At 47.9% G+C, this 72,089-nt stretch overlaps 1 protein-coding gene across 1 annotated transcript; it reads right to left on the bottom strand.

Moving 5' to 3' along the window:
- Positions 1-473: 473 nt before the first annotated feature.
- LOC125946263 (uncharacterized) lies at positions 474-27,345 on the bottom strand. Its single transcript, XM_049668931.1, has 3 exons — positions 27,224-27,345; positions 5,397-6,729; positions 474-534 (listed from the first exon to the last, which is right to left on the bottom strand). The coding sequence occupies exons 2-3, from the start codon at positions 6,704-6,706 to the stop codon at positions 474-476; spliced, it is 1,371 nt and encodes a 456-aa protein (XP_049524888.1). The 5' UTR covers positions 6,707-6,729; positions 27,224-27,345.
- Positions 27,346-72,089: the final 44,744 nt, after the last annotated feature.

Genomic DNA, 72,089 nt, shown 5'->3' on the forward strand with positions numbered 1-72,089 from the left:
TCCGACGGGCGCCCCGTACCCAAGGTAGATAGCATGCGTGCTCTGGGCTTACACATTGCGGCCAACGGCCACAATGGCGAGACCATAAGGAGACTGGAGGGCGCGTTCGCACCGACCGCCAGGTTACTCAGACGCATAGCCAACAGACACCGCGGGATGAAAGAAGGTAGCATGACCAGGCTAGTTCAGGCCTTCGTAATTAGCCGAATAACGTACGTGGCACCCCACCTCAAGTGGCAGGTAGCGGAGAAGACAAAGATGGAACGCTTAATCAGAAAGGCGTACAAATAGGCAATAGGGCTACCGATCAACAAAAGCACGAGCAGGTTACTCGATCTGGGTCTACACAACACGCTGGGGTAATTGATAGAGGCACAGAGCATAGCGCAGTATGGGTGTTCTGTGGCGCAGTACTAACGCCCTTCCAAGAGAAGGACGGGCAGATACATACTAGAGAAGTTAGGCATCGGGTATCATGTACCGAGCAGCCTCAGGGGCAAGTTGGTCGTCCCACCGCTGCCGAAGAACATGCATCTGGAATACCACAGGGGTAGAAGGGAAAAGAGAGCGCAGGACGTACAGAGGAAGTACGGCAACTGCGAAGACGCGGTGTTCGTGGACGCGCGCAGGCGTGGCTTCGCGGCCGCGGTGGTAGATCACGAGAACGCTTGCAAAACTACAAATGACAAAAAAATACAAATTATTGGAAGCTGCTGGGTCCTTGGACAAAGCTGGTCTTCAATGACGTGCGTTTGTGGCGGTTGAAAGAGTTTCCGGAGGCCACTGATATTGTGGATATATATATATATATATATATATATATATATATATATATATATATATATATATATATACTAGCATAAGATGCGCATGCGCATTTTCGCCTATTGGGGAAAAATTCATTGCATGTATGGGCATATGCAATGCATACACGCATGCATGACATTGTATGCACCTTTCACTGTTGTGAGATTCTGTGTGTGTGTGTGTGTGTGTGTGTGTGTGTGTGTGTGTGTGTGTGCGTGCGTGCGTGCGTGCGTGCGTGCGTGTGTACTGCACCAGTAGCGTTTGTAACATTTGAGGCTGTATTTCTCTATGGGGAACGTTCGTGCTCTGAGGACCAATCGAAATGCCATTTTATATTATGCCTTTACCAATGTGATGTTGTGTGACCGCGATCCATTTTCATTTTACTCACGTGAAAAGTAGTACCCGCCCTCATTTCTTGGTACCAACACCTCCTTCTTTATCCATGTCAATAAGAAAGAAAATCTACCGAGTTCGTTTCCTCTCTCTCGCTGCCTCCTTTCCTCCCGGCACACAAGTGCCCAAAATTCAGCGACACCTAAAAAATTTAATCGCCGATTACTGCTTCTTCATTTCCCTTAGCCGTTTGTGATAATGAAATTTCTTCTTTGGAATCTGGCGTTTTAAATATTGGCCACCCCTATCCATTCGAATTGCTTTATTTGTTATGCTGCCATTCGGCATAGAACGGAAGAGACCCCCCACCCCTGCCATGCTCCTACCCTTTGCATTAGTGAAGGCAGGTGAGGGGCGGGCGCGCGGAAGCGGAACCGATTTGAGCGATTGAATCAGAAGGCAGCGACCGCACTTGAACGGCTCTACTAAGCAAGACGATCGGAGCAGCGTAGATTGAGATGCTTCACTTTATTATTAACCAAATATGTACCATCGTCATCGCCGTCGCCACAATTATAGTTTTCCCCCTCCATTCTCATCTGCCAAGCGCACCAAGACTGCAGAATGCGACTTAGTGACGCATCGCATCGAATTGCTAGCGTATCGCATTCATGCAAACGGCGCTGGTAATGCGCTGGGAAGGCGAATCGCCTTGATGCGACAGGAGAGGGTAGTTCGGGTCGCGGTGCATGCAAACGATGGTGTATCGCATTGAAGGAGAAAGACGGCTGCCGCGTTTATAGCAGGGTGTCGGGACGAAATGTTTTTCGTTCTTGTTTTAGTTTCGTTCCACTGAAAAAAGTTCTGTTCCGGTTCTGCTCCGGAACGAAAAAAAAAAAAAAAAAAAAAGATCTGCAACGGTTCATAACGGTTTTGGTTCGCATGCCACTCGCCTGTGATGCGCTAAGCAGAGTAACGATAAAAACAGTATTTCTTTTTCGCAATAATTTGAGAATAGCTTTCTCAATATATCTCTCCAATATTTTTCTCTCAATTTGTTTGTATATGCGCGCTGTAAACGTTGTGCGCGTGGTTTGATTCGGTAGCGTAACAAAATAATAAATAACGTTTCGGTTACGTTTTCGTGTCGGTCAAAAATATCGTTCTTTTTCGTTTTTGTTCCGTTCCGACACACTGGTTTATAGAACCAAGCATCTACAAACGGTTCTATAAACGTTGGCTGCCACATGTGCTCACTCACTGGTGGAATGCAAATCGCCTGAAACAAGTACCGTTTTTTTTTTTTTTTTCGGACGTGGGCTTATGCGCCACATGCATGTAAACCTTGTCGCAGAGTATTTACAAGGTAGCCTCGTATTTACCCACCGTGATGCGCTAAAGAATGCGACATGGCCGGTCCTCTGGACTTCTGGTAACGATAACCTGCAAATATATTGATTTTAACTTAAACCTATTAAAAAAAACTATGGGGGCACCTAAGCAAATTCTTATGTGTAAATGCGAGAACATGTCGCTGAGTTTAGTGTTTCACGCACATTGCATTGAGTGTTCTTTCTCGATGACACCACTTCTCAGCACGATGACACCACTTTGCCGAGCGATGACTACTTGTTTACGAGCGGCACCATGGCGTCGACACTACATTTCTTCAACGGGTTCGTAGGCAAACTCAAACTCATACTCTGGGGGGATGTCGTAGTCGTCGTCCGACGGTTACCTGAAGCGCGTTGCATCTTATTCGTCGTCATCGACCATGGGCTCCGGCGACGGCGTCTGCGGACCCCCGACACCGCGAACGGCAGAGCGAGCGGCTGCACGGCAACCTGCAGTAAACCTGCCGCCGCTCGTTCTGCCGTCTAGTGAATCGTCCGCCAGGCAAAGCCCAACCACGTGCACCGCTCGAGGATACAGTCGAACCCGGATATATCGAACCCACATATACCGAATTATTGTGTATATCGAACAGCTGTAAAATCCCCTTGAAAAACCCATGCAAATGTGCACGCGTATACTAGAACGCCCCTTCATCAGCATATCGAACGCGGCGCCACGCCGACGACCTCAAAGTGCACTTCTTTGTGCACTTTGAGGTGTTCTGGCAGCTGGAGGCGGAGAAAAGGATGTGCAGACAGTCGAGCCGTGTGGGTCATGTATTGCAGTCCCTCGAGCTCTTGGGCTAACCCGCGTGCTACCTCGAACGTCAACGTTCCTTCTTTCCGATTTTCGTGGCGTCGTCATGTGGGTTAATTGAGTTACTACTCGTGAGTTCATTTTCTCAAGCAATGACAGCTGTGTGCTTGCTTTTTTCCCCCCGAGTTGCGTGCAGTAACTTAGCAGCCCTCGGACGCACCAATCGGTAAGCCGCCGTTTGTCTGAGGGCCTATTATATTAAATATCCAATTACCTATATATCGATTTTTTGTGGTCCCCTTAAGGTTCGATATGTTCGGGTTCGACTGTATTCAACACTGTCGCCTGTTGGGAAGGCTGTGTAATGCAACAGTGGCGCAGTGGTTAGCGCGCTCGGCTACGGGGCGGTGGCAATGGCGATAGTGCAGAGGATGGAATCTTCACCGTGGCCGCTTTTTTATTTAGACGATAACGTAATTTGTGCGCAATTTTTGTGCCACGGCTTTATTATGACGGCGGAATCACACAATGAGCCATTAGTAACGATCATTAATGAAAATTAAGAGGACCGATTCCTGCAATCACTATTTCCACAAGTAGTAGTAACGTGCTGGTAATATACAGGGCGTTTCATTTTAGCTGCACCAAATTTTTAAAATTGCCTGTGGCAGATAACACAATCATAATCCTTGATCTAAACTACTCGATGAGGCGGCCATTACTTCCGCGAGAAATCAAAACGCCTAATTGAATAATTAACACAATTTCACTAATTAACTCTTTAAGTAATTATTTTACGGCACATCTTTCAATCTACGAATTATAGCCGCCGAGTTCCGCCTTGCGAACTCAGCGGCTATAATTCATGCATGGGCGTTCCAGTTACTTTTGTGCTTCAATGCATAAAACAGCGTTTTCCTCAAAAAGTTAACTGGAACATCCATGCATTTCGTCGGACAGTGAAAATTAATATCTCGAAACTGGTTCAGTCCTGAGCATTCGTTCCAAGTGGTGGTGCTGAATTCTTTATACGTATAGTTTTGAACATAGCACGCAACGAAATGCATTTTTCGATCTCCAAGCACATCATGTCAATCTGGGCATTTTTATTCGGAATCGCTAATATTTCGTGAGCAGTCTCAACAAGTACGTTCTGGTCGATAAGCCCTTTTTGAAACGATGTTGCCAGCAATTACTAAAGCGCTACATGAAGCCAATAAGGTTTTAGAATATGATCTTTCTTTTTTTTTTTTTTTTTCAAAGATGTTCGGGCCTGAACACAGTAACAAAATGTGCCGGACACGGAAGCGCGTGATGAGGCGCTGGAGTTTCTTTTTTGTGTGAGTGTGCGTGTGTCTGTGTGTTGTTATTTTTTTATTCGAAGCATTTGACAACGAGTCCGTTTGGAAGGCGCGCGTATTTTATTGCACAAAATGAACGGATGCGCAAAATATATATTTTTTTTCAAGTTAGCTAACAAGTAAATAAAACTCCTTGCATATATAGTTATGACATTCTCCTACACGCGTCCTGCGATAAGGCACGATAAAAACCTCGGCTTGACGTAATTTAGGGACGGTCCACTTTACAGATGAACATTCGGGCCACTTCGACCGTGATTTTGGTCGTCCCTTTCACGCTCGGTCGGTGCTCTTCGGCTTTGAAGAGGATTTCCTGGCCTCACGCTTCAGGTCGAGCGGCGACAACGCGGCAACGAGCTCGAGGCCTCCCCCTCTTGATCATGTGTTGCGCTGTCCGATTTGTTCATTGCTTCGCTTGTTGAACCAGCCTCTACCGACGGCGAAATGACTTCTGTTGTGGTCTTCTGATTGATGCGGTGAATCGGTTTGTTATTCTTGGCAGCTTCTTTCGCGGGCTGACACATCAATGGCAGCGACGTCGGCGCAGTGGCGGTTTGTGTTGAAGCCTCGGATGTCGCAGGGATAACTGTTCGCGGGACGTTCGTGGCCAACACTGCTCTGCCGCTTTCTATGATGGACTGCAGACGGCCCTTAACTGGCGCCTCACAATACTGACGAACGTCGCGAGGCAGACCTTCAGTGCAAGAGCGAAAAAGCTCGGGTGTCAGGCGGCAAACGTACTTGATTAACTTGGCTGCAAACTCGACCGCTTGCTTTTCGATCTGCTGTTCACTACGCAGCTTGGTGGGCAATGTCTCTGGTGCGTCCTTCGTGTGTAGAGAAACGCGGTTAACAGAGGACAGGTCGAAAATGCCAGGGTGCAGGTGAAACAGTCCGATCACTTCTAGTCCTGGGTAAACGGTGCCCAGGTAACCGTTGCACTTCGGTGGCGCAGCACTAGCAGCACATATGATGTAATTAAAGCATATTGCCCTCGAAGGTGACGTCGCACCTATGTCATTGAGGATGTCAAAAAAATAGGTCACCGCCAACACTTCGGCGTCTGTGTTCCAAGGTGCACCTGACGGGTACTTATAGCGAAGCCGAAGCTTGTCACCCGTCTCATTAATGTGAAATAAGGCGGGGTGGCCCAAGACTATTTTCCTCACTGTTCTTTCCGCAGTTCTGGCGCGAAAGAGGTATTGTGTCACCGGTGACGACGCGTACTTGACTCGCAATACGAGCTCTTTCAGAGAGACGACGGACGTGCCCTGGATCTGGAGATGCTGTCTTAGAAACAAAGCTGCAGCGTAGTGCGGGTCACGGTTCCTAAGGTAAACCGACCCGTTTTCGGCTCTCGTCATCCCGAAGTTTGCAGGGTTAAGCAGAAAGAACACGTCCAGATTGTCGCGATAGTTTTCAAACAGCAGCCTTCTGTCGTTGCTCCTCATGAAATCGAGGTACCAACTGAGCGCGTGTCCGGGGCACGGCTTCTCCCCCGTCGCTCCAATCTTGTTCAGGAGATCAGCGAAAAAATATACGAGGTCCCCTTCCCTTCTGTACGACGCCATGATCCTCTCAAGGCAGCCTACAGTCAGCCCTGCCAGATGCGCGCCGCTGCTGTCGAGTGTGAAGTCTGACGGGTGCGCCTTGCAAAAGAGCCGCAAACTGCCTCCGTATATGGCTTTCAGATGGGCAGCCATGTATTTTGGGAGAGCCGACTGGCATCTATCAGAGGCCTCGGCGCCAACATCGCAGTGTCCTCCCAATATCTGTAGCGTTAAGTACTTGACCAGCCACCTTTCGATGGCAGCGTGCGGCGAATTCTTGGCCACACGTACTCTATCCAGTTTGCTGTCATATTCAAAGAAGCTAGGCCTTTCGCGCACAAAGCGGCGGAACCTGCCTTCGGCGCCGGGCTCCAGGTACTCGGCCTTTACCAGTGGGCAACACCAAGTCATCAGGTGGCGCACCGGCCAACCGTACTCGCAGTCGTGTATCATAAGCTTCTGCCACAGCCCCGACAGCAGGTTGAGCTCCTCCGCCGACATGCTCTGGATGACTAGCTGCGATTCTGCGAAAGAAAAATAAGAAAATAAAACTGCAATTATACGATGCTGAGCGACACACAACTGACAATATACGTCTCGCCAGGCCGACGCAATCAACGAAGGACATTCGCAGGTTAGTGAGCAGCTACGCTCTTATCACCACGTTAGCGCCGCGGCTTCAAGCATGTGGAGCTGGACGTCATTGCTACACGGGTCGCGTCCTGCAATCAGTGTCTCGGACTTACGAATTGTGCGCTATTCCCGGCGTATGAATCCAAGCTCTGAGGTTCCAACTCGACAGCCATCAACTAAACACACCCGTCATGGTTAATAGCTAATGGTTGGCTGTCCCCAGCGAGTAAAGTCGCGGGAGCCAGGTTTCGCCATCAGTAACCGCCGAAACGAGGACGCTATTGGAATGCGTGAATTTGCCGCCCCTTTCTGCGTACAGCGTCCGTTCTTTCGGGCTCATAGCGTCCGTAGGGAGGCTGTTATGATCGGCCTGAAAGTCAGCGTCGGAAGTCCGCGTAACGTTCCAGCTCACCTGCCGTTGTCGAACTAATTGCCCTCCTCTCCGAGTAAACGTCACGGCTTTGGCATTTGAACCTCCCTGAGGTGACCTGGGCAACAAAGTAAGCCACGAGGGGAGGAGGCCATTGACGTCACAATTCGACAAGAGGACAAAAGACGGCGCCGAAGACGCCGGCATTGGCTCCTCCAAGGGCGCACCAACAACCTTTTCCTGAGGGCCTGCCTTTGTCGAGCCAATTGCCCTCCTCTCCGAGAAAACGTCACCCTATGGCCCTTGCCACGTGCTGAGCTAACCCACGCAACAAAGCAAGCCATGAAGGAACGAGGCCGTGGACGTCACAAGTCGACAAGAGGACTGCGTCGAGCCCGCATGCATTCGCACCTCCATTGGCGCACCAACAGCCCCTTCCTGAGATGATTCCGACAACGGAAGGAGTAAATGACTTTCGCTCTCCTTTCCATTTATTGTATCGGCCGGCTTACACAGGAGTGGATTTAAGGCCGTCCTGACCCCTTGATAAGCAGAACCGCTCGAGACTCTGAGTCACAACCATCTACAAATGAAGTGAATACATTCCTTCCCGTTTTCATCATCGCGATGCCCGCTTTCGTCGTCGGCTCCTGATTCCTGCGGTGATCATCTCACCCGGTCCAGATCGTATAAAGACACAGTTGAGTAATCAACGGGGTTGGTTCGTGCACAGTTGGCAATGTGAATTATTCAAAAACTATTCGAAAAATATGCGGATTTGCGAAGAGCGACGTATTAGATTCGAGGACCGAATGAAATAGGACAATATTCGATTTGTTATGCGAAAGTGACGAATATTCCCACACCCCAAAGGGCTTCATGTGTAGCTTCGTGCTACTGTCGGGTGGATGGCAACTTATCCCTTTCAGGAAGCTAAACGTGACGATATATATATATATATATATATATATATATATATATATATATATATATTAAGCGGAAGAAATGGAGCTGGGCAGGCCATGTAATGCGTAGGATGGATAACCGGTGGACCATTAGGGTTACAGAATGGATACCAAGAGAAGGGAAGCGCAGTCGAGGACGGCAGAAAGTCAGGTGGGATGATGAGGTTAGGAAATGCGCAGGCGCAAGTTGGAATACGCTAGCGCAAGACAGGGGCAATTGGAGATCGCAGGGAGAGGCCTTCGTCCTGCAGTGGACATAAATATAGGCTGATGATATATATATATATATATATATATATATAAATGGAGGTCTGGGTTGGGTTGGTCTTCAAGCAGGCCTGGACGTGGCGTTGTAGAAAGTTATTCGAAAGGCAGGCCTGGTTACTGGCGAGCTAGAGCGTCAACAACCACCACTCATCATCGTCGTCTTTTCCCAGACATCAAAGCGCGGTCATTCGCCTTCAGTACAATTACCTCCCGCGGAATAAGGAGCCAACTTGGCGACCTAGGGGCAAGAAAACACAGGTTGATCGTAGCACTGCTTGAGTCGGGACACGTGGACAATTTCTTGGCCGCGACGACGATGGTCAGAAGACGATTCTAACGGCTCGATGAGGTAGTTCACCGGAGATGTTTGGTTAAGTACACGATATGGACCCTGGTACTTGGAGACCAGCTTCGTTGAAAGGCCAAATGTAGTGGACGGGACACGCAGCCAGACTAGCGAGCCAGGAGCATAGCACGTAGTCGTAGCGGATGCATCGTGGTGTTGCTTCTGGCGCCACTGGTCTTGTGATGTGAATGAACGTGCAAGTTAGCGGCATTCTTCAGCGCATGTAGCTGCTTGAGATAGAGTTGTGGATTCTGAGGCGTCGGGCCGGTATAAACGAATAGTGTCCATGGTGCAAGAAGGTTCGCGTCCGTGCAGGAGAAAGAAAGGGGAGAATCCAGTTGTGCTTTGAACGGCGGTGTTGTAAGAGACGTAACAAAAGGTAGCACTCGGTCCCAATTGGAGTGGTCTGACGAGACGTACATAGCGAGCATGTCGCCCAGGGTTCGGTTAAAACGTTCTGTCATCCCGTTTGTCTGTGGATGATAGGCACTGGTGGTGCGGTGAACGACGCGGCATTCACGAAGCAATGCTGCGATGACGTCTGAGAGGAACACACGACCACGGTCACTCAGCAACTCTCGAGGAGCTCCATGACGAAGGACGAGACTGTGAAGAATGAAAGTGGCAACGTCTTTTGCCGTGGACGACGGGAGAGGTGAAGTTTCGGCATACCGTGTGAGGTGATCGACGGCAACGATTATCCAACGGTTACCGTCTGGTGTACTGGGAAGGGGACCGTAGATGTCGATGCCGACGCGGTCAAATGGTCGGGCGGGGCATGGCAGAGGTAATAAGGTGCCGGCGGCGTGTTGAGGAGGAGTCTGCGTCGCTGGCACGTGGAACATGATCGAACATACTGTCGAACATAACGGTACATGCCACGCCAGCAGTACCGAAGCCTAATACGTGAATACGTCTTCAGGAAACCTGCGTGACCACATTGTGGGTCGTCGTGGAAAGTGGAGCAGATTTCGGAGCGCAGATGGCGGGGAATGACGAGGAGCCACTTACGGCCGCCGGGGGTGTAATTCCGGCGGTACAGCACGTCTTCCCGAGTGGTGAAGTGCTCAGCCTGCCGACGCAACGTCCGAGAAGTGGGAGCAGAAGTCCGGCCAGACTGAAAGTCTAGAATGGAAGCCACCCACGGGTCCTTGCGCTGCTCATATGGCATGTCAGAAATGACAAGAGCGGTGGTATCACAGGTGGTGTTTGTGAAGCAGACAGGGTCGGGAGGCAGGGGCGAACGGGAGAGGGCGTCTGCATCCGAATGTTTCCGACCAGAGCGATACACGACGCGGATGTCGTATTCCTGGAGGCGCAATGCCCATCGAGCGAGGCGACCACTTGGATCTTTCAGTGACGACAACCAGCACAGGGCGTGGTGGTCGGTCACTACGTCGAATGGGCTCCCGTACACGTAAGGACGAAATTTCTCTATGGCCCAAATTATGGCAAGACATTCTTTTTCAGTGACAGAATAATTGCCTTCGGCTTTGTTCGGCTTGCATAGGCAACGACGTACTCTTCAAACCCATCTTTCCGTTGAGCAAGAATAGCGCCTAAACCGACACCGCTGGCGTCCGTGTGGATCTCAGTGGGTGCAGAGGGGTCGAAGTGTCGCAGTATAGGAGGCGACGTAAGGAGACGGCGCAATTCATTGAAAGCGTCGTCGCAAGCAGGAGACCATGCCGAAAGGTTATTACTGCCAGCGAGGAGTTTGGTCAAAGGTTTGATGATCATACCGAAATTGCGAATAAAGCGGCGGAAATAAGAACATAGGCCGATAAAGCTGCGGAGATGTTTCATGGTACGTGGTTTGGGAAACGCTGAAACGGCTGTAAGTTTGGCAGGGTCGAGAAGAATACCGTCCTTCGAAACAACATGCCCTAGAATCGTAAGCTTTCGAGCGGCGAAGTGGCATTTCTTCAAGTTCAGTTGTAGTCCTGAAGCTGAGAGGCAAGCGAGCACTTGTTCTAGGCGAGTTAGATGGGACGCAAAATCGGAGGAAAAGACCACAATGTCGTCTAAATAGCAAAGGCAAATATGCCACTTGAGGCCTCGAAGGATCGTGTCCATCATGCGCTCGAAAGTAGCAGGCGCGTTGCAGAGGCCGAAGGGCATGACTGTGAACTCATACAGGCCATCCGGCGTCACAAAAGCCGTTTTTTCGCGATGGGCCTCCGCCATCGGTACCTGCCAGTATCCCGAGCGCAGATCTAAGAACGAGAAGAATTCTGCTCCCTGTAGGCAGTCCAGCGCATCGTCGATGTGTGGTAGAGGGTACACATCCTTGCGCGTTAATCGATTAAGACGTCGGTAATCCACGCAGAACCTGATGGATCCGTCCTTTTTCTTCACCAGCACAACTGGAGAGGCCCAGGGACTGCTGGAGGGCTGGATTATTCCACGTTTCAGCATATCGTCTACCTGTTCATCGATGACACGGCGTTCTGCAGTCGGCACACGGTATGGGCGCTGGCGCAATGGTGCTTGTTGACCGGTATCGATGCGATGAACAACTGCTGAGGTTCGACCTAAGGAAGACTGGTTGTGGTCGAAGGAGGCTCGAAAACGCTGCAGGAGTTGCACGATCTCATTGTGCTGCGAAGGTGTGAGGGCGGAATCGACGGCATTTAAGAATATGTCGACAGGATCATCGGTGCCAGCGGCAGGAGCGACGGCACAAATCGGTAGTGATGCCTGATCTCCAAGCATTGCATCCTCGAAAAGGCAGTCAAAAGTCTCGAAGCTCCCCAGACACTCGCCGCGTAGTAGAAGTGACGGACATGCAGATACATTGCACACGTTGATCGCCGCAGAACTATTGCAGAAGTTGATGACAGCCCACGGGAGGAGGAAGTTTAGGCGACGAGCAGGAGCAGCAGATGGCGAAAACAAAACAGGTGAGTTGGTGGCGGCAGGCGAAAACTCAGGCACCAGAACCACCCGGTGGCCCGGTAGGCTCCAGAAAGAGATGGTGCCTGTGGTCTGGCAAGAACGGCAGCGTAAGTTAGTGGAGTAGTGACAGGTAACGCCGGAGGGGCAGCTGGTAGTGCCTGGGCAACTTGCGTCTCAATGACGTGACGAAGAGGTGGGTCTAAAGATGACGGCGCAGGCTCAGGTGTGTGGGCGACAAGGGAAAGTTGACGTGCAACTTCCTCGCGGATGAACTGCTTTATGTGTGGTAGCAAAACGGTGTGATCAGAAGTGGCGTCATTGGCAAGGCTGGAAATGTCTGCTGTATCTTGAGCAGCACGGCGCGTCGACGCACGCTGCTTTCGCAGCTCGTCGTAAGTCTGGCAGAGTTGAATCACGTCGGCTACCGTCTGGGGGTTCCTAGCGACAAGCATCTGAAATGCATCGTCGTCGACTCCTTTCATGATGTGCTTTATTTTTTCCCCTTCGGCGAGAGATGGGTCGACGCGCTTGCACAGGGAGAGAACATCTTCGATGTAGCTTGTAAACGTCTCCTCCCTGCGTTGGACTCGACTGCGCAAGCGCTGTTCCGCGCGAAGCCGGCGCACGGCGGGACGACCTAAGACCTCCGCGACGGCTGCCGTGAAGGTCGACCAGTTCGTGATTTCGGTTTCATGGTTTTTGAACCAGAGGCCGGCTACATTAGTGACGTAAAAGTGAACGTTCGTGAGCTTGGCGCGGTCATCCCATTCGTTACAAGAGCTCACTCATTCGTACTCGACGATCCAATCCTCGACGTCCTGGTCGTCGCTGCCGCTAAATATAGGTGGGCCGCGTTGTCGGGGCACGCCAGCACAGTGGATTGTCGTTGGCACGGGAGCAGCTTGCGATGGGCCAGGATCAGTCATGGTGAAAGCTGATGGTAGCGTCCGGCTGCGAAGTTCCAGGATGAACAGTACCCCGCACCTCCACCACTTAAAATGGGGGTGTTGGTCTTCAAGCAGGCCTGGACGTGGCGTTGTAGAAGGCTATTCAATTCGAAAGGCAGGTCTGGGGCGCGATCTTGTACGCGTTCCAAAATGGAACGCAGGCGGTCCGTTCCATTTTGGAACGCGTACAAGATCGCGCCCCGAGTTGGTTACTGGCGAGCGCCAGCTAGAGCGTCAACAACAACCACCACTCATCGTCGTCGTCTGTTCCCAAACATCGAAGCGCGGTCATTCGCCTTCAGTACAATATATATATATATATATATATATATATATATATATATATATATATATATACCGAAAGACGAGATACTGCAGTGAAATTTTTCCAGCTTAATATCCAGAAAGTTAGTCACCGCTGAGTATTCAATAGGGTGGAGGCTTAAGAGCACAGTGTTCAGGTCGCTTGTAAATTAATCATCTGACTTCGGTCAGTGGTAAGAGGCAATAAGAATACTAGTGCAGGAGAGAAGGATAGAGAAGGATACGTTAATACAGATAATTTTCTGCTGTCGATTCATAGCAACCAGAGAAAAATACGTTTGATCTGATAAAAAGCAATACACCACCGCCTCAGCGATTGATCCTGTCCAGTCATGAACAGCGTGAGCCTCTTGATCTCTCAGTAATTTACGAGTTTGTACATCTGAGGTTAACCAGGACGCAGTAAATATAGTGCTACCTGCGCCGTTATCTTGCAGCCTTCTATAGCAACCTTCTTTAGCAAGTAACTTTGCACATTTGTTAGTATTGACTGTCCTGGTGTCGTAGACGGGAGTAATTATTACATCGGGACAGACTTGAGCGCGGCAAAGTGTAAGATGCCTCTTGGGTGATTGGTTTAAAGAGGCAATTACACGGTCGTCCAACTACTCAGTTTATCGTTGTAACTGACAGCAGAGAGATGAATTTGGTTATATATCGGCAAGCAAACTAGGCTCTCAGCGCACATTTTAACTCGAAATGTCAATTCGAAATTTCTACCGCCCAGCTTCTCTCACCGACAGCAATTTTGGCATGAACTGTATGGCGCCAGGAAATGTAGGGCCACCACAGGGGCCGTATTCTGTAACGTTCCCCTAGGCGAAATTTCTTTTTTCGCTTTCAGGCGTGCGCTGATTGGCTGTTTTAGCAAAATTGGATGAGCTGATTGGGTGGTTGAGCCCGACGTCATTCAATTTTGCTCAACCAGCCAATCAGCGCGCCCCCTGAAAGCGAAAAAAGAAATTTCGCCTAGGGGAACGTTTCAGAATACGGCCCCAGCTGAGTCATCTGCTTCGAAACAGTCTGCAACCTCATCGGACGGCTTGCTCCACTCGCTCTGGCAACATACGGCGCAGCAGCGGCAGCAACGGCGTCGCCATTGATATGGGCGCGCAATTCCTTCCCTCGCGCGATAAGATCAGCACAAACCCAAGAATGCCTGCCGAACTCAAGCTTTATCGCATGGCGACCATGATGTATTTCCAGCTCCTGCAAACGCTTCCGGCACTCGCAATAAGCAAAGGCATGGCCTTCGAGATTGGCTTCCCTTACTTCGGGGGAGTCGTCGCTGGAGGCATGCTGGGGGATGCGTTTGATTTCGTCAACAGTTAGCGTTGCTAGATTGCTGTACAGTTCAACTGCGACATTAAAAAAAATTCAAATACAAATTTTTTGCCGCCCAGAATGCGCCCAAATTTCGCCAGCTTGCTGTTGGATGCGTACGGTTAATATGCAATGCTTAGTTAAAGCTTGAAAATTTGGTGTCATGGCTCCTCTAAGTTGAGTAACTGCAGAAGTATCATGATTGTAGGTGAAGTGCTTGTTATTCGTGATCCGTTTAATGAAGCGGATGTTTAAAGCCGAGTTATATTGCTGAGCACGCGCACAAGGTGTACCCGCAACCTTTACAGCCCGTTTGCATGACGACAACCATGTGCGAACATTTACTATGGAGTTTCATACGATCATTACCCTGGTGGGAGCTGCAAGCGGGGCGCATTCAGTCCGCATGGGAATGATGGTATAGGTGCATGGATTTGCCTAGACTTCGTCCTTCTGGCTTCAAGCGGCTTCGTCACGTTCTAAACTCATCCTTTTCAATAACCTAATCAGTCATAAATAATTAAATAATCATTATTGAAATTGTCCGATGGGAGGATTCGAACAGAGGAATACGTTGTTGCACAGAAGCCCGATATTGAAACCACGGACGCAGGCATCGATAAGCGGCGTAGAATACCCTTATGAATTTCTCGCGGGCAAGAAAGTGCGTTGAAAAACGCTTGGCACGTTTCGATTTGGCCACCTCGGTAGGCTGAACCACTTAATTAGTAGCGATCACGCGTGTTCGCAAAGTGTTCTGCATGCACTTAGAAAAGTATGGATTGCGTTGAACCTTTATGACAAAGAAGGCAGATAAAGCGCAATAAACAAAGCCACGTCTGAAACCATGAAGCACGAATCACAGACAAATCATTCGCATGGTGGCTGAACGATCGCAGCGTCAGAGTTCGTTGCGCCAACAAAAAAGCACCCATTATTAAATCTATGGCCCCCGCCACCATCGTGAAGGATGGTGCTGACGACCGCAGGGCGCGCCTGCAAAGTTCGTGGGCTGCCTGCGCTCTGCTACAAGTCTCATTGAGTTTGCTGGGGTGTTCTGACACACATATATAGCGTGTTCACCGCATAACGTAGCCCTGCGAACGCAATCCCCGCAACGGGATAGGTGGGATATATCATGCACCTGGCGCCAATTGCCCCACGAACGCGTCGTTGACTAAATACAAAGCGAAATAGGTGGGAGGCTTCGACTGCAGGAGCGCCAACCTTTGTCGAGTTTTACGTCATTCTGGATTCTATCAGAGCGAAGTAGTGCACGAAAAAAAGAAGGCAGTAAGCCAATTAGCGCGGAATGCTGCGATTATCTTGAGTACTCGTGTAGCAATTCCGCGCATTCATCTGGCACGGCTGAAGTGTGGCCTCGCTCACGCTTTAGAGTATACGGCCATATATATACACTCGGATCAGATTGTCGCGGACACCGTTGCCCGGTATCTGATCCGTGGCTCACGAAATCAGACGGCCGTCGCCTACGTAACACAGCATTAGGCAAGTGACGCCGCTCATTACGACGGTGCTGTATATGTAGCTCATAAGTCTTGAAAACGGATAACTAAGCGTGTGTGCGCTATGAAAATTCTTCTAAATATCCTGTGCGACTGTTGAATCGAAGCTGCTGCACTTCACTGTTACAATTAGTGCGAAATATGGGCGAACGGTCGGCACGGCCACGCAGTGGCCGAGCTCACAGGTGAAGACGGTACACGCCTTATTTTGCGCACTTATGTAACTTGCGAACGGAAATGTACACAGACACATTCCTTGAAGGCTGAAGCTTTTGGTTAGTATATATCCGGAAAACGAACCGCTTCCACGAATCGCCCATGCATCGTATTTGGCGTGGGCGTAAGGTTTCCGGATGAAGTTTCGAAGTGCATTCTTGCGCTAAGTTCGAGGAAGAATACCGGAAATTAGAGCAAAATGAATATCAAGATTACGTAGCAGGAAACCAGGCAGATATAGGAGTGCGCGGCACGAAACAAGAAGAAGCATTGGGACAATAACACTAAATTACTTAACGCCGCACTGAGGCGTCGGTGGGCAGGCGGTGGGCGCACAGGATGCAAGCGCTCCCGACCAGACAACTCAGAAGCGAGCGCAAGCTAGCGCCTGAACAGCCCTCTACCTTCCCTATATATGTACATATATACATCAGGCACTTCCGACGTCACTGCCACCACATAAGGTTTAGCCCTGAGTCGGTCGCAGTTCGTGGCGTTTTATATGAGGGGAGTTTTATATACAGGCGTTTAATAGAACCGCAATTAACGCGAAAGTATATGGAACACGCGTGGCGAATTTTCTACTGTATACGGCGCACCGTTTCAGTAACGTATCCCCCGCGCAACTGTTCTTGAACGCATTAACGCACTGGAACTTCTTTGAGCCAGGTCAACAAAGCCAGTTTGTCTCCAACTATTCAACTTATCGAAAAATACAATATTCATCATCAGAACTGAGAGCTGGTCGAGTTGGTGTGGTTCCATCTGAACGACAAACACGAGCGCCCGTGTTTGTCGTTTCTTTGCTCGTCGACGTCCATTCCGCGCTGTGTTTTGTTAAGACACAATATTCATCATAAATGAAAACATGGGCCCTGCGCTATAGTATGTACGGTATGTACAAAATTACCTCAGATCGACTCACGCAACATGACAAGTTACGCGTATACTCGTGTCTGCCTGTTTTTTACAGCGTAAGCTGTTATGGGCTAATTCTAACAGGCGTTTTGGTTGGTGATGGTCTCCGCCGCCGCCGGTGGTGTCCGTTGCAGCTATCACCGGGAATGAGAAAAAAATACCCAGTTCCCGCCGGGATCGAACCCGGGCCCACGGCCTGGAAGTCAGCGACTCTTCCACTGAGCCACACCGGCGATTGCTAGCATAGTGTTTCTCACTACAACACCTTGAGGGTAATCTGGCGCCACCGTCTATGCGAGTTTCTTAAAGGGCGATGTGCCGTCATGGGAATGACGGGATATGTGTCTGCGATGCTTGTGTTGGCTGGTGTTGTACGAGGCTTCGTCTAAAACACGGATATGGCTACACAAATACTGCGTTCTTAAAATAAAATCTGCATAAAAGGCTTTCATTCACCCATAATACATCTCAGAATAAAGTTTACTCACCTACAATGCAGTATCAAGAGAAGAAAAGCAAGAACAGACGACAAGTTGTTCCAAAGCGAGCGAGAATCTTGTCGTCTGCCCTCCAACTTTAGCGGCCAGCTGATACTTTTTACGCTTCATATAACTGTACATCCAATAATAAGTCCTCAAAATTAAACAAAACATGTTTTTGTGCAATAATAAAGCTAAAACAACTTTTTACGTGCTGTTTCAGCAGGAAATTAATCATTGTGACAGACGGAACGGTGCTAGCCAGGCGTAGAGTGTGCACTAGATTGGGCGAGTGTGTCCAACGAGGGCTCTGCGCTGAGGCAATTTTTATTGAAAATCCAGGTTGCGCCATCGTCGCGCTTTCTCCCGAATGAGCGGCCCCGCTCGCTGGCCGGACGCTTGTCGCGTTGGAGACCCTACCGCAGCTGCATGGAGCTTTGACTGGCGGATACTCGGTGGCGGCAACACTTAGATTATTCCCCACCGACCTTTTGTAAATAAAATGGAAAAACAACGGCGGAAAGAATGCAAACGACGCAACAACGACGGTGCGTCGAGCAGACGACAGCTACTCAGCCCGCGAGCTCGCCTCAGCCAATGAGCGCTGCCGAAACAGCCGGAGCCAACGTTTATTGGCCGGAGATTCAGATGATGATGATGATGATTTCTTGGCATCCCCTTTGAAACGGGGCGGCGACAAATAGTCACCTAGCCTGCTTGATTTAATCAGGTATACTATACATGTTCTTTATCTATCATTTTTGTATACCTCTCATTATTATTTTTCTTTTTCAAAAATTTACCTTGTGCCGCTGCGTATGATTTTAAGAGATCAGGTCGTATCCATCTTTTCCCTGCTTTTTTTCCACCAGTACTCTAATCGTCTCTTGCTGATCGCTACGGCTGATCTGTTTATGTTTCCTTCCACTTTAAACCCAAGCTCTTCTGTGATGCTCTTCTGTGATTTGCACGTTACCTACGGTTCTCGCTGGGTGGATCCCGTCGCATTCCATCAGGATGTGCTGAGTGGTTTCTGGATCTTTACTGCAGCATACACATGTCTCATCTAGTTCCGAATATTTGTTCCGATATGTTTTCGTCCTTAGGCAACCGGCTCGAGCCTCAAATAGCAAGGCACTGCCCTTTGTGTTATCGTACAGATTTTCCCTTCTAATTTCTTTCTTCTCATTCTTGTAAATCTCCATGGTCCTTTTTGTTTCCATTCTTTGCATCCAATTCACGGTTTCTATTTCTCTCACTTTCTTTCTGATGACTCCTGGTTCTCTATTTACAGTTTCGATTATCCTGTACTAGGTTGTAAACTTCCTTGACCTCTTCCTCCATTGTGTCCACGCTTTTCATGTAGCGATACTTGTGCACTTTAGCCGCCCATTTATTTTCAACCATGTTCCTGAGCATTTCTTCAAAACTAATTTTGCTCTGTGCTTCTCTGACTTCAAAAGAGGCCCAACCCATGTCACCCTGCACTGCCTCATTTGTGGTATTACCGTGGGCTCCCAAAGCCAACCGGCCTACTGATCTTTGGTTAACTTCCAAACCCGCCAATATATCCGATTTTAAGCATATAATGGCATTTGCGAATGTGAGCGCTGGCACCATTACTCCTTTCCAGATTACACGCGCCACCTCATACTTATTGTGGCCCCACAGTGCTCTGTGTTTCATTATTGCTGCATTCCGCTTCCCCTTTATTTTCAGATTATCTTGGTGGTTGCTTGAGTAATTCTTTCCTTCGTTTATGTGTACGCCGAGGTACTTATATTGCTTCACTATGGGTATTACTTGCTGTTGAATTGACACCACGAAGTTACTCGTGTGTTCATTAAAGATCATAATTCCTGATTTCTCTGTGCTAAACTTAAGGCCTAGATTTGTCACTGCATTCCCACACATATTCGCAAGTATCTGTAAATCTTTTTTATTGTGCGCTAGTAGCACAATGTCGTCTGCGTACATCAGTCCAGGGACCTTCTGTTGCACCATTTGTCATTACGCATGTAGGATAAATCAAAACCTAATTCGCTGTTTTCCAGTCGTCTTTCTATACCCTTGACGTAAAGCGTGAACAACAATGGTGACAGAGGGCATCCTTGCTTCAATCCTTGGTGAATTCCCACCATTTCATTTCCTTTTCTACCTTCCCATACCACTTGTACTTGGTTGTCTCTATATATCTCCCTCAGCAGCTCCACGAAATCGTCATCTATGCCTTCGTATTGAAGAATATCCCACAACAATTCCCTGTCTACGTTGTCATAAGCTCCTTTAATATCTAGAAATGCTATCCATAAAGGTCTTTTCTGAGCTACTGAAATCTCTATGCACTGAGTTAGTACAAACACATTGTCTTCTAAGCGTCTGCCTGGCCTGAACCCATTCTGTAGTTCCCCCAATACATCGTTTTTCTCCACCCACTTCGACAGTTCTAATTTTATGGCTTGCATTGTCATTCTATATATCACCGACGTTACTGTAACTGGCCTGTACGAGCTCGTCTTATCCTTATCTCCTTTGCCTTTGTAGATGAGATTCATCTTTATTTCACGCCATCCAACGGGAGGTTTTTTTTTTTTTTTTTTGTTCTAATCACTTGCTCTATGTCATTAGTCAGCAGTGCCTTGCTTTTTGGACCGAGAATAAGGCGACGGCAGCGCCGCCACATTTTCCGCGTACACTCTAGCCAGGCGCGTCTTCAAGGCTTCTGCTGGCTCTCCGAGAACGATGCCAATCCGAAGTCACAATATACCGACATTCCCTTGCATACCACAGCGCAGCAGCGCCACATTTCCCTCTAGGTAATATAGTGAAACGTAGCAGATGCGCAGGTAGCGGTACAAGGTAGAAGGTTTGAGGAAGGAAAAGAAGTTTAACGATATGTATCCAAAAATGATAGTATAGCAAAAATATATATTCTGTACCTGACTAAATCAATCTGGCTAGGTGACTATGCCCCCCCCCCCTTTTTTTTTTCAAAGGGTATGCCAGTAAATAATCATAATCATCATTAGCTGGCTAGGTAACTGTCACCGCTTTGTTTTAAAGGGGATGCCAATAATTCCATGATCATTATCATCTTCATTAGCATCGTACGTAGCTAACCTCAAGCAACAAGGCATCAGAGCAAGCTTCGTCGACGCCGCGGAGCGATGGGATGACCTTTGCCGTCGTCGTGGTCGACTCCAGCGGCAAGATTTCCAATAACGCTCCGATTCGCACTTCAGACCCCGAAGTCGCCGAGCAATCCACCATTGCCCTCGCCCTGCTAGAGGGTCGTGGGTCCGAGATCTATAGCGATTACAAAACGGCAGTTAGGGCTTTTCAGAAGGGTCGCATCGCCGAGCAAGTTGCTCGTCTTCTTAGCGTCTCAAGTCCGGATGCTCTCACACATCATTCGATTCACTGGTTTCCCGCTCACGGAGGGTCGGTCGAGGGTGCTCCCCCGAACCTCAATAAGTCTGCTCATGAGGCTAGGGATGGTCGATTAATAACTTTATTCGATTAACGATTAATAGTTCATCGTTTTAGTCTTTAATCGATTAATCGCTTTCGATGCAGGGTTTTTCATCAATTAATCGATTAATCGAAATTTTTACCGGGCACTTTCAAGAAGGCGGAAACGCAGTTATCTACTTTTGTAGGGCCCTATTTTAATATTTGAGAGGTGGAACCAAGTTTGAAACACAAGTGTATAAACGTTTGATAAAGGTAATCTTTACCTTGTTAAAGACTAACTATAGTTGGCACTATTGGCTTTTGACAGGATGAACAATATATGTTATAAAACGGCACAAAAATCGTCGGCCCTACCACTCCGTGAAGATGGTTAACCAGCGAAGCTGAAACGTGCGGCCCCAGTATTTATCACTGGGTTAATCCCTAGGGTTCATTGAAGTGTTTCTCAAATATGAGGTTACGCACACGTTCGGCTGCGACGGAGCGAACATCACTGACCGTATGCCCGCAGTTCGCCGTTTGCGTTCGATGTCTCGAGTTTGCCCGGCGACGTGGTTAGCAACATTCACCGGTCACTGCCACTTGCGATTCTTCGAAATCAAATTGCGTCAAAAATTAAATCTGTCCGTCACGTAAGACAATGAATGGCGCATACCCCCTCAAGCAATGGCTCATAGCGCCGTAAACGCGGCCTCCCCATTACGACGACAGAAGAGAAGTGGAATTCTGCGCTGGAATGATTAGCGGCTACGCAGCCAGCTATGAAAGCAGACGACGACGACGAACGCGGGAGCAGTGGCACGAGTGCATGCCGAGCACGAGCACGAGCGCAATCCGAGGGGCGCCAACGAGCCAGCTGCAGAAGACGATGACGCTCGAGCGAATGCTGATGATTATAGTTTTGTGTACACAGGCGATTTCGCCTAGCCATATACGATTTCGCCTATAGTAGGATACAACTTTAAAAACAGCAGTTGGCAAAAAAGGCAGATGGACCGCGCGGGGTTGTGTTATTCCGTCAGCCAATCACAGAAGCAAACAAAATCGTCGTCATGCGACGTTTTCAAAATGGCGTCATACTTGATACGACTGTAATTGTTGTACTTGTACTTTCTACTATAATAGTTGAGTGAAAACATATAAAATTACGCGTTTACAATTTTATTTTTGTGGTTACCGCCTTATTTAGGTAACATGGAAACTTTTGAAGTACGAACTATTTGCAGCCTCGTGAAGGAACAGTGGCTGGCGGGGCTTCACTGCAGACTTAAGTTGTATCTGACTATAGACATATAAAGCTTCGCTTTATTAAGATACATTGCACTAGTGAATCCCAGTAGAGCACAGTTAAATAAGAATTAAGAAAAATGGCAAAAGTGAATGGTAATGTTCAACTGAAATATGCAAGAAATTGCAATGTATACGGAGGAAAAGAAAGTGAGTGGTTTAGGATTTTAAACAACATAGCCTTTTCTAGAGAGCAAAGGAATGTCAATTGGCTGGCATGTTTGGGTGAAACCGACACCTACTTTGAATGGAACACAACCAGCATGCGAGAATATAGAACTCCATCGCTATGTCAAATACATGGTCTGAGCCGGCGCGGATGCTGTGAAACAATTTTAGCGGACTGGGAGTGGCGACTGGGTTGCTATAGTGTGCCTTGCATTGCAAGGACATTTCAAGCGTCCGGCTTCGCGCGGCGTGGTGGCGTGTGCGGTGGGGGAGAGGGGAAGCGCTCAGCGTGGCATCACTCTGGACTCGGAAAGACAGTCGACAGTCGCTCTACCCCAGCTGCACAGACACTGCTCGTGGGCCGCCATTCCATTACGATTTCAAAATTCTCGTGCCACTCCTGTCGAACTCTCGAAAACGATTAATCGAACAGGCCTAATCGATTAAGTCGATTAAATGAAAGGTGGACATCGATGAAGATTAATCGTTTTGCGGGATACTTTTAATCGTTCATCGATATTACCAACCCTACACGAGGCTGCGCGCGACCTCACCGACCGCGCTCCCTCTGTAAGGAGCACCGACTCCCCTCCCCCCTACGGCCACAGGGACGCTCCCGCTACTCACAACGAGGTTACGAAATTCTTCTACATGTCTAGAAGGGTCTTTCCACCCCTTCACCCCAAGTTGAAGAGGGCGCAAGCCGTTTCCCTTAGACTTTTACAGACCGGCACATATCCGTGTCTGGCCGTTCTACGTGAAGTTTAACCCGACGTATATCGCGACGACGCGTGCCCGTCCTGCGGGCAGACCTGTTAAATATTAGAGGAAAAAGACGACGACGGGGACTAGCGCGCTCAGAGCAAGCGGCTCGCTCGGCATCTCGCGCGGCGGGACTGATTCGAAGGGCCAGTATGGACGCGTTGCTACTGTCCTTCGGGCAATAAACTTCCCTTTCCCACCCTTCTACTGCAAAGACTCCTTTGTTTTACATTTTCTGGTGCCGAAACCCGGGGCTCTGTGATCCAAGCGACCCGACCACGAAAGGACTTCACCGGCAACGAAGTTGGAGCGGATCAAGGGCAAGCGAGCGACCCAACGAGCTTTGCACACGCGTCTCCGAAACGAGGCAAGCCAACTCATGGAATCGAGTCAGTTAAGCGCTCCAGCGCTTCGAGTGCTGCATGACAGACTAAAGAACTGCAACGACGGACTACGGGTGCTCAACGAACAGATGGAGGGTTACCTCACGGACGAGCAAGCATCCGAAAACTACATCTCGGTCGCGGATTATGAAGACAACGCGGCAGCAACGTTGTCCCTTCTCTGTCACCACATCGAAGAGCTTCAGTCTCAAACGACCGCGGATCGAGCCCTATACCGACACCTAACGACGCCTCAGCTTCAGGTACGATCTCAGGGCATCGTGCCCTCGGTGATACCTCACGACCGGTTGTCGGTGCTTCTCGACTTCCGAGGCTCGACTTGGTTCACTTCAATGGAACAGTGCCAGCCCTTATGGAACATGTTCAAGCATGCCGTCCACGAAAATGCCAGTTTAACGAACATCGACCGCTTCACTACTTGAAAACCCTTTTGGCTGAACCAGCGGCCAAAGCGATCGAGAGAATTCAAGTGAAGGACGCATCATATGCAGATGCCACCGAAATTATACCCAACCGCTTCGGCAACGTGAGGATCATCGAGCAGAAGTACTTGGAGAATCTTCGAATGCTGAAACCAGTGTGGTTTTCTACTGACGTGACCGCTATGAATAATTTCCTGGATACCGTACACATTAACGTGAGACGTCTCAAGGCTCTTGGACGATCGGATACGCTGCGATGCTCGTCGAGATTCTAACGAAAGTGATCTCCAACGACATCGTGGTGGAATACTACAAGCGACGGAGCTTACTACAAAAGCCCGACGAGACCCAGTCGTCAGAGACGGAGCTGCGTCAGCTATTGGATTATCTACGACTGGAGGTCGAAGCCAGTAAAAAAAGTGGTCACCAGGAGTGCTGCGTTCGCGACATGCACGATGGAAGGCCTGACAGGAAGCCCTGTGCCACGCCTACCACCTCCGTTTTGCACAACGAATCCAGCAAGACGAAAGGTACTTGTTTTTTCTGCCTTTCACCCACACACGTTACAGAAACGTGCACTTCTACACTAAGCCTGCATGAGAAGAAGAGCCTTCTGGCCAAGTCGGAAAGATGTTTCAAGTGCACGATATCAGGCCACCGCTTGAAAGATTGCCGACGCAACATACGTTGCGCTACCGGTAAAGGCAAGCACGCAACAGCTGTTTGTGACCCCAACTACTCTAGCACGAAGAAACCGAGTGACCGACAAACCCCGAGCTTGCCTGCTGACGCACAGGTACCTACAAGCAATTTGTTTTACATACCTCCACTCTATCCCACATGAACTGGGAGTGCGGATTGATATACCCCAAGTTCAGCAAGGAGGAGTGGGACTCGATTCTGCGTAGCCCCGCTCAAGACAAGCAAATCCTTGCTGTCCGGCGTGCCCGTGACCGGACCGGTGGGCTATAGCTGCCAGTCCCGACGTCGGGTGCGCGACGAGTGCGCATCCGCGCCGGACCTCCAATAAAGCTTTTGACTCACTCACTCTTGACATGCGATGTGAGGAGCGCGCCGCGTAGCGTCTTTACGGGCAAACTTAATATTTCAGTTGCATATTAATACACCAGGTGGCACGCCATGTAGCAGTTGCATAGGTATTTGTACGAGGTAGATAGGGAAGGTTTGAGGAAGAAAAAAAAAAAGGTTAAGGAGATGTATACAAAAATGCAAGAATTAAACACATGTATAGCGTACCCGATGAAACAAAGCAAGCTAGGTCACTGTCACTGTCCCGTTTCAAAAGAAATGCCATTAAATCAACATCATTTTTCATTGTATCGTGCCATTTGTCACGCGATGTGACATGCTCCCCGCGTAGCGTCGATACGTGCGAACATTGCATTGCAGTTGCGCTAACTTTCACCAGGTATCCCGACATGCAGCAGTTGCATGCTGCATGTAGCTGCATCTGGCGCAAGTAGGCTAGGTGATTATTTGTCACCACCCCGTTTCGAAGGGGATACCAATAAACCATCATCATCAACAGCATCGCATCGTGCCACGGGTCAAGGGATGTGACATGTGCGCCATGTAGTCTGGATGCCTGTGTACTCTTCGGTACACGTTATGGCGCCTCCTCTAAAAGTACGAACCTCTGCTGAAGAAGCGAATCGTAGAGCTACGCGCGCGGTTGCAACCAGGCAACATCGGGCTCAGCAGATTGCTGTGCAGAGCCTGACGTGTTGCGGCGCAAGCCACAGCTCGCCGTCGACGCCGGGCGGACAGTTCAAATTGCTCTCGTGAAGACAACGTAAAGAGATTTCGCCGCGAAGACCCTGTAGTGCTTGGTGCAAAAAAAAAAAAAAAAAAAAAAATTAAAACTCCTGTGGAGCTGCTTCTCCAGCTTACGCTGTGACTGTGCTGCGTGTGCTACGCAGGCCTGTGACTTTATTTACAATACGGTATGCCTCGATGGCTAAACGCGCATGCCTATTAAGTATAAAGCCCAAACCACATGAGAGCAATTTTGTGCGCGACGGCGACGAGCGACGAGAGCCCGTCGCGCGAACAGATCGCTCATTCTTGTCGCTCGATCGTTCGGTTTTGGAAATCTAGAATTCGTCGCTTGTCGCCCGGAAGCGCTATGAGCGACTAGCCAATAGCGCGAAGCCGGAACTGGATATACATCAGTGAAGTACTACCGATTGTCACACGGAACGAGCAAACGACTAAATTTTGATACGTGCGAGGATAAGAACGTAGTGCAAGACCTTTAGAAATATTTATGCTGATCTTTACACTAAAACACATCAACTTAAATTAATAAAGCAAGCGTCACGCCAGTTTCGGCGAGTATTTGCTGCCCTCATACCGGCAACACCGGGGAGACGTCGCTCAAAGTCGTCGCTCGTCTCGTCGCTCGCATGCGGTACGACTTGTAGGCGACGAGCGACCTCAACAGCCATCTCCATCGCGTCGCTTGTCGCGCGCAAGATCGCGTGCATGCACCCACAACGGCCACAGTGTACAGGCAAGAAGCGCAAAGCGGGGTTTTCGCTAAGTGACTTTGCATGCTCACTTAATATGGTGTCGACAAAACACCATAGGTCCTATGTAAGTCATTCGGACGTGGTCGGGTACTCCTACTAAGCAACCGGCAAGCGCACTATTTCCAGTATTTACTATTTTTCTGTCACCCTTAGGGATAGGCGCGTCCAACTTCCTTTGGAGATGAAAAAAAAAAAAAAAAAGAAAAAAAAAAAAAACGACGTCTACTCCGAACCTTTTCCCTTCATTAAATCTTTAGCCCATTCGAAGAACCGTGTACATATGGTACCACATGAAATTTCTCGCTCTTCTGTCCCAGATGAACGTTGCTGCTAATCAGCTCGAGCTTTTTCGTTACTTTGTTACAAGTGTGGCGCCTTTGTTGTGTCTTTCACCGTCCTATGTGCGCCGTTTTTGTTTCCAAAATGTACCAACTCGCTAGCTCTCGATTCTTCTGACGAATATATTCGTTGGTCGCTCACCGCTTCTAACAAGGAACGTACAGCTGCATTCCATTCTAAGAATTCGCGAAGTCACGGCCCGTCAGCTTGCTGGTTTAGAACAGCACGTGTCTTCTTTGACAATAGTAGTTTGCACACTGAGTATCATACGTTATTTGTGCAGTCAATGCTGGGATGATGCCCTTAAAATATCCGCATACTAGTCGAACCTGCGTGTCAGAGACACTGCCTATCTAGATGAAAAATCAATTAAAGTGATAGAAGAATACATTACTTACATGAAGTATGGCTGAAGTTCCAGAACGCAGCCGGCTCCGTAACTACCGGGCAAGCGGAATGGCGGGTTATTCTATGGGAGAAGTCACTTCATTTACCACTTCTTTCGGTAGATGGCGCCGCAATACCACAGGGGCAAGTTCAGTTCGGTTCAGGCACGGGAAGCTTGCGATCACGGTGGTTGCGACCGTTGTTTCATGAGCGCCACCATTGCGTAGGTAGTGGCGCCATCTATGGGCAGTTAGCATGCTGGCTTGGGCGAATGCCCGTGTTGTATGCTGTGGTATACGCTCGGTGGAAGTTTCTGGTGGATTTTTTTCGCACTCACGCGGTATATTTAGCATGAAATGGCGTCTTCTACGTGGGGAACGGTCCTGTGAGGCGTAGTGAAGGAATTTAAGTCTGAAGTAATTAAGCGGCTGGAGTAACTGCTGGTGTTAGGGCGGACGGTGCACCCAGTGCGATGTGCGCGCGTTTGTTTGAGCTTACTATCAGCCTCGGATATCAGTTAGGTATTTCTGAAAATTCGTTTCACGAATGTTACCTTACTACAGCATTCTCAGCACTAATTCTAAGCTCTGGTTTAGCTGCAACGAGTAGTTACGAAACATTTGACGACCCTAACAGCGTGGGTACCGTTCTGCTGGAGAATAAGTCGTGCTGTTTACTTTGACAAGCGTTCAAGATGTTATGTGTTACACTGTTACAAGCGTTCAAGATGTTACACTGGGCGACTGCCTTGTTTGCTGGGCAAGGTTTCCGCCTACAAATAAAATAGTTTGGTTAATAATAACCGCATACCGTACAGTGTGAATCACACTTTTCAAGTGCTCGAACGACCAGCTGCAGACTGTGCGAGCGCCCGAGGCAGTACTGAATGCTGTGTTATAGATCTGTTTGTTCTATATAGGGTATGGTCCAAGTGGTCCAAGCATAGGCGGAAAGTTTTCATTTTTCCGGGGGGGGGGGGGGGGGGGGCTGGGGCCTGACCAGCTTTCCGAACCCCACCCGCATGTATGCATATATATGAGTGTTTGCAAGACTTCAGAGTAGGAGACAATTCAGTTTTACAGCCCGAGTCCCCTCGCACCGCCAAAAGACTGGCGTCTCTTGGTTGAGCCATGCGACAAGCGGTTTCAATTAAACACGTTAGGGAGTTATATTTGTTTTGTGCGTATTAAGTCGCAGAAGTACACATCTATGAAAGAATGCAATGTAACGCCTTGTAAAAGATTTAATACAAAAGATACAATCAAGACATCTTTTCCTGACGAAAGATCAGTTATTGAGAAGATGAGACATAACATATATAAACATTAACGATATATAACAATTGTGTTATTGAGTGGCAAATGCAGCACACGACGAATAAAAATTAATAAGGAAAATGCAGATAGACTAGGGAGTTTTACAAATAGCGCAACCACGCGTCTTTTTTTACCCAAATGGACTCACTCTGCTTGCGCTGTTATGTACCCCATTTTCGTTGTTTTGTATAACCTTTTGCGTTGTTTTCTAAGCCAGGTGGTTTGCGTTTTTTAAGTTGGTTCCTTTCTCCCTCCTGTTAAAGACATCAGTTCGCTGTCTGATGCGATGATTTCATCATCATTGAAAAAGTGTTCGTACGGGCATTTGATCTGGCAATGAAGTCCTCGGCAATCTTAATGAAATTGATTTTGCGGGAGAGTTCTTTGTAAGCGTGCAAAATTGCCAGATGGTTCAAACGGGCTTGTCCAGTTGTCGACCGCAAGTACATTTTCAGTCGCCGAAGGCAAGAAAAGGACCTCTCGGATGTGGTCGACGAGACCGGTATGGCCAACACAATTTTTTTTAGCTTGGCCATTTCCGGCAAAAGGTTTCGCAGGCGTTCGCCCTTGCCCCCCGTAAACATGCGCACGACGTCCCCAAATGTGTGCGATGATGCCGACCTTTTGGTGGCTTAAAATGTCAATCAGCATATCTCTGTGCAAAATCAGGCGTCCTGGTTCAGGGTCATCACCTTATATAACTATGTTATATATGCTTGGTCTTCCTTCCCTATGGCAAGCTGCTCAATGTGGGACTTATGCTGCCCCATATCAGGTGGATACCTGTTGTTTAACGGAGACAGCACTGTGTCAAGTACTTCATAGAACCTCTGGCGGTACATGTCACTCACTGATGGAAACACGTGAGCTGAGGAACCTTCTTTCGCCTAGCGGCTAGAACAGACGGGTCCTCAACTTCTACTTTTCCTGCCTCTGCCATACATATGTGGGTCACGCGCTTCATTTTGGAGATAATCTGCGCCGTGTTGAAGCTTGGGCCGTCCGAGATGGCTGGTCCCTTCCCGTGCGCCGTCTCCCCGCGCGCCTAGTGTTGTTTCCGCTGGTGCTTATACGGTGGAAAATACACTTCCTTTTGAGTGACAGACGGGTTTTGGCGAAGTACCGATAAGCGAGGTACCCACTATTGGTTTTGTCGTTGGTGCTCATGCTGTGTTTGTAGCCGGTGCACATTGCAACGCCCGCAGCCGTGGTAGAAGCGAGCTCGACGCCTGTTTTCTATTTCCGCTTTTATTGCGACAGTAATTGTATTGACACCCCAGGTGAATTTTCGCTGTCGTCGTCGCCGTGATATTCCGTATAAAGTCCAACAGTCATATGCGTGAGCGACCCATACACTACGGGTGCGAGAAAAAGCCCGTAAGGCTGAGCCGTGACACTTGATGGACATTATCTTCCCACGCGCTCAATATTCGGGTTAGTTGGAGGTCACGTGATCAAATGCACGCATGGGGAGGAGAGTAGGCGTCTTCTCATCTATAGCCCTGCCGCAGCTGCAAATTACTGTGTGCGGTTGACGCTTACGCGGCCCGCGTGCCGTATCCAATTGTTGGTAATCATTGGGGGGTGCAATGATCAAGGGCGAGCAGGGATGGCTGCTAACTTCATGCGCGCTTTCTTCCTTCTTAGGCTGTTTTTCCGCGCCCCAAGTGTTGCAGATCGCATGACCTAAGTTAAGAGACAGGGGTAATTGGCGATCGCTGACAGAAGCCGTCCTGTAGTGGACATAAAAATATGCAGATGATGATGATGATGAATCTAATTTTCGGAGTCGCTGTGAATCGCATGGCTGTACGAACCGTTCGCCCCCGCTGCCGGCGTTCATCACAATGCCAGCGTTGTGATAGTGACTGCTCGTGGTCATCCAGCGGGATATTTACAGGTTTACATGGTCCGTGCATTGCACGATGTTTGTTATTTTATTAGTGAGTAAATGTTACTATAATTCATATAGGCGATATAACCAAAGTACAGACTCGTGTGAGGGCCGCACTTTTTTGCCGCAATTTTGACGACCCTTACAAGGGATCAGGCCATTTTATCTAATTTTTCGAACTACGAGTATGAAATCCGCTGTAAACCTCCGCGATCGCCTCCTCTCGCCATCTATAGTCGTGTACAACTTTAGAAGGCGGCATTTGCCCCTCAAAGGCGGATGCGCACGAGCATCCACCAATGGGCGTGCTCTTTAGACTGACGTCATGAGCCGGGCGGCCGGTGACCCCGCCGACGAAGGACATGGCAGCCCGCGCTTCGAGCTGGGCCGAGTCGCGTCAGCGGGACTATTTATTTAGTCGTGGTGGAAATCGGCAGCTGCGCTTCAGTGATCAGGGCGGGACGCCTCTCCTGTCTTCTTAAGTTATAACCAACTTTTTTTTTATATAGTTGCGACGCGCGAAAGTACGCTGCGCGGGAAAATTCGCAGTGGAGCGCGATCGGAATCGCGCTGAACGCGATTGCATCTCGGTTGGATTAAAAAAAAAAATATTTGCTTTCAAGTTGGGGGTGCGGCTCTTACACGGGTTTATACGGGAACAATCTTTTTCGTGTAATTGTCTTATGCTTCGCTATCATTAATACTGATTCACCATTCCGGCAAAACTGCAGCCTCTTTTTTTTTTTTTCTGAGTCCTAGTAAAAGGTCAGCTGCGCGTGACTGCTATTGATTCTGATTTCAAGTGAATCCGGCTTGGCCCCACTTGGTTACTAAGTTAATTATATATATTTATGGCCTCTGCATGCACGTTGAGATGTTTCAATCCCCAATAAATGGTGTCAATTATTATAAGTTTTTTTTTTTCATGAGTCGCTCGCATTAGCTACTGGAAAGAGAAGCAATGCTGAGGCATATAATTCACGTGTATTTCACACACCGTTGATAAAAAATTCTGCCGGAGGGGTCACTGAAGTCTGCAGGCCTTTTTCAGTGTCAAAAAAGTGTGCAAAGCAATTTGTAGCGAGTTGAACATACAGCAATTCATATTGATTCTCTAGACATAGGCTATCCACATCAATAGAAATAATTGTTAGTTGGCTACCTCTTTCTCTTTCAAAACATAAAATTTTGTCCTGTGTACACATTGAAATATAATGTATCTGTGCATGGTGTTCCCAGTGTAAATTAAAATAACATGTTGAAGTGAAAAAATACGGATGAGGGAGCCGCCGTTGGTGCTTCTAATGCGCATGTTTTCCTATTGCCAAGATTTTCAGAAATAAAGCGAAATTATGAATAAAAGTCGTGCACGTCCGCGTCAACAATGATGCAGTGAGCTTTTAGCCACACTCAGATCTTAAGGGAAAATGTAGAGGCACCTCAAAAGAAACCACAAACGGTTTGAGTAACAGGACTCTGGTACTGACATTGTAGGAGCGGGGGGTGGGGGGGGGGGGGCTGAGCCCCCCCTCCTGGAAAAATCCGGAGGGGGCTCGAGCCCCGGAGCCCCCCCCCCTCCCCCCCCTCCGTAGTCGGCGCCCATGGGTCCAAGCATGCGGCACGACCATGCGGAGTCTTATTGCGTCGTTATCCCGTGTTCTGTTTTATTTTGCCGCAAAAGGAGGACATATGAACTTTTTTTTTTTTCAGTGTCCTAAGTTGAGTCATTTACGACGCATTCACCCACGTTAAGGAAATTGTGCACTTACAATACTTACAATAGCTGTTGGATTCTCTTTATGCGATCCTCTGTGTATATTGTGCCTTAAGGGCAAAAAAGCAATGCCGATCTAAGCACGAAGCAATTGTGTGTATCATTTTGGTTTGCCAACAGCAGTGTTCGCTGTGTTGAGCAAAGCCTTCGGCCTCTTGCAGGAGGCTAACGTAGACATAGTGATTTGAAGTCTACTAGACTTAAAATGCGTGAGAACGACGCCGGTGGCTGGTGGAAATGTTTCACAACAACTCTTCGTCGAGTGAAAACTAATGCATCCAACATAGTTCACAACACATACACACACCGCGGCTGATGATACGCGTCGCATTTTTGCACACCCAAGAGAAATTTCCAGATACGTAGCTACTGTTGCGCCTAAAGGCTACACAGTGGTTGCCCGACGACCTCGCAAGAACTGACATCCCGTAAATTGCACTCAGAACTAGCTAAAACACCTCAAAATCGTTCCGCAGCGCGCGACCGGCAACACATTCAAGTCGCGCCGCGCCGGCTCGCACAAGCAAGAGAGGAGGAAAGGCTCGTCGCGTACCCTTTCCCCCTCGCCCGATAAAAAGGTCTTAGGACTAGAGTGTACTGGAATATGACCATTGTCTATAGTCGGGTACAACTTTAGAAGGCAGCGGCATTTGCTCCCTCAAAGGCGAATTCATACGAGCCTCCACCAATGGGCGCGCACTGAAGACTTGCGTCATGAGCCGGACGGCCGGTGTCCCCGCCGACGGAGAACATGGCAGCCCGCGCTTCAAGCCGTGACGAGTCGCGTCAGCGGGACTATTTCTTTAGTCGCGGAGGAAATCGGCTGCTGCGCTTCGGTCATCTGGGCGGAGCCTCTCCTGTCTTCTTAAGTTGTACCCGACTATAGTACACTCTACTTAGGACAAATAAGCCGGAGGGGAGGGGGCAGTGTTGCCAGGTCCGACGAGGCGGCTTAGCCAAAAGGTAAAGTTGTAGCCCAGATGTAGCCAAACACAAAAAATCGCAAAAAATTTCGTAGCCAAATATAACCATTTTTATTTGCAGTTGTACTTGTGTATACATTTTCACATTCGACTACGGCAATCCTTTTTTGCATAACCCGTCGTAACAAAGTGTCCGAGCCGCCGTGACGGTCGGCTCTTGACATACACAAGAGCGACAGCATGCTTGCACAGAACAATTTTTGGTTGGGCCCGGAAGCTCTTAAGTTCCAGCGAATCACTGCAGAGGGCGAAATCAGTGCTGTTATTTTATGCCACATAGCACTAAGTTATTATTTTAGTTATTTAAAGTAATAATAACTACAAATCCTGCTTTTTAGCTGTCGTGAACGCAAAATAATATTTAGCATCATCGATCTCTCACGTCATCTCTGCCTACGGCGTAGAAGTTCAGCCGTCCAGCGATCTGCGACGTGCTCACGGCTTCTTTTTTTATGAGCTAAAAAAGTCTTACTCGCTATGATATCTCGTGTGATTTGTCTCGTCGTCCTATCTTGTTTTCTCGTTTTTTTTTCAATTAGCTTGGCCCGGGTTAGCTGGTACATGCTGGTACAGTTTTCACGGACGTCATATCCTGGGCGTATGGGATAGGTAGCCGCCATTACGGAGAACTACTGCCGTGGCGCCGGCCTTTGCTGCGTGTGCCGGGTGCGATACTTTCGCGTTATTATGCGTTTTCTAACGACACAGCGTTGCAATGCCGATGTGTGCCATGATCGGCTGCAGTGCGAGAAGCAAGTCTGCCGCACAGAAAACGAGCATGGAGCCAGGAACCGGGCTGTACTACTTGCCGAAAGTGATAACTCGGTAATGAGAGCGCACGAAAGTGTTGTCGGAGGAGCGTCGGCGTCTCTGGCTCGCTCGCATAGACAGGAAAGATGTAAAGAACCTGGATTACGTTCGTGTGTGCGGTCGCCATTTCAGTTCAACTATTCATTTGCTGTCTTTCTTAAAATGTGTACACAGAGCCCTCATACACAGGGTGTCCCAACTATCACGCAGCACGATTTATAAAAAGAGGAAGGGCGTTACGCGAAGCAAACCTAGCGGGTATTGTTTCCAGTGCAGTGGAGTAGCCGCCAATAATTGTTTCGTTGCTGAGATTTAATTAGGTAATTATAATTAATTATCTAACTCGAGAAGTACTGTCCTCATTATCAAAGTGTCAACGAGAAAATTGTAGAGCACCATGAAAAACTACCGATACAGCTTTCTGTTGCTCAATACGTGCTACATAAAAGTATTTTTCCGAGCGTGAATGCCCGCGAATACACGCAAAGTGCCTCGAGCGGCCACGGCCGCGCGGCAATTCTGCGTGTATTCCTGGGCTTCTTTCCCACTCTGAAGAACAAATTTATGTAGCACGTATTGAGCAACAGAAAGCTGTATCGGGAGTTTTTCATGTTGATGTACAATTTTCTCATTGACACTTTGATAATTAGGACAGTACTTCTCGAGTTAGCTAATTAATACAATTACCTAATTAAACCTCAGTAACGAAAAAATTACTGGCGGCTACTCCACTGTACTGAAAACAATACGCACTAGGTTTGCTTCGCGTAACGCCGTTCCTCTTTTTTTAAATCGTGCTGCGTGATAGCTGGGACACACTGTATAGTCACGTTTGTTTAATTTTAACCGATTATCGGAGCAGCGACAATTTTCGTTTTAAGCTCTGTCTGGCACCTTGCTGCCCACTATACCCGAGTAACGCTCGTTTTCACAGTGAAAAAAGGAGTGAAATGCTATCGCAGTGGGCCCAACTTTTTATTGCGATAGCACTTATATGGACACTCAAAGAGGATTTCTGCCGTCGCCGTCGTCGTCGCCGTGAGGTTCCGTATGACGTTAACGGCGATGAAATCGTCGCCGCGCGCCGGACGCTGTATGTGCGAGTGCAAGGGCGCGAGATACGCGCGCTTTCACGGGGAGCGAACGCACGGCGGAGAACAAACGCGTGTTCTGCGCCGTGCTCCCTGAAGGGCTCCAGAATTAAGCGTCTCTTTCCTCCTTTACAATCACCATATATATATTGACCCTTTTCGCGGCGATCCCGTGGGCGCTGCCATATTTGATCACGTGGTGACGCGTCCATTGCTTGCCTCAACCGCCTCCGTTGCCTCCTTGTTTACAATGGAAGTGTATGACGCCGGCACGGCTTAGAAAACCTCTGTTTTCGGAGATATTATAGACGGTGACTAGATGGACGACACGAAGCTTTGATCACAGCTTCAAAAACATGCAAAAGCGCTTTGGGAGCTGATTAAGCTATGTCCAAATGGCATAAGCAGCGTATATGGTGCTTGTTCTAAAAGCGGGGCTAAATATGTATTCCAAGCTGTCCGATTATGAATTCAGTCAGTATTAGTGTGTTTTGCTCTTTGTTCTTTATTCGGCAAATATTTTGAAGCAGTGGCTTGTCAGTTTCTGACTCAGTGAAGTTCCTCGGTGCAGCCACTATCTGATTATTTTCTGCCTAATCACTCGTGGGTGTGCTCAGTTCCGAATCCGATAGATTTGTTCTTGCGGCGCACAAGGCTTGAAACGCAGCTGTGTTGTACATTGTAATACCTTGTAGCAAATATATATTGCAGCTAGTAACTTGCTTACTCTTGTGGACCATCACGAAACATTCAGCTTCGACCATTACTGCGCCATAGGTGTAGTCTGTCATTTATTGTGTGTATACAGTGCGCATATATTCAAGTGTGAGCCCATTCACTTATTCTTGATACGTCGGCGATATAGTGGGCGTAAGTTTTCCTGCCATTTGGACAGATGTGTATAGATAACGTGCGCGAAACTTACTATGACAGGAAGCAGCGCTACTCCCTTTGTCATTGTTTAACGAGTGCATGTATGGTACTCATTCTTGCCGGTGTTCTGGGGATCAAGCCCTTTCTTTGAAGGTTAGCGATACAAGGCTGGCGGATGAGCAAATTTCTGTATCATCGAGGAAAGCCGTACATCACGAAGTGCCGGTAACCCGTTCGGACAGTTGCAGCAGCGGTCCGCGAACTTCGCCACACAGATTCATTCTATTCTTTAACATGCCAGTCACTATTTTTGCAGCCAACTACTGCACACGTCTTCAATCCACATTATTCCATCTAGCATGATTGGAGCACAGTGTGTTAGCGGAAACTCAGTTGCATTTCCGACAGCTGATCGCACAGAAGCGGTAATGGCTTCGTATTCGTGTGTGGTCGCTGAGGAGAGGTATGGCGCGCCTCCGTGAGCGCCATCTCGTTTCTCTAAAACAAACTGCTCCGCGAAAAGGGTCAATATATAGAGAGAGAGAGCAAACGCGACTTCTTCCGTCGCGCGATAGGCCGTGGGGGGACGGGAGGGAGGGAGGCAGGGGAGGCGACGTTTAGCTGCGGCACCAAATGCGTATTTATATAAAAACGTTGCGAGGCGAAAGGTGGTAAAGACTTCCGACGCTGCTCGACGAGTTTCCCGTTCTGATCTCGTCGAAAACCTCCGAGCCGCTCCCAAAGGCCCTGGCAACAGTCACCAACGCCGCGCGCGTTCGGTGCGAACGCGGGCAAAACGGCGACGGCGTCGACAACAGTTCTGTGCATTGCTGGTGCTGCTGCATGTCCAAGTTTATACAGCTGATAAAACTACTATCCTTACTCCGTATAGCTATCTACTAAGTTGCTATCGCAATTGATGCTTCGCCTTCCGGGTGAAACTGCGCCATTTTTTATGCCTACATTTAAGTAGAGTTGCAGAATGCCATATTTAGGTAAGCGAATAGAAGGTATTTTGCGTCGTACATAATGCCCGGCAGCGTCGAGCATTTGGAGCAGTGAGCAGTGCACGGTGCCGTAATGAACAGCTAACGAACGAGTTCATGCAAATGGGTACCCTGTTAACCACGTTATTCCAGCGGTACGGATTTACAAATATATTTTTTAAATGTTTGTAACCTTACCTCGCTCAACACGATGACGCGCTTGGAGGGTAGCCGCATTGCTGTCATGCCACTTACCCGGCCACTTGTGAAGTAATTGTGAGCCTCAAGAGACTTGTATGCTTTCATTTCAGTAAGCGATACGTGGTTCGTCGACAGCGCCAAATAATTTAAAATATCAGCATGTGTCGTACCCGGTAGCAGGTCGACGTCAGTCGTCGTGTCGGTCCCGCCGCACAACGCGTGTACGGATCAACATCGTCGCACATGTTGGTTTTCGCTTCGTAGCGAGCACGCGTCGGGCCCACCAGCTCGGCAAAATATGATGGGTAGAATTCCTTCGGCCTGGCCGTCATTGAACACGCGATAGTTCGCAAATCGCAAAATCAACGCCGACAGACTGCACAGACGGCGCTCAAACGTATACGCGCGCATCGGCTACAGTGCTCCAACATGGCGGACGATCGCTAGCAGACGGCGCTGTGACGTCACGTGAAAACTATGTATACTGTCCATTTACATCAACCTGGCCGCCATCTTAGGTCTCCAGCACCGCAAAAACATCCGTTAAAATAAAGTGTCAGACAACAGATGCCACTCGCTGTCTGAATCGGTGTAAGCGAAGCTTTAAAAGATTACTGCCCAAAACGGCACACCAGTGTAAGAAGCGCGCCGTCGTTTTCGTGGACGAGCACGTCCCGAACGTAACTCGCTCGAAATGGTAAAAGCCGCGACGGTGCACAAAGAGCAAAGGTAAACAACAAATTGATAACAGCGGTTATGCTGTGAAAACCGGTTACTGTCAAAAAACAAACCATGTTGATGTGCTAATAAAGTTTTAGAATAGGGGCCCCCAAAGTTTGGGGCCCCAAAGAGCTTTGCGGGTGTTAGCGTTGGGGCATAAATATTAAAATAAAATATACCATTTTATGATAAGAGGAGTAAGTTAGATTTTCGCGTTTAATTACAATTCAGAACTTATTCTATTAGCAGCAAGGAACTTGTTGCGCTTAGTTTTGAGTAAACAACTTCACGTACCTTCACCTAGCCAAGTCAATTTGTGTTACGCCTACGAGCCATGAAATCGACAATTGAATTCGGAATCCCCGGCGTCTAATGAATCAATATTCATTACACATGTTAGTTGAGAGAAAGCGATAACCGCAATCACTTCTCCTAGCTTAAGAACTTCACGCGTTACCACGAATCGAGCCCAGATTGGTGCTAGGTTAGAGCCGTCGCTTCGATGGGCACCGCCATGTTTGTTGACGAAAGCTTTTGTGGCAGCTTTTGGGGCTCCCGCTAAATCGATGAAATAGCGTGCAAAAATCCAAACACAGTTTGCGTCTTGCGCATGCGCAGACGCAAACTTTTTTGAGGCCCCTATTATAAAACTCTCTAACAATTGCTGGGGTTTTACGTGCCAAAACCACGATATGATTGGGAGGCATGACGCAGTGGGGGACTCCGGATTAATTTTGGCCACCTCGGGTTCTTTAACGTACACCTAAATCTAAGTGCATGGGTGTTCCTGCATTTCACCTTGATCGAAATGCGGCCGCCGTGGCCGGGAATCAAACCCGCGTCCTCGAGCCAGCAGCGTGTTGCGACGCCAGTTACTTCAACCTCGACCGGCGTTACTACTGGGTAGCGTGGCGTTGTCGGCAGGCTGCAGGCGTCCGGTAGACCATGGCGACCAGGCAGGGGCAAGACGGTTTCTAGTGCGAAACTTGCCCTGTTTATTTCATGGTTGGTGAAGGATAAAAAAGAAGAGATTAATGAGAAAATACATTGCGGGGCCGCTTAAATAGGCCCGCTAAAATCGTAGGCGGGATTTCGCTCACGTCAACGTCACGTGACATGTACTGAGTCCAGTCGGGGGTTTGGCGGCTGCTCCCTCTCTCCTACGCGACGTTGCACGTGCTTGCCTCCGCTCGCGGCGACTCGAGGCTCCTGAGTTGCACAGTTCGTGGGAAGCGGACTTCCTCGCCTCCTGGGCGCACGCTCACAAAGGGGCCAGTAATCACTGCGGGGCGCCCGCCAGATCGAGGACCACTCGAGGCAACCATAGCAACTTAGGGATACATCCTCCGTTTCGATTAGGCATGGTCTTCCGATAATCCATTTTGCACGGGGTGTCACACGTCAATCGTAACAGCATCTCCGGCGGGGGAGGAAGATCCCGACGCGTAGGGGCCAGCAGCCACTGGGCGAGGGATCGGCGTTTCAGCAGCAGAATTTCCCTCCGTGGTGACGAACCCTTGGTTCGTAGCTTGTAGATTCCCTGGAGTCGTTCATCAGTTCTCGTGGCGCTCTTGTATGCCTTTTCTCCCTGGTCAGGTCCGGTGAAACAGGTCTTGCAACTTTTCGTCTCCTGTTTGGGCACGCAATCACTCCAGAACAGTGCCGGACCCACAACCACAAACAAGCGAGCACAAGGCCACTCTCCCCCAATACACACCAGGCTTTACAAAAAGAAAAAAAAAACTGCTACTGCTTTCTCATCCCTCGCCCCTAAACACTAAAAACAGCCATTTCCTGAAAGCTTTAGGACGTGATTACCACATCCGCTAACAATCACCTACAACTACGCGATAATAAAGAAACGTATGAAAAAATATACCAACGTAAAAATTGACGCGGAAACCAGAGTGGGCATGAGGCTAGCGATACACTAGGGGCAACGACTCAGACCATCTGCATTTCCATTGAGTTTACCTTTCTTGTAGCGAATGTCAAAATTGTACTGCTGAAGTGCTAAGCTCCAGCGCAAGAGACGGCCGTTTTTTGGGGGACATTGATGCAGCCACGTAAGAGGACAGTGGTCCGTCTCGATGGTGAACCTCGAACCCGCGATATAGCAGGCTAGCTTCTGCACCGCCCACACAACGCAGGCACATTCGTTTTCAGAAGCACTGTATGCTTCCTCGCGAGCAGTGAACTTCCTACTGGCAAAGAGCACAGGGTGCTCCTCGTCATTGTCTCTGTTTTGACAAAGCACAACACCCATTCCACGATCACTCGCGTCGCACTGAACAATGAACGACTTAGAATCATCCGGCGCAGTTAACACTGGTTGACTCGTCAGAGCCCTCTTCAGCGTACAGAAAGCCCTTTCCTTGGCTTCGTCTCACTGTATGGTTTGTGGTTCTGTTTTTCTCAGCGCATCTGTCAGAGCGCTTGCAACATCGGAGTAACGCGGAATATATCTTTGGTAATATCCTGCTACTCCGAGAAATGACCGAATATTCCATTTAGTGCGAGGTTGTGGAAAACTTTCCATCGCAGCTAGTTTCACCTCGGAAGGCCGGCGGCGGCCTTGACCAATCACATGACCCAGGTAGGCTACTTCGGCACGCCCCAATTGGCACTTTGTCGCTTTGGCAGTTAAGTTAGCTTCGCGCAGCTGGGCCAGTACGGCTCGCAGATGCGTCAGATGTTCTGTCGATGATGCCGAAAAGATCGCGATATCATCGAGATACGGCAGCGCAAAATTCTCCATACCACGCAACACCCGGTCCGTTTTTCAATCCAAAGCTCAGGACCTTTGATCGAAACGTTCCCAATGGAGAAATAAATGCGGCATACCTACTCGCCTGGTCTGTCAACGGTACCTGCCAATAACCCCTGACTAAGTCTAGTGTAGAGATAAAATTGGCGCTGCTCACTTTCTCAAGCCTTTCTTCGATATGAGGTATAGGATATATAGGTTTGATCCTTCGTGATCAGGTTAAGCCTCCGGTAATCAATACAAGGGCGCGGTTCCTTTCCGGGGACCTCAACTAAGAGGTGAAGTATAATCACTCTCTCCCGGTTCTATTACGCCTAGCTCCAACATAATTCTTATTTCCGCAGCCATGACCTCACGCTGGCGTGGTGAAACGCGATACGCCTTCGAACGCACAGGCTCTGATGAGGTTAATTCAATATCACGGACAACTGTGCTCGTTAGTCCCGGCTTGTCCGAAAACCTATCTCTGTACTCATACATCAGTTCCCGCAGCTCCGTCTTCTGATGGAGGTCAAGCTCAGCTTGCTGTACGAGGTTATCTATGGTTTCGCCTACGCCTGCTTCCGTTGCTGGCGCCAACTCTGGAAAGTCAAGCGGCATTTCCTCTGGCATGTTAAGGGACATGTTTACGATGGCCTCCCTCTGCCGATAGGGCTTTAGTAAATTGCTGTGGTATACCCGATGAGTTCTTCTCTTACCGGGAACTGTTACTATCTAGTTCGTGTCAGATAATTTCGAAACAATGTCAGCCGGTCCTTCGTACTGTACTTGCAGCTTGTTTTTCGGTGAGGGACGTATTATCATTACCTGATATCTCCTACCTCGAAGCGTCACGCCCGAGCCGTTCTGTCGTAGTAAAGCTTGGCATTACCTTGGACTCTGCGCATTTCTCGTCCTGCCAACTCTTGCGTCATGTGCAGCCGATCTAACAAATCTAGCACGTATTCAACGACAGACGGATCGTCAGCCCGGCCCTCCCAGGCTTCCCGAATGATCCGGAGTGGTGATCGCAGGGAACGACCATAGACTTAGCTCCGCCGGTGAAAACCCTGTCGACTCATGCGGGACGGTTCGAAGGGCGAACATAGCTGCTGGTAAGCAGAGTTCCCAATCTGTTTTGCGCTCGTAGCACATGGCTCGCAACAGACGCTTCATGACCGAGTGAACCTTTTCTACAGCGTTGGTCTGGGGATGGTACGCAGAACTATGGATAAGTTTGATACCGCATTTTTCCAGAAATGTCGAGGTTAGGGCGCTCGTGAAAACGGTTCCTTGGTCCGACTGAATTTCCGCTGGGAAACAGACTCGCGAAAAGATGGACAAAAGCGCGTTCACGATCTCGACCGAGCTTAGCTCTTTTAAGGGCACTGCTTCAGGGAACTTGGTTGCGGGGCACAGTACTGTAAGAATGTGGCGGTAGCCGGACTGAGTTGCGGGCAAAGATCCTACTGTATCTATTACAAGTCTGCGAAACAGCTCCGTAATTATTGGAACAAGTTTCATGGGGGCTTTAGCCTTGTCCCCGAGCTTCCCAATGCGCTGGCACGTGCCTCAGCTTTTTACGAATGCTTCTATTTCCCGAAAGCACCCGGGCCAGTAGAATTCCTGCAACAAGCGGTCCTTGGTTCTTCGAATGCCAAGGTGTCCGGACCAAAGGTCCCCATGCACCAAGTGCAGCGGACCCCGGCGGTAACGCTGTGGCACTAGTAGTTGATCAAACTGGACTCCTTTTCTATCGCGATACCTTCGATAGAGAACGCCTGCCCTCTTTTGGAACATAAGTTTTTCTTAGCGGTCCCCGCCTCACCGTTGTGCTTAAGGTTCCGAAGAGTGGGGTCCCATTCTTGCTCGGTAACCAAAGTGTAAGTTGTTACGTTTAGCAACTTTCGCCTGCATTCCGTTTCCCGGGATACTACATGCAGGTTCCCCGTTCACTCTCAAAACTGCCGCCTCTTCCTGACTCAGTGCGGTGGTCTGTTCTTTAGCCGACGCGCCTTCAACGACGTCGCTTTCACTGGTAACCTCATTAGCGCGCTCTGAGGGTTCCTTGTGTAAGGCTGTGTCCTCCTGTGCTGGGCTTGCGCATGCTACCTTTGCCGCGAGTTGTCGCGCCTTTGATCTGGTTAGAGCTTGCACTATTCCTTCGCCGAAAACGACTCCCCTGCTCCGCAACAACTCGTCGGATTTGTTTGAAAACAAATAATATGGACATTGCGGTGGAAGGAGCGCTGACACGGCGGCTTCTGTGTCAAGTGTACCGAAAGGACCCTCAACGCGGACTCTGGCTACTGGTAGATAAAGACTGTTAGCCTCTGCTGCTTGCTTTATCCAAGCGCATTCTCCTGTAAACTGACTTTGTTCTACGTATGAGGGATGAACGACATCCATCGTGGCGGCTGAGTCCCGGAGTACGCGACAAGGCTTGTCATTAACTACGAGGTCCCGAATGTACGGTTCTAGCAATCTCATATTGTCATCGGTATTACTCACTGACAAAAAGACAACTTTTGGATTTTTGCAACCGAGGGCAATATGTCCTGCCTTTTGGCAGTTGAAGCACACAACTGGCTTTCTAGCTTCGAAAGCCTTCTTTTGTTGCGCAGCCTTGAGTTCTGGTGGCTCCTCCTTTCCCTTTCTGTTCTTCTCGTCATTACTGGTCGCTGACTCCGCTTTCTCCTTTCCTTTATACGGTCTCGACCTTGACCAACGCTCCTGCTTGTCGGATATAGATCTATTCTCCTTTCTGAGCGTCTCTTTGCTTTCGGTGCCCCGGCGCGATAAGTATTCCTCAGCAAGTTCTGCCGCCCTTGCGACTGTCTCTACGCCTGGCCTATCCTGCACCCAATACCTTATGTTTTCAGGCAGTCGGCGGAAGAATTGTTCCAGCCCAAAACACTCTATCAATTTGTCGTGGTCACCAAAAGCTCCGGATCCTTTTAGCCACTCCTTCATGTTGGCCATCAACGAGTACGCGAAATCGACATAGGAATCGTTTCTGACCTTTTCGGCGTCCCTGACTTTCTCCTGCGTCCCTGCTTAATTCTCCGGTATTCTGTGCCCTCAAAATCTCAAGCTCAATCACAATGCATTTCGCGCGAAGAAATAAAGGCGCCCACGAAAGAGCGAAAGAGTAGGTGTAAGTTTCCGCGCTGGTTGAGGTAGATGTGTGTAGATACTGTGCGCGAAACCTACTATGAAAGGAAGCGGCGCTACTCCCGTTACTAATGTTTCACAAGCGGTACTCACTCTTGCCGATGTACCGGGGCTGAAGCCCTTTCTTTGAAGGTTAGCGATACAAGGCTGGCGGATGAGCAAATTTGTGTATCCTTGAGGAAAGCCGTACATCTCGAAGTGCCGGAAACATGTACGGACAGTTGCAGCAGCGGCCCGCGAACTTGGCCCCACATATTCATTACATTCCTTAAAATGCCAGTCACTATAGTTTTGCAGCCAACTACTGCACAGGTCTTCAATCCACAGTGCGTTAGCGAAAACTCAGTTGCATTTCCGACAGCTGATCGCACAGAACCAAGGTAGAAGCGGTAATGGTTTCGTATTCGTGCGCGGTCGCTGAGAAGACGTATGGCGCGCCGCCGTCAGCGCCATCTCGTTTCTCTAGAACAAGCTGCTCCGCGAAAAGGGTTAATAAGCGCGAGCGCGATCTTGCCCGTAAAGCCGATCCCGTGTATCAGCAACGGCAGAGCCTCAGACCGTCTACCACAGCGATCACAAGGCAATACTGTGCAAGTGTAGAGTCGTCCGTGAAAGTGTGAGCGTGTGCGTGTAATCAACGGCTACATGATCTAAAATAAAGGCTATGCAACTTAACAAAATGTGTCTTCATTCAAATGAGATGGCGAGATGGCGCTCACGGCGGCGCTCCATACCTCTCCTCAGCGACCGCGCACGAATACGAAACCATTACCGATTCTTCCTTGCTTCTGTGCGATCAGCTGTCGGAAATGCAACTGAGTTTTCGCTAACACACTGTGCTCCAATCATGCTAGATTGAACCATGTGGATTGAAGACGTGTGCAGTAGTTGGCTGCAAAAATAGTTACTGGCATGTTAAAGAATAGAATGAATCTGTGCGGCCAAGTTCGCGGACCGCTGCTGCAACTGCCCGAACGTGTTACCAGCACTTCGTGATGTACGGCTTTCCTCGAGGATACGGAAATTTGCTCATCCGCCAGCCTTGTATCGCTAACCTTCAAAGAAAGGGCTTCATCCCCAGAATGTCGGCAAGAGTGAGTACCACTCGTTAAACAATGACAAAGAGAGTAGCACCGCTTCCTGTCATAGTAAGTTTCGCGCACGTTATTCTATACACATCTGTCCCAAATGGCAGGAAAACTTATGCCGACTCTGTCGCCGACGTATCAAGAATAAGTGAATGGGCGCACACTTGAACATATGCGCACTGTATACGCACAGTAATTGACGGACTACACCTATGGCGCACGAATGGTCGAAGCTGAATGTTTCGTGACGGTCCACAAGAGTAAGCGAGTTACTAGCTGTAACATATATTTGCTACAAGGCATTACAATGTACAAAACAGCTACGTTTCAAGCCTTGTGCGCAGCAAGGTAAATCTATCGGAACTGAGCACACCCGCGAGCGGTTATGCAGAAAATAATCAGATAGTGGCCGCACCGATGAACTTCACTGAGTCAGAAAATGACAAGCCACTGCTTCAAAATACTTGCCGAATAAAGAACAAAAAGCAAAACACACTAATCCTGACTGAATTCATGAGCGGAATGTTTGGATAACTTGGAATAGATATTTAGCCCCGCTTTTAGAACAAGCACAATAAACGCTGCTTGCGCCGTTTAGACATAGCTTAATGAGCACCGAAAGTGCTTTTCCATGTTCTATGAAGCTGTGATCAAAGCTTCGTGTCGTCCACGTAGTCACCGTCTACGATATCTCCGAAAACAGAGGTTTTCTAAGCCGCGCGGGCGTCATACACTTCCATTGTAAACAAGGAGGCAACGGAGGCAGTTGAGGCAAGCAATGGACGCGTCACCACGGGATAAAATATGGCAGCGCCCACGGGATCGCCGCGAAAAGGGTCAATACGTTAGAACGAGTAGCCGGATCCATTTGAAGGCGCCAACATTTACCTGTATAATGTATTTATATTTGTATACATGTATTATATTTCCAAATGTAATGTATTGAAAATAAACGAATCGCATAAGATAGAACGAAACGGAGAAGGAAAGTTAGCTGTCTTACTCTGGGGAAAGAGATACCGGGACGGAAACAGGAAAAAAAAAAAAAAAGAATATGAGAAATAGCGTAAACGCTGCGCTCACCTCAGTGGCACTGAGGTGTGCGCAGTGTCTATGCTATTTCTCATAGCCACTCCCCACACCCACACGGCCGCCCCGGTGCATCACTCATTGTTCGTGCACAATTGCTGCATATCATTTACACGCGGCTATCAGCCCCGTTTGCTTCGGCTTCATCTGCTTCTTACGGCCTTACCGCCCTACTCCTTTCATCTTCTCCCTACTCTTTCACACCCATCACCACCCTCCTGTGCCGTACTGTTGAGGTGACCTCCTAGCGAGAGACAGTTACAGTGCTGCACTTTTATCTTCTTCTCTTATTTAAAAGCCACTTACTACTCAGCGGCACAGCGCACCCTCAACGGTCACCGGGGCCAGTTGATTTCATTACTTGTATGCAGCAGTGGTCGTGTGGCTAGATGCGCCATGGAGGCGCTTCAGTGGGCTCGGCGGCACCGCCAGGCGCACGATGCTAAATTTCGTGCTCTTCTGTGCACAGGTATTCATGGGACCCGGTTTTCGGCTCCCTTCGGACACATTGCGTCTGTGGCATCGACAGCATCGTATAAAGTAGGTGTGGGCCCTGTTACAGCCATATCGCTTTTCCCGTTTGACTCGGCGACGCCCAACGTCGTCCATCTTGATAAAAATTCGAGATAAAAACTCCAGCGACTTCCCAGGAACACCATAAATTGGGGCAACGCCTGATTCCGCCCTTCAGTGCAACGTTACTAGATTAGCTCATCTAGTAACGTTGCTTCAGTGGGCTCGGTGGCGCCACCAGGCGCACGATGCTAAATTTCCTGCTCTTCTATGCACAGGTTGGTGAAAAATATCGTTCGACGACGAAGTGTTTGAAACATAGCTGTACATGCCTTGTGGTGTTGCCGAGTCCCGCCTTTTTGTGGTCATGCTGTATGGATGCGTCTCGCATAGTTCACTTATTGTTAATTATGAGTAGTGACGTAGAGGAAAACCCAGGTCGTGATGCTGACGTAGTGGATAATCTTGGTCCTGATTCTAATGTTCTGCGGAAGAATTTACATACGGTCATAGAAATTAAGGCTTCCCAAACTGAACTTCAAATTGGAAAGCAGGGCTGTCTCTCATTGAGAATACGCTTGCATCGCTCAAAGACTAAAGAAAAAGTTGAGAAGTGTGAAGCAACCCTTAAGGTGGTTCAAACGCAAGTCGCACAATTATACAGTAAGGTGGACGACTTAGAAAGCAGAAGTCACCGCAACAACATTGTGATATATGGCATCCCTAAAAGTAACGATGAAGGCCCGGCATCTTTAATCTTTAACCATTTGCTGAAAGTAAAAGTAGCGATCGGGGAGCGCGTCCATCGCGTTGGCAAAAGATTAACTAATAGGGACCGTCCCGTCATACTGCGGTTTTTTTATTTTGCCGAAAAAAAAAAAATGGCGGTTCTGCGCAACTGTTCAAAGCTCAAAGGCACCAATATATCGGTGTCGAAGGATTGCTGGGAGTAATGTGTCCGCTGAATCCAAATATGTGGGCCGATCCTGGCGGCAGTGCAGAAAGGGTTCAAGCGCAATGGCACACCCCAGTGAACTAGCGAAGCTGAGCCTGGCCAAGTCTCAGCTGATCCTGGATAAGTCTAGCTAAGCATGGTTGTGACTACTAAAGCTTAGTAATCGATAGTCAATCGATAGTCAATCAATAGCTAATTGATAATCGATCAATAATAAATAAATTCCAGAAAATGCTGGGTACGTATGACTTGGTATAGTGCTTAGCCTAGCCCAAATACGTTTCCAATACCTTGCGATATCCAATCAATAGCCAATCGATAGTCGATCAATTATCAATAAATTCCGGCAAATGCTGGGGATGACTTGGTAGTCCTTAACTTAGTCCAAATACGTGGCCAATACCTTGCGATAGCCAATAAATAGCCAATCAATAGCTAATCGATAATCGATCAATAATAAATATATTACGGAAAATGCTGGGTATGACTTGGTATAGTGCTTAGCCTAGCCCAAACACGTGTCCAATACCTTGCGATAGTCAATCAACAGCTAATCGATAATCTATCAATAATCAATAAATTCCGGGAAATGATCGGGATGACTTGGTAGCGCTCAGCGTAGCCCAAAAGCCAGGACTAGCTAGGTGCCCATCAGCTCCGCTGTCTCTTTCTTTCGCATTGCACCTCCAGTGGAAGCTACCCTATTTTTTTTTTTTTTTTTTTTTTCATTCGCAGTTCGTGAAACGCGCAGGAAACTATGGCAGTCCTCTAAACTTAACCGAGAAGGCGGTGATAAAGTTGTGCTTCTTTTCGATAAGCTGAAAATAAACGGCACGCTGCACGCATGGGATAAGCACGTGGAAAAGAGGATACCTCTGAAGCCGGCGCGTTCCGAGGCGGCTGGCCACGAGGGTAGTAGTCCAAATGCATGATGCCAGGAAAGTACGCCGTCGTTTTCTTAATTGCGTTTCAATGCTAGAAGCATGGTGAACAAAACGGATAAACTAGAGAAGATTTTACTGGCTTACTCACCTGATATTTTGGTGATTACCGAGACGTGACTTCATCCCGGTATCCACGATTCGGAAATAATTCCAGAAGGCTATAGCCTAATTCGCAAAGACCGTGATAGACGTGGAGACGGAGTAGCCATCGCTATAAAGGATGGTCTGACGTTCCAGGAGGAACATGGTATACCTAACCACGAGAATCTCTGGTGCACTGACACATTTCAAGCCACACCTCTACTAATATAGGTGGAGTATGTATACAGACGACCTGGGGCATGCACCTGTAAAATCTTACGGAATTGCACAACTACCTGCTCAAGAAAATGCATGATCGGACGAAGCTAGTTTACTTGTTGGTGACTTCAACTTGGCAGGAACAGACTGGGATAACCTAACCGTCAGCAATAGGGAGGCAAACAGCCGCGAGCCACTTTTGGATACCATGCTAAGCGCTTCCTGATCTCAATGCGTAACGCAAGCGACACGCGTCCAAGAGCTTGTTTCTAATATCTTAGACATTGCTTTGATTTTCAGCTCAATAGATGCTGAAGTTATGGTGGAAGATATATTCTCTGACCATAAAATGGTTCTAACTCAATTTCGTAATCTTAGCCTGGCAAAACGTAACCCTGAATATTCACATATATTTATTAAAGACTATTGCAGAGCAAACGATGAAAGCATTATTGATTACCTGGAAATGAAGTTAGACGATTTTTACGCTGAATCTTCCGATGATGTCGACAACTTGTGGCTAAAACTTAAAGCGGCAATTTTTGACTGTGAGAAAACTTCCATTTCTACGAAACGTAAGCGGACAAAACGAAGAACTCCTTGGATAATGCGCGAAATTCAGATGAAACGGAAGCTGAAAAGAATGCGGAATCGTAAATGCGATCCAGCTGTAATACACCAGTACTACCAAGAATTTTAAAAGCCTGTTGCGTCAAGCAAGAAATAACTTTTTTTTTTTTCGCACCCCATAACAGATTTTATGACAACGCAAGCGAGAAAATTTGGGCGTTACCTACCTAAACCGGACAGTCCAATCCGTAAGATGGAAATCAACGGCATTGTTACTGAAAATACGCACGCAATTGTTAACTCATTTAATTCCTTTTTTTCAATCTGTATTCACCCAAGCATGCCCAGTCCGAGGACCGCTTGTTGAACGTGACTCGGCTATGCCGGAAATCGAGATAACCGAACGAGGTATCTTGAACCTGCTTTTACAACTGGATGTTAAGAATTCCCCGGGTCCAGATAAAATCCCAAATGCGTTTCTTTACCCTTACCCCTTTTCTGTTTAAAATATTTACGCTGTAGCGAAGCGTTGGAACTCTGAAGTGGGTCGTCCGCTCCAGTGCCTTGAAGTGGGTCGTCCGCTCCAGCGCCTTCTAGTGGGTCGTTTTCTTCGGCTATCGAGCGCCGCTCGTGCTGAGAGTCCGTGCTGCGCTTTTTGGACTGTCGCTCTTGCGCTGCTTTAAGTGCCGTCTAATAAACACCCTTATAATTTGGTGGAGAGTGCTGTACCCTCAAAACCGGTCCGAAACCCCTTCGATGCCCCTGGAGCTTCGATCGCGTGCACTACCATCTGCAATGCCGCAAGACGCCTCCCAGCAAACGCCTCCTCCCGCACCCCCCGCCTGTCCCGGTGTCCCTCGTCAACGCGACACACCTATCTTCACTGGCGTGGATGGCACCGACGTGGAGGACTGGCTCGCTATCTACGAGCGCGTGAGTGTACCCAACAAATGGGACGAGGCAGCCAAATTGAGCAACTTGGCCTTTTACCTGGCGGGCGTAGCAAGTCTGTGGTACAACAACCACGAATCCGATTTCCCGACCTGGTCCGCTTTCAAGACTGCCATTATCGACGTGTTTGGCCGCCCTGCTGTTCGTAAGCTGCAAGCAGAACAGCGTTTGCGCGAACGCGCTCAGCAGGCCGGGGAATCTTTCACCACTTACATAGAGCACATTCTGGACTTGTGCAAGAAAACAAACGCGACCATGTCCGAGTTGGATAAGATCAATAATAAACACCCTTTCACTGAAGAATGTACTTCCGACAGATTGGCTACTCGCCAGGATAGTCCCGATTCATAAATGTGGTAACAAATTTATTGTGGAAACATATCGACCCATATCACTAAATACATGCATGTTGTTGTAGATTAATGGAGCCTATCCTAAACAAAGCCATAATAGATTACCTCGAGTCTAACAATATCATCATCATCATCAGCCCATATTTTATGTCCACTGCAGGACGAAGGCCTTTTCCTGCGATCTCCAATTACCCCTGTCTTGCGCTAGCGTATTCCAACTTGCGCCTGCAAATTTCCTAACTTCATCATCCCATCTGGTTTTCTGCCAACCTCGAGTGCGCTTCTGTTCTCTTGGTAGCCATTCTGTAACCCTAATGGTCCACCGGTTATCCATCATACGCATTACATGGCCTGCCCCGCTCCATTTCTTCCGCTTAATGTCAACTAGAATATCGGATATCCCCGTTTGTTCTCTGATCCACAACGCTCTATTTCTGTCTCTTAACGTTAGGCCTAAAATTTTTCGTTCCATCGCTCTTTGTGCGGTCCTTAACTTGCTCTCGAGCTTCTTTTTTAACCTCCAAGTTTCTGCCCCATATGTTAGCACCGGTAGAATGCAATGATTGTACACTTATCTTTTCAACGACAGAGATAATCTCCCAGTCAGGATTTGGCAATGCCTGCCGTATGCACTCCAACCCAATTTTATTCTTCTGTAAATTGCTTTCTCGTGATCAGGGTCCCCTGTGAGTAATTGACCTAGATAAACGTACTCCTTTACAGACTCTAGAGGCTGACTAGCGATCCGGAATTCTTGTTCCCTTGCCAGGCTATTGAACATGATCTTTGTCTTCTGCATATTATAATCTTCAACCCAATTCTTACACTTTCTCGGTTAAGGTCCTCAATCATTTGCTGTAATTCGTCTCCATTGTTGCTGAATAGGACAATGTCATCTGCAAACCGAAGGTTGCTGAGATATTCACCGTTGATCCTCACTCCTAAGCCTTCCCAGTCTAAGAGCTTGAATACTTCTTCTAAGCATGCCGTGAATAGCATTGGAGAGATTGTGTCTCCTTGCCTGACCCCTTTCTTGATAGGTAAAATTCTACTTTTCTTGTGGAGAACCAAGGTAGCTGTGGAATCCTTGTAGATGTTTGCCAAGATATTCACGTATGCCTCCTGTACTCCTTGATTACGCAATGCCTCTATGACTGCTGGTATCTCTACTGAATAAAATGCCTTTTCATAATCTATGAAAGCTATATAGAGAGATTGATTGTACTCCGCAGATTTTTCGATTACCTGATTGATGACATGGATATGATCCATCGTAGAATATCCCTTCCTGAAGCCAGCCTGTTCTCTTGGTTGGCTGAAGTGAAGTTTTGCCCTGATTATATTGGAAATTATCTTGGTGAATATTTTATACAATACTTAAAGCAAGCTAATGGGTCTATAATTCTTCAATTCTTTAACGTCTCCCTTCTTATGGATTAGTATAACGTTGGCGTTCTTCCAGCTCTCTGGTACATTTGAAGTTGTGAGGCATTGCGTATAAAGGGCCGCAAGCTTTTCAAGCATGATATCTCCTCCATCTTTGATTAAATCTACTGTTATTCCATCTTCTCCAGCAGCTTTTCCCCTGGTCATGTCTTTCAAGGCCCTTCTAACTTCATCGCTAGTTATAGAAGGAGTCTCTGTATTCGGTCCATCACTATTTCGAATGAAAGTAGCTTGGCTGTTTTGGGCACTGTACAGGTCAGTATAGAATTCTTCCGCTGCTTTTACTATGCCATCGAAATTGCTGATGGTATTACCATGCTTATCTTTTAGTGCATACACCTTGCCTTGTCCTATTCCAAGCTTTCTTCTTACTGATTTAATGCTGCGTCCATATTTTACGGCTTCCTCAATCTTTCCCACGTTATAATTTCGAACATCCCTTACTTTCTTCTTGTTGATCAGATCTCTTGAGTTGGACATTTTCATGTTTTGTCGTTTCTTTATTAGGTCCTTTGTTTCTTGGGAGAGCTTACCTACTGGTTGCCTTGGTGCCTTACCTCCCACTTCAATTGCTGCTTCCGAGATCAACCTATAGTTACGGTTTCATTCATTACCTCGATGTTTTCTTTATCTTCCTTTTCTGAAGCTGCATATTTGTTTGCGAGCACCAGCCTGAATTGGTCTGCTTACCCCTACTGCCTCTATGTGGGCCTGTGTCCTCTTGACTAATTTCACTCTTTCTCTCTTCAAATTGAGAGAAATCCTAGACCTTGCTAACCTGTGGTCACTGCACTTTACCTTCCACTTCTGCATCCTGCACTATGCTTGGATCGGCAGAGAGTATGAAATCTATTTCATTCCTTGTTTCTCCATTAGGGCTTTTCCAGGTCCACTTCCTGTTGCTGCGCTTCCTGAAGAAGGTATTCATTATTCGGAGCCCATTCCTCTCCGCGAATTTTACTGACATCTCTCCTTTTGCATTCCTAGAATCGATGCCGTAGTTGCCAATTGCTTGCTCACCAACCTGCTTTTTCCCCACTTTTGCATTGAAGTCGCCCATGACTACTGTGTACTGAGTTTGCACCTTTCTTATTGCCAATTCAACTGTTCTATTTCTTCATCATCGTGACTGGAGGTTGGGGCGTAGGCTAGTACAACCTTCATTCTATACCTCCTAATCAGCTTTATTACGACGATTGCTACCCTCTCATTAATGCTGTAGAATTCATCAATGTTGCCCGCTATGTTATTATGGACTAGCCAATAATATCCCAGGCAATGCTTGATAATTCTTCAAATAGTCCTGCTAAGCTAGCCTCACTCGAGATGGTGTGCGTGTTGTACGTTGCCAGGTTCAGTTTCCATTGGCGGCCTGTCCGGACCCAGAGATTCTTAGCACCCTCGATCTGCCGCGTAGCAAGTCTGACCGCCGCCTTGGTCAGGTGCTCCGCAGCAACTGGGGACTGAGGGCCATGGGTTAATTGTCGGAGTCATGAGGGAGGTAGTGGCCGAATACTGCACCAGGGAGGCCAATTCCTGTTCTGGTGAGGGAGTGACTTTGATGAAGCTTAATGGGCTTGCCTAGTTTGGTTGCACCTGAACTAGTATAGCCCCACTAGCTCTCGGCAATATATTGTTACAAGCGCGAAAGCCTTGTATGATTTGGGTATGTGCCACAAGCAGTAGTGGGACACGGAGTACGAGGGGGGGCAGAAGAAGAAGACGTTCTCCTAGCGATAGCAGAGGCTGGCGGTTCGATACGCTGTGCAAGCAGGCCTCGCCGCTCGCCTGCTGTCTTCGTCTGCTGTCCTGTCTCGGGTGTGGTCAAGTATCGGGCGGCGGTTATCTATTGCTCTTTTAACGTCTCGATTGTTCTTTTGATTCATTTATTGCTCTTTTTTCTTCACCTTTAGGATTATTGTGTCGCGAGTGTAAAGTCAGACTAACCTGATGTCTCTTTCTTCCCCCGGTCAAGGGCATTCCCCTTGGCTAGCCTCAATCCCTTCCCGAGAGTGGCCAATAGACTCTTTTTTACGCAGTGGCAACAAAAGTGTCCCTGTGGCTCTTGTGCCTACAAATGGGGGATCGATTCAGATGAAGAATCCGAAAGCGATTCAGGTGGAGCTTCGAAAGGCCTCCTCCCAGTTCCAAAAGATCACCGAGGTCCGCCAGTTTGGTCGCGGTGGTATTCTTTGCTGCTCATCGGATCAGGAGTGCGTTCGAGACCTTCTAAACTGTTCTGAATTCGCATCGAATCCGGTGAGCCCGTTTATTCCACCACACCTTGCATGCTCGAAAGGCTTAGTTCGTGGGGTCGACGCGAGCCTGGACCCCTCAGAAGTGCTAGACTTATTTTCAGTTGCTGGAGCTGTATCCGTATACCGGTGTAGCCGAATTATTGAGAACAGGAAGTCACCTACGGAGTCGGTGATTGTTACGTTCGCGGGAACAGTTCGTCCAACTGAAATCAAGGCATGGCCCCTGATATACAGAGTAGAGCCACTTTCCCCAAGACCACTACAGTGCTTGAAATGTTGGCGCTACGGACACACTATAAAAGGATGCAGATCGGTTACTCGATGCCGCCTATGTGGAGAGAATCACGACAGCACAGAATGTAAGTCGCAGGAAGAAAACTGCTGCCTATGCAATGAAGCACACCCTGCAGACTATTCAAACTGTTCTGCAAAGGAACGAGAATTAAGAATACTAGAAGTGGTGGAACGCAGGCGTTGCTCACGTAGGGAAGCAGTTACAGAAGTTCAGGGAAGATCCCAGGGCTACGCAGGCGTAACAGCTCGTCACACCGCTAGTATGGATGTTTCTCTATCCAAGGCCATAGCAGAGGCAGTAGAGAAAGCTATGGAAAAGGCAATGGAACGACTTGCAACAACTCTTTTTGAGTCCTTGACACAAATGATGACTAGCCAGATGGCGCAGGTCATTGGTGCAGCCTCTACCCAATCTCCTGCATACCAGGTTGCAAATGTACTAAACATAACTCAAAAACAAACATTGTCATCAAACTCGTCAGCTGACTCCCCTTGCGCAGGACCTTCTACTCAAGTAGAACGGACGGAACCGGAACCCCTAACGGAAGAGTATGAAGACTACCAGGATGTAGACATGGAACACAAAAGTCTAAAACGCACACGATCTCCTCCCCACAAAATTTCTTCAAAGTCAAAAACTCAAAAATATGAAAAAGTGAACCTTTCCAAGAAGGACTTTTTGAAAGAGACTATTTTGGATCAGGCGGTTTCCGCTACCGTTCTATCTTCACCATAGGGTCTCTAAAAATCTTGCAGTGGAATTGTCGTTCAATTGTTTCTGCTACTACAGATCTATCGTATATTTCTTCTCAATTTTCTCCAGACATCATTATCTTACAAGAAACCTGGCTTTCAAATGGTCAAAAATATTCTCTAAAATATTATCGAATGTTTCGTTTGGATCGGCCTGCCAGAGGTGGTGGCGTTGCTTTCTTGGTTTCAAATAAATTTAGTCACAAAGCAACGATATCGTTTCAAAGAATGGCTACCGAATGTGAAATTTTAGCATTAGACATTTCACTCCCAGACTGCTCCCCTTTTACCTTAGTTAATTTATATTTCCCAGCAGGAGTGCAGGATACATTTTCTCTAGACACCGTATTAGCTTCCTGCAGAAAAGACATAGTATTCGCTGGTGACTTTAATTCACACCATGTATCTTGGGGTTTTAAAACTGATTCAGAAGGAAAACGCCTGTGGGAATGGACTCTTGATAATAATCTATCTTGCCTAAATTCAAAAGTTATTACGTTTCTTCGCGGACAGTCTCAATCGGCTATAGATCTCACTTTCTCCAGCTCATCTTTAGCTATATCATCGTGGAATACTATAGACTGTGCTACGAACAGCGACCACCTCCCAATTATTTTTCAAATTGATTTCCCTGTGATTTCTCTTAGAAGGAAAAATAACTCATTTATAAACTATAACAAACTTCAAAAAGACTTGAAGTCTACGATGCTTTCACGTACGGCTATGCAAGAGGATATTAGGGCTCTGAGCCTCTGTGCAGTTTTAAAGCGTTCCGCGAAGAATGCAACAGTTAATTTAACCTGCAACACAGGTAAACCATTAAGTCCGTGGTGGAATTCAGATTGCGCGAGGGCCCACCGAAAACGAAAAGCTGCCTGGAAGCAACTTCTTTGTAATCAATGTCCAAAGAATTGGAGTGATTACCAATTTGTTGCTGCAACATTCAAGCGTACGATAGGTAAAGCCAAAGAGGAGTATGATATGAATAAATACAATCATCTGTCTAAATCAAAAAACAAAAAAGCCCTTTTTAGGTTTTTACGCTCTCGAAAAATGATTCCAGTTCCAGCAAATATTGACTCTTCCGTGCTTTCGCCACGTGAATTATCCGAATTATTAGAAAATATTGGAAAAGGACTGAAAGATAGGTTCACTTCAATCATTCCACCGTACATAGTGAAACCGTTACCACTAGAGGAATTTAGGGAAGTCACAACACAAGAACTGGCGGATGTTGTTCGCTATCTGCCTTCTTCAGCGCCAGGACCAGATGGAGTTACCACAGCCGTGATAAAAATTCTGTATGAATTGTCCCCAGAAGAAATTTTGAATATGGTAAATTACTCTTTAAAAAATGCGTGGGTACCTTCAGAATGGAAACTTGCTAAGGTAATTCCGATACTTAAAAAACAGGGAGGTCGATATGATTTAGATAATATTAGACCAATTTCCCTAACATCAAACTTAGTTAAACTAATTGAACGAATTTTAAATTGTCGAATTACGACCTACATTTCTGAAAACTTAATACTTAGCCCCTGTCAAATTGGTTTTAGATCAGGGTGCTCGATTTGGTGTGCGCACGTAGATTTAGAGAGTCGCATAAAACTTGCTCGTCGCCGAAGAGAATATTCAGCATTAGTGACCCTGGATCTAGCAAAAGCTTATGATTCCGTGGAACATAGCATACTGATAAAGCAATTAGAGAATTACAGGTTTCCGAAATACATCACGGCGTGGTTGTCAGAATTTTTAAGGGAAAGAGAGTTCTACTGTTTTCAAAACGGATGTTCATCGTCTAGGTATAAGCAACAGAGGGGAGTACCACAAGGATCAGTATTATCTCCTGTTTTATTTAATATATTTTTAAGCTCCATCCCGCTGCTCCAGGACATTCATGTGTACGTTTATGCTGATGACATCGCTTTTTTTGCATCGAATGCTGATCTACATTCACTTTATCAAATGTTACAAAATTACTTATCTATGCTTGAAACTTGGATTGAAACCATACATATGTCTCTGAACGTTAGTAAAAGTGCACTCCTTCTCTTTCCTTTAGATGTTCCCGTTCACATTTCACTGATGTATCGTCAAGAGTTCATTCCTCAGGTGGATTCTCTTAAATATCTGGGAATTACATATGATGGAACACTAAACTGGAAAAGCCACATTGATAACGTCGCGTTTAAGGCAACTCGGGCTGTAGGATGGTTGCGTAAAATCAGTAACCGACGATACGGGCTGCGAAGAAACACATTAATTATGATATATAAAATGTATGTCCGACCAATCATGGAATTTGGCTGTGTCTTATTTTCTGGGTGTCCAGCTTATAAAATTAAACCTTTGGTACTATTAGAAAAGGAAGCTCTGCGTTTGTGCCTTGGACTCCCTAAGTTTGTTGCAAACAACGTTCTGTATATGGAAGCGCGACTACCATGTTTAATTAGTAGATTCCAAATCCTTACTGTCCAAACGTACCTAAAGTTTTACGATTCTCCCCAAAGAAGATCAATGTATGTTTTCATTAATGAACCAAGTACGTTTTTTAATACTCATTGGTCGCGACTGCACACCCCTCAGATCGTATTCGTACAGGCACAGCTATCACCACTGAATGTACAAATTCAATGTATTCACCCAATAAGTCAATCCAAGAAAATCCTCCAAATTGAATTTGACGATATCTTCCCCTCGAATGCTAAACTAATGCCATTCCAATATTTAAATGACCAATTACTAGATTACCTCTCTCACCAGGAAACAAACAATATAATAGCCACGGACGCTTCAATGTTAAACGAAAAGGCTGGCGTAGGCATCTTTTCTCCTTCTCTTAGTTGGTCCTTTTCTATTCGCCTTCCGGATTACACGACTATTTTCATAGCAGAATTATTGGCGATTGTTTTAGCACTGCGCAAACTACCCCCGAATCAATTATCAGCTGTCGTAGTAACAGACTCTCGGTCGGTATGTGTGTCGCTTTCCTCGGCAACGAATTCAACTATCTTAAATGTGTTTCAAAATTTAATCCCTACAACGTTACAAAAAATTAATTTACTCTGGGTTCCTGGACACTGCGGTTTATACATAAACGAAATGGCAGATTTATTAGCCAGAACATCTTTAAATGGACCTGTGCTTCATATTTTACCGGATACAGCTTACGTCACTGCATCGAGATTCAGAACGTTTAGCCTACGAAATGACTTAATCAAATTATCGCTGATCCCATCTACAGACTTTCAGCATCTCGGTTTTGGCTGGAATAATCAGTGGTGTCCTTCTCGGCAGTTAGAAGTTACATTCTCCAAATTACGTTGTCGCATCCCGGAATTGAATTTCTATTTACACAGAGCTGGTCTGACGATGTCCCCTCTGTGCCAAAATTGTAAGGAAATTGAAACAATAGACCACTACTTTTTATCATGCCGACGTTATTCAAACCAGCGAACGAAATTACTCGAAGCTCCACTCTGCAAAATTGGATTAAGATTAAGTACACCAGTATTATTATCATTTGGGGCCTCCTCCCTCGGCTATTGTCACAGAGACGTTTGTTGCGCAGTCTTTCAATTTTTAACAGAAACAAGACGATTACCCTGTTAATTATAGTAACCTTATTCTACCTATCAGATCAGTATTCATTTCACTGAAATTTGTTTCTCCAAATTCGTTAGTAACATTGTATTTTTTCTGACCTTGATAATAACTATATTTTTCACCTTTCGGTTAGTCTGACTGCTCGTTGGCACAATACTCTAGGTATACAAAATTTTCTTTGTTTTTGATTGTGCCTTCTTTACTTTGCGTATCTCATTGTCAAAAAGAATTTTTTTTTTAGCTACCTACTGCCGCCCGATTCTTGGCCTATCCCCCTCAGTGGGTGCGAGCCATGGTGAAGGATCATCATCATCATGATAGCAGAACCTCGGCTGGCGCCCAAGACCGTCGGTTGCGTCCGAATAAACCCTCTTTTCACGGAGAGTTACCTGTAACAGAGTGGTGGAGGTGCGGGGTACACGACGTCGCCGTACTACGGAGTCGCAACCGCTTGAACTTCGCCGGAGCCGCCGTCTAGCCGGTCTCTCGCCGACAACATTCATCATGCCACAGAACGGAGGACCAGACCCGGAGCCAGTTGCAACCACGCAAAGGTCAACGCCAGTTGCCCTTGCCCACCATTACATGGAACCACGCTCGTTCGCGGGAAGAGCGGGAGAAGACGTGGACGAGTGGCTTACGCACTACAATCGGGTGAGCCGATATAACCACTGGAACTCGCTCACGAAGCTTGACAACGTAGTCTTATTTTTGAGAGAAACCGCATTGATGTGGTTCGAGAACCACGAAGAGTCCTTAACAACATGGGAACTCTTTGTTGAAGAAATAGGGAAGTGTTTTGGCGACACTGATGCCAAAAAGAAACGCGCCGAGAGAACACTTGCCCAAAGAGCTCAAACTCCAACAGAGACATGCACAACCTATATAGAAGAAGTACTCAAGTTGTGCAAGATCATAAACCCACGGATGTCTGAGGACGACCGAGTCGGACATCTTCTGAAAGGCATCGCAGAAGACGTCTATAATTTTCTGATAGGGAGAGAAGACCTCACGTCCGTCTCAGATGTCTTGCGTCACTGCCGTACATTTGAGACATTGAAGACCCGTCGCATTGCACCCAAATTTGGACGACTGGCAAACGTGACAACTGTCGCCAGCGTCGATACCAGTCCATCCACCGACCTTGCCTCTACAATCCGGGAAATAGTACGCGAAGAACTGCGGCGACACAATGAACTAGTGTGCAACACAGCTCAACCGCCGGCTACGTACCCAGTGTATCACTCGGCGCCCACAGCACCATGCGCTACTTTGCCACCGTCTGTGTGTGTCACGGACGTCGATGTGGCTGGAACGACGTGGCCACATCTGGAGACGTTTCCGTCAGAGCAGCGGTATGGGCAACACTTTCACTCCAGCCGTGATGCACAGAGGCGAACGGCTCCTGTTCAACGTACTGGGGTGCTGTACCCTGTTCGACAACCTCTGCCGGCTGAGCGCTTGGAGCGGCATTTCGTCGAACGTCCTCTGCCCTTGTGCTACAACTGTGGTATCGAGGGCCACATCGCCAGGTACTGCAACGTGGCCCCACAACGCCGCCAGCCGCCAAGGTACGACCGATCAACAACATCTGGCCAGCAACGTGTTGGCGGTGCGTACACATATCCACGCGGGATGTCCAATGAGAACCTGGGAACACTGCGAAACCGTTCACCGGCTTCCGATCGGAGCTTGACACCACCTTCTGCTCCTCGCGTAAGCCGGTCACCGTCTCCCCGGCGCCGCTACCCGTCGCCTTCGCCGGAAAACTAGTCAGCGCAGCCGTTGGAGGTGAGGCCGCTGGACAGTCTTCGATTATGACAGAAATACCTCCGCCAATTTGCATGCTTAAAAATAAGATTTGTGTACGTGTAGACGGCGTCTCAACGATGGCCTTAGTAGACACTGGAGCGACCGTTTCCGTAATGAGCCACGCATTCAAACGCCTGCTAGGACGAAAAGTGCTGTTTTCGTGGGACCGTGCCGATGTGTTTCGTGGAGTGAGTGGAGAACTATTGTACCCTGTAGGTGTGTGCAGTGCAACAGTTAGCTTGGGTTGTGAAACGTTTAACGCGGAGTTTGTAGTTTTACCTCATGCTACGCATGACGTAATTCTGGGCCTCGATTTTCTTAAGCTGTGTGGTGCCAATGTCGATTGCCGAACGGGAGAAATTACTGTAGATTCGAGCCTTCCGACCGTCTTTGTGGAACACCCGCCGTGTTACGAATGTGCCCTTTGTGTGTCCGCAGATACCATCGTACCGCCGCTGTCTGCCAAATGTGTCCCAGTCGCCTGTTCTCCTGCAACCGACAGAACATTTGAAGCTACCGTAGAGCCCATTCACCTTAGTTGCCTGAAGAAGAATGTTCTGGTGCCCTATTGTACGCTGTCGGTTATCGGCGGGCGTACTGTATTATGGACGATAAATTGCTCCAACGAACCCACAATACTACCGGAGGGTCTGAAACTTGCGGCTATTCGTGAACATCAAGTATTGGCGCTCGCCATCCTTGCAGAAGCCCCCGATGCCACGGATGAGTCCCAGTCGGATGCATGCGCCACGGACACTTCGATGATGGCTATGATAAACAAATCGCTCAGCACTAACAAACGTCAGGAACTGGCAAATATTCTACGAAAACACTTCGCGGTATTCGACTTTTCCCAGCAAGAGGCTCCACCATCCATTCCCCCTTCTCGTGTACAGCATCGCATAGACACGGGATCTCACCAGCCTCTGCGACAAAAGCCATACCGGGTGTCACCTTCGGAGCGCAAGGTGATCAATGACCAAGTCCGTGACATGCTGAAGAAAAACGTTATCCAAGAATCGAGTAGTCCGTGGGCAGCCCCAGTAATTCTAGTTAAAAAGAAAGATGGCACATGGCGATTTTGCGTTGATTACCGCCGCCTCAACGCCGTTACTAAGAAAGACGTATACCCTTTGCCACGGATTGATGATGCTTTAGATTGCCTTTCTTCGGCCTCGTACTTTTCGAGTGTAGACTTGCGGTCCGGATACTGGCAGATTCCGATGCACAAGGCAGACAAGGAAAAAACGGCATTCGTGACACCCGACGGACTTTTCGAATTTAATGTGATGCCGTTTGGGCTGTGTAACGCACCTGCAACTTTTGAGCGCTTCATGGACAACATTCTGCGTGGTTTGAAGTGGGAAGTCTGCATGTGTTATTTGGATGATGTCGTGATTTTCGGACGCACGTTTAGTGAACACAACGCTCGCCTCAATCTTGTACTAGAGTGCCTAGGCAAAGCACGCTTGGTACTAAACTCCAAGAAATGTCGCTTTGGAGAACGCCAAACACTAGTTCTAGGCCACCTAGTGGACAAAGAGGGCATAAGACCTGATCCAGCAAAAACTGCTGCGGTCGAAGCCTTTCAGCAACCTCGCTCAGTAAAAGAGCTACGAAGCTTCTTGGGCCTGTGCTCATACTTCCGTCGGTTTATTCCCGGATTTGCTCACATCGCGCATCCATTGACGTGTCTGCTTCAGAAAGGCGTTCAATTTGACTGGACCCCAGAATGTGCGTGTGCTTTTCGTGAATTGAAGTTCCGTTTGACGTCCCATCCAGTTCTCAAACACTTCGATCCCTTGGCTCCCACTGAACTGCACACGGATGCTAGCGGTATTGGTGTCGGCGCAGTTCTTATTCAACGCTTCGACACCAAAGAACACGTCGTAGCGTACGCCAGTCGCTCTCTGAGCAAGCCCGAGCGCAATTACACCGTCACAGAACAAGAATGTCTCGCGGTGATTTTCGCAGTACAGCGCTTTCGGTCATACTTGTACGGACGCCCTTTCACCATCGTCACAGACCATCACTCGCTGTGCTGGCTCGTCAATCTGCGCGATCCATCCGGTAGGCTTGCACGTTGGACACTCCGTCTACAGGAGTACGACTTCACCGTTTCCTATAAAAGCGGTCGACGGCACTCCGACGCCGACTGCCTGTCGCGGCTACCGCTTCCCACGACGGACTGTGACGCGGACAACTTTGACCACTACATCGTAGCCTTGGAGCCAGCATTTCCTGATCTCAATACCTTTAAGACTGAGCAGCAAAACGACGACACTTTAAAACTGCTTGCTGCCAAACAGAAATCAGCAGCCAATCGTTATTGCACACGTGATGGGCTTCTGTACAAGAAGAACTATTCTCCCACAGGCTCACGATATCTCCTGGTGGTCCCGAAAAGTCTACGCACTTCCATCTTGCGGGCTATGCATGACGAACCAACCTCCGGTCATTTGGGAGCAGCTAGAACGCTTTGCCGTCTTCAAGAACGATTTTACTGGCCTAATATGCGTCAGACGACGCAACAGTACGTGTCTAGCTGCAACGAATGTCAACGTCGCAAACGTCCCACAAGTACTCCTCCTGGTAGATTACACCCTGTGCCACCCCCAAGGACTCCATTCGAGCAAGTCGGGATCGACCTTCTCGGCCCGTTTCCACGGTCCTCCAGTGGAAATCGTTGGATCGTAGTGTGCACTGACCACCTGACACGCTACTGTGAGACGGCCGCAATACCATCGGCTACTGCAGCCGACGTGTGCGTTTTCTTACTACGTTTTATCATCCTTCGACACGGGCCTCCTAAAGTCGTTATTAGCGATCGCGGGCGCCAGTTTACTGCAGATGTGGTTGAAGAGATGCTTCGCCTGTGTTGTTCAAGTTTTCGACACTCTACGCCGTACCATCCACAAACAAACGGCCTTACGGAACGCACCAACAGAACTCTCACGAACATGTTGTCCATGTACGTGTCGACGGATCATAAGAACTGGGACAGCGTTCTACCTTTCGTAACTTATGCATTTAACACCGCCCAGCACGAAACTACCGGCTACAGCCCCTTCTTTCTTCTTTACGCTCGGCCGCCACGTTATACCCTCGATACGATCTTCCCATTTCTGAACCACGATGATGCCTGCATATCGGAGACAATCTGTCGTGCAGAAGAAGCCCGCCGCCTTGCTTATTTGCGCACTCTTGCTTCACAAGATCGCTCGAAGGCACGTTACGACCGCCGACACCGACACGTCACATATGATCCCGGTGACTTAGTGTGGATGTGGACGCCTACCAGAAAACGTGGGTTGTGCGAAAAACTACTGGCGCACTATGTTGGACCTTACGTTGTGTTAGATCGTATAAGCGAATTGACATACCGCATAGCACGTCTCCTTTCAAATGGTCGACGGTCTTCAAAGACTGAAGTGACTCATGTTGCCCGCTTGAAGCCCTGCACCACTCGAGATGCTGTTTGACTTGCCCGGTGGGCTTCGTCTACGTGGGGGGATGTGTTACAAGCGCGAAAGCCTTGTATGATTTGGGTATGTGCCACAAGCAGTAGTGGGACACGGAGTACGAGGGGGGCAGAAGAAGAAGACGTTCTCCTAGCGATAGCAGAACCTCGGCTGGCGCCCAAGACCGTCGGTTGCGTCCGAATAAACCCTCTCTTCACGGAGAGTTACCTGTAACAATATATATATATATATATATATATATATATATATATATATATATATATATATATTTTTCTTGCCCGTGTCAGGCACCACTCCATGCCTGAAAATGTAGTGGACTGGAGTAGGATTCGAACTTACGACCTTCAGATTTGAGGCCGGGTATTCTACCTCTGCTCCGCGCCACCGTCTAACAATATACTGTACCCTAAACAGCACGGCTACCGTATAGATGGCTGTCCACGGTAACGCAACTTGCGGAAATAACACATGACTTCGCTGGCATAATTGATTCTAAGCTTCAAGCTGACGCAATATTCATAGACTTTGCGAAAGCATTCGATCCCGTGCCTCATTCTAAATTAATAAGTAAGCTTGAATCGATTGGCATTAACAACAAAATAATAGCATGAATCTGGGCTTACTTAACAAATCTTACCCAGTATATAACTTTAAAAAATAATGTATATTCCGACTGCCTAACCGGTTTGTCCGGTGTACCCCGAGGGTCTGTGTTAGGACCAACTTTATTTCTTATTTACGTTAACGACATCTCTTCTTGTTGCAGAACCAGGTGTAAATTGCGACTTTTCACAGATGACTGTGTCATTTATACTACAATACGCAGTGTTGATGACAAATTTAAGCTTAATTCTTCTTTACGAAACATTGCCCAATGGTTCTATATGTGGGGGATGGAAATAAATGTGTCTAAAACAGCGTTCGTCAGCCTAACCAAGAAAAAACGGCCTTCATCATTTGCGTACAATTTTAAAGGCTTGAGTATTACACAAGTTGACAAAGTAAAACACTTGGGTGTCACATTCTCACAAGACTTAACATGGGATAATCACATCACCAATACATGCCCCAAGGCATTTAAACAACTAGGGTTACTGCGCAGGAAATTGAACAAAGCACCTCCAGCCGTTTAACTAACTGCCTATAGAACCCTGGTCAGACCTATCCTAGAATACGGGAGTATAGTGTGGCACCCTTATCAAAAGTACCTTCGCGACACACTTGAAAGATTACAGAATAGGGCTCTGAGGTTTATTTATTCAAAATATTCTTGGCACGACAGTGCAACGGACATGCGCAGTGAAGCGCACCTGGCAACTCTGTCTTGCCGGCGTCATGTTGCTTCTATGAAGTTTTATCAGCTCCTATTGAAAAAAAAAAAAAAAAAAACGGTCACATTAAAATCAGTAAAGACGACTATATTCATCCGCCTGGCCGTTGCTATAGTAGGACAAACCACAATAAATGCATCCGGCGATTCAGTGCGCATTGCAATACGTTTAAATATTCCTATTTTCCTCGCGTTGTGATCGCTTTTTTTTTTTTTTTTTTTTTTTTTTTTAAACAGCGACGCTGTTTAAGCCAGCCATAATTTGTGTGTGTGCCGGCGACTGACAACGGTCGCGCGACCACGTTGGTCTCAAGTCGCTTTCTTTTCTCGAAAAGCGACTATTTTGGGCCAGTCGCTCGCTGCTCGATTTTCCAGTCGCGCGACCGTAGTCGCAAAGCTGCTCAACCAATCAGAGCCGCGCTGAAACTTGTGTTCTGTGTTTTCAGCCGGCGTCGTCCACGCCAAATACAATGTCCGCGCGACCATGCTGACTAAAGGCCGGTAATTGGTGTCTTGCCTTGTGATGTTGGAACGCAGCAGTTGCAGCAACGTATCGAATGTACGCGGTGGCATTCGATAGAAGCTAAACAGCAGGACAAGAAAGCACAACACAAACCTCTTTTTCCGGCTGCCGTTCGTTGGATGAGCACGCCACCCAAAGGTGAACAGCTTCGCTTTAATATTGTGCACCGATTCCCATGAAACGCGAAGCAGAAATTACAACTTGCTCTCGACAATACTCGTCGTCATGCGCGCGAAGTTCGGGCGGGAGGCGGCTTGCGTGGCCGGTCACTTCACGCGCGCGGAGGCACGGGTGCACCTACGAGCGTCGCGTTTTCTTCGGAGGCTTCCGCGCTGCCACAGCTGACACTACGGCATAGCACATCAGCACAGGGACGACGTCTTCCTTTTCGCTCGAATTAAAATCCATGGCTGTTGCCGGAGCGCGAAACCATGGAGTGTATACAGAATGCCAGCGAAGGGCGCGCCCCGAACTGCGTAGATTTCTAGAGTTCTCGCTGAGAACGATAATCTCCGGGATTGCGACTAGCAGGTCGTGCTCAGCCGGGCTTGCCGGTGTGAACATCGGTCGCTTTCGGTCACGAGTCGCGCGACCTCCTCAAGTCGCCGGTGTGATTGAGCCTTAAGCCAGCCGTAATTTGTGCGTGTGGCACGAAGTTTTCATTATCAGGATTGGCTCGAGCGTCGTCTTCTTCCGCAGTTTAAGCCAGCCGTAATTTGTGCGTGTGGCACGAAACTGCCGCGGCACAGTCATGGCAACCAGGTGACGCTACACAGACACGGCTCTGCCGAACTCACGCCAGCTGCGCGCTACTGCGCATGCGCCGTGACGTCATACTGGCGAGTCAATGCTCGTCGCCCCAGATAAATTAATTAATAAAACAAAATTAACGTTCCTGGCAACGCAGGATTCGAACCCGGGTACCCAGGGGCCGAAGGCGAGCGTCATAACCACTGCTCTACACCCACGCTTGCATTTATGGAACCATATGTTTGCGTTGTACTGACGATTGCAACACAACTTCCTTTGGGAGAGAGAGAGAAAAAAATGACAGAGCGAGAGAGAGAGAGAGAAGAAAGAAAGAAAGAGAGAGAGAGATAACCTAGCTACAACCAAGAGACGCAATCAATCGGCCAGCTTCGCTGTGTCTTGAGCTTTGCGCGGCCTAGTGCAAGCTTTCGTATTTTTCCTTTTTTTTAATGAATTTTTGTTCGAGTTTCCTTATTCAAGAAATCAAAAGGTCCCGGACAAAAGGTGCTCCCTTGCACCTGACTGGGTCCGAGGCCCTATACAAACTGTACATGGAGGAAACAGCATTATACAAATCAAGTACATATTTCACTATCTACTCACATAGAAAAACAAAAAAGAAAAACAAAATGTGGATAGAAAGCAGCAAACAAACAGTAAACAGAATTCATAACACTGACGGTATCCACGTCTTATCTCGCGACACACATGAGGAACAAAGAAATAAGAAGCCAAAAAATTGATCTGTCGGAAAGAAATAAGAAGGAAAGGGTATATTTAAAACACAACACTCAATAAGCTTCCGTCAAAGAATTGCTTCCGTCAAAGCACCCTAATGAAAAGCAGCTACTGATGAGTGCCGTTCAATTATTGTGATAAGATCCTTCTTCTCGTTTTTGACGTGTTAGACTTTGTTCACCGTAATTTGTCGAAATTTTGGTACTCTGTGTTTTATTGTTCTAAGATCAAAATTACCATTCATTACCATGCACGATAGTTCAAAACTTTGACGGTATTTTTTCATTTCTGTATGCATATAGGTCGCAAGCTTGCTTTGTAGAGCTGGTCTACCCTCAGTCTCGGTAAGACTGCGTGCTTTCGCTATGTTGTAAGCCTTCTAAAGCTCTAATTGACTTTTTTTTTTTGTGCGATAAAAATGTTTCAATATTATAAGCGGTAGTGGTATCCCATATCAGGAGACAATAATAAATATGACAATGGATGATTGAAGAGTAAACAATTGCTCTGAATTTCCTGGGAATTAGATTTCTTATTTTCTATAATGCTCCCATTACTCTGGACAGCTTTAATTTCAGGTAACTAATATGCGTATTACATGGCAGGTTCTCATTAAAAAAGGCGCCTAAGGATTTAATAGAATCCAGACGCTCTATCTTGTTGCTACGAAAATGTAAGGAAAGATTGTTAGCGCCGGTGTTACGAGCTCTAAAAAAGACGTGCTTTATTTTATCTGTATTCAACTCTAATTCATTTGCATCTAGCCATTCAGAGAGTTCACGTAGCCAGTTATTTGCATCTGTTTTTAGTCTTGATAGATTCGTGCCAGAAAAAAAAAAAAAAAACACGTTGGTGTGGTCGGCATAAAGGAGTATTTTTTTTTTCTTTTTGTGGGATGGAGCATATATAATTTATGTACAGAAGAAAAAGCAGTGGTCCTAAGATCGAACCCTGTGGCACACCCGTTAATATAGGCTCTATGTTTGAGGAGGCTCAGCCATATGTCACACACTGTTTCCGATCTTTTAAGTCGCTTTCTATAAGTTCAAGGGCTCACCCTCGTATGCCGTATCTAGGAAGTTTATTTAGTAAGATATGATGTTTGATGGAATCAAAGGCTACCCTTATATCGAGGAATATTCCAATTGTTAGCAATTCTTGTTCAATATTTTCTATAAGCCTTTCTTTAACATACAAAAGTGCTAATCCCGTTGACTTCTTCAGTTTGCCAATACCATCTAAACAGCACTAATTTCGATTTCGTCACGGTAAATTGTAAAAAAAAAAAAATGCGCTTTTTGCGAGTGTGCAGACGATTTCGCGTCTTACATCTTAGTTGCAGCACTCAAATGCGTAAGGAAAGACAAGGGGTTAAACAAAAGGGGGGGTTAAGTCGGCCTCAGGGGGGGGGGGGGGGTTACAACCCCCGAATCACTCCCCCCCCCCCGCCCCCCCCGTCGGTGCGCCACTGACACCATCTGATCCGAAGAAGCAAATTCGGACAGGGGATGAACTATAGAAAAGCAGTGGATGAGGCACAAGCCGTAGTCGGAGCTCGCTTTTTCCGTATTCCATGCCGTAGTCCATGCCAGCCGTATACTCCATGCTCGCCTTTTCGTAGTCGAAAAGGCGACCGTGGCTCCGACGGCCATGCTGGATGCATCCACCATTAGCCGAGTTGGGGCGTATTGATAAGAAACACGGCGTTAGCGACTGCTTGCTTGGCAGCACCAAAGGCGGCCTGGGCTTCTCATGACCAAGAAATGGCAGAGGACGGGCCGGCGGTTGACCGAAGGAGGTTGGTGAGCGGGCGAAGCAGCTCTGCACAGTGCGGTATAAAGCGCCTAGAAAAATTCACAAGCCCTATAGGAATTGGCGTAACTGGCGCAGTGTTGTAGGCTGGGGATAATCCTGGATGGTCTTGATGTGGGACAGGAGAGGGCGTATACCTTCGGATGACACGTGATGGCCCAGAACTCGAGCTCAGATGCGCCGAAAACACACTTGGAGGCGTTCACAACCAGACCGTACTGCTGAAGACGTTGGAGCAGAGCACATAGATGGTGCTCATGCTCTTCGGGCGTAGGGCTGGCGATCAAGACATCTAAAGGCACGCAAACATGTACAGTAGGGAGGCCCCGCATTACCTCAGGGATGAACCACTGGAAGGTTTGAGCTGAATTGCGGAGTCCAAAGGCATCCGCACGTACTCAAACAAACCAAAGGGCGTCGTGATGGTGGTCTTAGGTATGTCGCCGGGAAGTTGGTGGTAGGCCTTAACCAGGTCCACTTTGCTAAAAATGGTGGAGCCGTCGAGACGCGATGTAAAATCTTGGATGTGAGGCAGCGGATGGCTGTCGTGGACAGTCTTGGCGTTCGACGCTCGATAGTCTCCGCAGGCACGCCAGTCACGGGGATCACGCTATGGAACTACACTCTTAGTCCGGTTCTGGATAATCCTGGCTAGAAATGGCACCCTTCGACGTACTACTTAATATAACAGCCATGGGCAGCCCGACAAAGAGAGATATACTTGACACTCTTCAAGCGGCCTCCAAACCAACTAGTACTGCCTATATGTACTCGTTGACACGCGGCCAATGTCCGTATACGGCCCCGCACACCGATGTTCGTGCGCAATTCGCGACCGAATACGCCGAAGCCGAAGCGGCCGAACACAGAACACCTATGGGCCGAAGCTGCCGAAATTCACCACGCACGCGCGAAGGAAAAGAAAAAAATTGCTGCGGCTTAGCTCAGCTAACCCTGGACATAGTCCCTTAGGTACTATATGCCCTGGATAGGCAAAGCGAAAGCCTGGTTTAGCCTGGTTAGGTCTTGGTTTCACTTGGTTAGCCTTTGATTTAGCTGTAATTATTATACTTAGGCATACACTCATCGATATAAGCCAGGTATAAATTATAAGCCGACTAGTCCAAACGTTTCGCAAGCCGAACGGCTAGCTCTTCCTCAGTCTCCGACGCTAGCTTCGCGAGCTTGGCATTCCGGACCCTCTCCAGTGTTATCCTGTATTTCTTATTGGACGATGACAGCGCGCGCTTCTCACTTCTTTTTATTTTCTTTTTTTCCGCCTCAGAGCCATGTTGAAAGTCCTCTGCGCAGCCGCAGTCGCCGGCGGCGGCGGCGCGCGCCCGGCCTGAAAGCTTCAACGTGGACTTTCTAGGTGCGCCACCGTCGACTTGGCTTTCGCAAGCAAAAAGTAAATGAAAAGCAAGAGCTTTAGGAGAGGAGGCGGCGGAGGAAAGAGTAGATGGCGGTACTTTTCTCCTTTCTTATATAGGGATTTTAAAAGAAGCGTGTGTCAGACGCCGGGAAACGCTGCCAGCCAGTTGCGGCGCCAGCTGCGGCGGTTGCTAGGCAACGTCTCAGCTCGCGGTGCTGCCACCGGCCACAGCGAAACGGCGAGAATGCGGCCAGTGTAGCTTTCGCTACAAAAATATATATACAAGAGAGAAATTTCGGATTGACCTTGGAGGAGCCGCGCGGACGCGCCTTGTCGAAGCTCCCGTTCTGCGGACTTTTCGTGCAAACCGGTTGCAAAGTTTTGAACTGTGTTGGCGGCGCCTGTTGCGCGCGCAGCAGGGCGATATGTTTTCACCAGTGGACATAAAAGGTGTGTTGCGAGGCCAATGCAATGCGCCGCAATGTGAGAGCGACGGATTTTGCCGTTCCGCGAACAATGAACCTGCTGCACCATTCCAGGCCGGTTGGTGCTTATGCTGTGGGCACTTTTTTCTATATCTATTTCTGTGTCGTGAGGTTTACTGACGCGTGTATAGGTGCAGTGCCACAGTATGGCTAATACAAAAACAAGGGCATGTATATGTAGCTGAAGCTCATAGGCGCCGACTACAGGAGGGGGGGGAGGGAGGCTCCGGGGCTCGAGCTTCCTCCAAAGTTGTCCCGGGGGACCAGAGCCCCCCTCCCCCGCCCCTAAAGTGTCATTACCGGAGTTCTGTTATCCACATAATTTGAGGATTCCTTTGCGTTGCCTCTACGTTTTCACTTTTGTGGTGGCTAAAAGCTTACGACGTCAGTGTTGGCGCTGACGTGCACAGCTTATAATTTATACTTTTGCTTTATATCGGCAAATCCTGACAATAGGAAGACGAGCGCATTAGAAGCACAAGCGGCAGTATATACTTGATCCGTGTTCCTCACTTCAACATTTTTTTTAATTTCCGCTGAGAACACCATGCACAGACACAAAATATTTAAATTTATACACAGGACAGTTTATTAATTTTTTTAAATAAAGGAGGTTGCCTGTGGCAGATAGCACAATTCTAGTTCATGAGCTGGTCTACTCGAATAGGCGGACATTACTTGCACAAAAAATTTAAATGCATAATCAACTAATTAACAAAAATTCACCAATTAGGCTTTTAACATTAACTTATGGCCCATGTTGCAATTTACAAATTCTAGCTATGCAGTTCGCAAGGCGGATGCACTAGGAACTAATTCTCAGGATGGCACCAGTTTCGAGATATCAATTCCCAAACATTGCGGAGAAATGCATTGCCATTCCAG

This window comes from Dermacentor silvarum, chromosome 1, assembly GCF_013339745.2.
Source record: "Dermacentor silvarum isolate Dsil-2018 chromosome 1, BIME_Dsil_1.4, whole genome shotgun sequence".
Classification (NCBI taxonomy): Eukaryota; Metazoa; Arthropoda; class Arachnida; order Ixodida; family Ixodidae; genus Dermacentor; species Dermacentor silvarum.

Coding starts and splice junctions, on each gene's coding strand:
- LOC125946263 (XM_049668931.1), bottom strand. CDS start 6,706: ATGTCGGCGGAGGAGCTCAACCTGCTGTCGGGGCTGTGGCAGAAGCTT. Junction 535..5,396: donor TTTGCAGCCAAGTTAATCAA/GTACGTTTGCCG, acceptor GTGGTATTCCAG/ATGCATGTTCTTCGGCAGCG.